Source organism: Rattus rattus, chromosome 3, assembly GCF_011064425.1.
Source record: "Rattus rattus isolate New Zealand chromosome 3, Rrattus_CSIRO_v1, whole genome shotgun sequence".
Lineage (NCBI taxonomy): Eukaryota > Metazoa > Chordata > Mammalia > Rodentia > Muridae > Rattus > Rattus rattus.
In genome coordinates, this window is record NC_046156.1 from 104,972,365 (window position 1) to 105,044,453 (window position 72,089).

A 72,089-nucleotide genomic window follows, 5' to 3' on the forward strand; every position below is an offset into this window, starting at 1 on the left:
TGTGGGTGTTCTCCTCTCCTTCCACCCCCATTACCATCCTCACCCCAACAATCCCATTCACTGGGGGTCCATCCTTGGCAGGAAAAGGGCTTCCCCTTCCATTGGTGCCCCTAGAGGCACCAAATATTTTACATAGCAAGTATTTAGTATCTCTGAGAATCAAAGCATCAAAGGGATACAGAAGCCAATCTTTGTCATCACACACTTCAAATAATAAAATAAAAATATGTTAAAAATTATACAAACTCAAATTCGTGATAAGAGAAATTAAATCTGATTTAATATTCGAATACCCAGAAACAGATGACAAAGAAATCAATATGTGTTGTAAAGTATAACAATTTGAGGAAATCAGAGAGTCCTTGATCACTTTTTTAAATTTTGAAACATAATAATCACTCATAACTAGGGCATACTTTTTAAAAAGATTTCTAGAAACCATTCTCCTACCTGATCAAAGCACATCACTCCCCACATAATAACATTGTTTCTAAAGGAGACTGGTACTGATATTGCTACAGTGAGTAACTTTTCAAAAGACCCCTGCTGAGTGGAGAGTTAGTTCATATTAAAGGGAGGACTGAAGAGAGAACACCTCCTGATTCCACTAATCTATCATGAGGATGAAATTAGTTATAAAATACCTTTTCAGTGGAGCCCAGAAGGGAGAAACTTTGAATAGACTTGAAATTTTATTTCGCTTTCCTACTCTTGAACACCAAACTGGTGACTTCAGTTAGCAGGAAAACCACTGAAGCCTGAGACCCCGGTGTTGTCAAGGAGAAGGTGTACTGTGATGTCATCACTCTAAGGTTCCTGACAACTCCCACAGTTCCACATGCTTTGCCTTTTCTTATAACTAGTGCCTTTCAACGATTACATTTTTAATACGTATTGAACAGTAAGACTTTGTAGGGAATAACATAGTTTCACAACTAAGCATAGGTATATGAGAATTACATTATATAGGTGAGAGATAGAATATAGAGCCAGATGCATGCTAGGTCAACAGACAAATTGATAGCTATTGTTTGGCTTGTTTCATTACTCTGCTCATACAATTTGGATATTAAAACATATTAAGTGAATATCACTCTGTCAAAAACATGATACAACTTTCTATGAGTATTTAGAGAATAGCTTTTACTCAGAATGCATTTAACACCCAAGAGATACAGAGTCATGAGGAACAGCAGCTATTGGTTGTGATCAAATTCTTCAAAGAAAAATATCAAGATAGGTTCACAATACCAATTCAATTTCATGATAAATAATGAAAGTAAATGAATATGTCAGGGAAGTAGTTCATGTATAATCTGAATTAATATTCAAATACTCAAAAATAGATTTCAAAGTACACAGCATGTGTTGGAAACTAGAAAAATTGAACAAAAAAGATAGTTAAAATTTTGTCACTTAAAAATGTCTGACGAGTTGCCCGGAACTGAACTGAACTGACCCAAAAGTTCCCTGCACCCAAATACCATGGCGGAGAGAACTAAACACACAGAATTTCAGACAATTCTGAGACTGCCACTTCTGCCCACCTCTCCCACATCTCTGTCTCAGGAGGAAACTGCATGTTGCCTCTGGATACAGGAATATAGAAGCAGTCAATTGCAGGAAACTGCTGGTCAGGCCTGTGCCTGGTTACACAGCTACCTGCATCCAAATCCCATGGTGGAGAGAGCTGGACCCTCACAAGTTCAGACACTCCTGAGAACTCAGAGGAGACTACTCTCTGCCCACATTCCCAACCCAAGAAGAAATTACCTAGTGTCATCTGTGCCCCCTGGGCACAGGGATCTAGGAGCAGTCAGGGGCAGGACCCTTCAGGTTTCTGCCTGTGTTGAGAGCTGAAAGCCAGACACCAGGAGCACCTACACACCTGAGAGTAGAACTCTCTGTTCTGAGACCCAGTTTAATGAAAATAGGTCTAATGAGTGCTGATACACAGGCCTACAGGAGGGTCAAGCTACTGTCAGAGATAGCAAGTCTAGGTAACACCAGAGACAACCTGCTAGCTAGAGGCAGCGCAGTAAATGGAGTAACAAAATCCAAGACTACTTGGCATCATTAGAGCATAGTTCTCATGCCAAAGCAAATGCTGGATATCCAAACACACCAGAAAAGCAAGATATGGGTTTAAAATTCACATTTTATGATGATGATGGAGGACTTTATCTATTCGTGTTCCTGGCCATCTAGCCATCTCTCCTAAACTTGCCTCCCCTGGCCCTAAACCCCATTTTCTCCCTCCCTATTTCCTTCTCTCCCAATTCCACCTCCATCTGCCTCTTATGATGACTTTATTCCCCCTCTAAGTGAGGTAAAAGCTTGGGCTTTCCTGCTTGTTTAGCTTCTTTGGGTCTTGGGAGAGTACCATGATATCCACATTTTATAGCTAATGTCCACTTGTATGTGAGTCCCTACCATGCATGTCATTTTGAAATTTGGTTACCTCCCTCAGGATGATATTCTCAAGTTTGATCCATCTCCCTGCAAAATTCATGATATCTTTGTTTTTAATATCTGAATAGTATTGTTTAGATGTATACTTTTTGTTTGTTTGTATTATTTTTTTGTTTGTTTCCTTTATCCATTCTTCAGTTGAGGGACATGTAGTTTTTTTGGTTTTCAGTTTCTGGTTATTGCAAATAAAGCTGCTGTGAACATAGCTGAACAAGTATCTTTCTGGAAAGTTCGAGCAACTTTTGGGCCTGTACCAATATATAGAACTGTCTGGTGGTTTCTAAGAAAACTACAATTTACACTCCCAACAACAACGAAGAAGTGTTCCCCCTCTCCACATTCCCATCTGCATGCACTGTTCCTTGAGTTTTTAATCTAAGCCTTTCTGATAGGTGTAAGATTGAACCTCATAGTTTTATTTGCTTTTCCCTGATATCTAAGGACTTTGAACATTTCTTTTAGTGCTTCTTGGTCACTCAAGACTCCTTTGTTGAGAATACTCTGCTTAGTTCTGCAACTCATTTGTAAATTGGGTTATTTGCATTGTTGTTGTTTAACATCTTGAGTTGTGTTGGAAATTTTGGAAATTAGTACACTGTCAGAAACAGGGCTCCTAAGGATATTTTCCATATCTGTAGGCTGCTGATATGTCCTACTGACCATGTACTTTGCCTTAAGGAAGATTTGCTGTTTCATGAGGTCAAATTTATCAAGTATTGGTCTTAGACCCAGAGCCATTGGTCTTCTGTTCTGAAAATTATCTTCTGTACCAATGCTTTTAAAGGGACTTTCTTACTTACTCTTCTATAAGGATTAGTGGATCTCATTTTGTGTTGAAGTCCTTGAGCCATTTGGACGTGAGTTTTATGCACAGTGATAAGTGTGGCTCTATTTTCATTCATCTACATGGAGACATCTATTTAGTCAGGCACCATTTGTTGATGTTTTTATTTTTCCATTGTATGGTTTTGTCTTCTTCATCAAAAATCAAGTCCATAAGTGTATGGATTTACTTTTGTGCCATGATTCAAATCCTACTGATCACCTTGTTTGTTTCTGGACCAATACCATTCATTTTTAAATCACTATTGCTCTGTGATGTCAGGGATGATGATGCCTTCTAAAGTTTAACTATTTATTTATTGGTTTGTTTATTTTTTCAGAGAGCAATCCTTTTTTAAAAAAATATTATTTACATTTCAAATATTATCCCCCTTCTAGGTTTCCCTCCAAAAATTCCCTATCCTACTCTCCTTCCCCTGCTTCTAGGAAGGTACTCCCCTACCCACCCACTCACTCCTGCCTCACTGTCATAGCATTCCCCTATGCTAAAGCATCCAGCCTTCACAGTACCAGGGGCTTCACCTCCCATTTATGCCAGTTAAGGCCATTCTTTGCTACATATATGGCTGGAACCATGGGACCCTCCATGTATACTTTTTGATTAGTGGTTTAGTCCCTGGGAGCTCTGAGAGGTCCTGTTGGTTGGAATTGTTTTTCTTACTATGGGGTTGCAAACCCTTTCAGCCCCTTCATTCTTTCCTCTTACTCCTTCATTGTTTCCCCAGGTTCAGTCTGATGGTTGATCTTGAGCATTCACATCTGTATTGGTGTTGGAGAGTCCCATATTAATTTGTTGTGTTCAATGTACAATTTGAGCTTTAGCAATGTTTCTTTTGCAGATGTTGGTGACCATTTGTTTTCGGTTACAGGTATTCAGAATTAAGATCATATCTTCCTAGACATTGTTCCCTTGATGAATTTAAGGTTTCCTTCCTTGTCTCTTTTGATTAATTTTGGTTGAAAATCTACTGCATTAGATAATAAAATGGCTACACAAGCTTGTTTCTTGTGTCTATTTGCTTGAAAAATTTTCAGCATTTTACTCTGAGGTAAATTGTATCTTTATGGCTGAGGTGTATTTCCTGTATGCAGCAGAATGTTAGATTCTGCTTTTGTATCCATTCTGTTAGCATGTGTCTTATTATTTGGGAATTCAGTCCATTTATATTGAGAGATATTAATGACCAGTGATTATTTCCTATTATTTTGATATTGGTGTTGTTTGTGTGTGTGTGTGCGTGTGTGTGTGTGCGTGTGTGTGTGTGTGTGTGTGTGTGTGTGTGTGTTGGTTATGGTAGGATGTCCAGGGCTTGCTGTACTGGGGTAACTGTGTCTTGGAGGTATCATATTACCCTGGATTTTGTTGATTGGGTTCATTTGAGATCCTTTAGTCATCTGGATAGCCTTGGTCCCTCAATGTTCCTGTTGTCTTATAAGTATCTGAATGGGTGTTAACTTCAATGGTCCTGGTGAGGCAGGCTTCTCACAGGTATTCTAGTGCTGCATGGTACAGGATCAGCAGATCTGTATCATTCAAAATCCACAGGTGTTTATGGGTCAAGAGCTGTAGGCCTGATGATGGAGGATAGAGAGGTTATGGAGAGTGGAAGTCCAGGGGATATAATATGCTGTTTAGGGCAGTTTGGTGCACCATGGAGAACTCAGTGAGCAGGGAAGATGGATATGGGAAGTGAAGCTAACCTGTATGGTTGAGGATCTTTAGGTCTGATGAAGGAAGTAGGAGGGGCATAGGGAGAATGGAGGTGCTAAGGGGATAGCAGGTTGATTAAGGCAGCTTGGATTGTGCCAGAGGCTTCACTGAGAAGGGAAGATGTGTGTGGGAAGGGAAACTTACCTGTGTGGTTCAAAATCATCAGGTGTGATGAAGGTGGGCAGAGGTGTCAGGAGAATGCTATTGAAATTTCTGAAGTTTAAAAGTGTTTCTTACACACTTTGCAAGTAGTCTAACAATAGTCTCCATCTAGTTATATTATGTTGTGGTTTGCCCTGGAGTTATCTGTATTTTGATGCTAATTCCAGTGCCCTAAGGACAGCTGCCTAATCACATGCTCAGGACTCAGGTCACTTCACCAGAACCTTCTCTCCATTTAAATTGTAAAACACAGGTAAGGACAGGAACAGGAGAGAAGGAGGCCTGTCATTGGATGAAAAGCAAGGATGGGTGGGAGAACATTTTGAAGGAAGAGGGGGAGACAGAAATGGAAAGGAGGAAGACAGGAGAGAGAGGGAGAGAAGACATGGCAGGTGATGTTAAGATTCTGCTTTGTGTATTTACAGGTTGTTATTCATGTTTTTAAGGGATAGATGTGTTATGTCCGGGTTCCCCAGCCCTGCTTAATTTGAGAGGGGGTGGTGCCTGCTCAACTCGGGAGAGTGTGGTGCCTGCCAAGTCGGGGAGGAACTGCACCCAGGAAGGACAGGAGACTGGGTGCGGTGCAAAAGCAACAAGCTGTATTGGGCAGTGCTCTGGACCAATAAGTACCTCACTCAGGAGGCAGAGGGATTGGCCCCGAACCACAAAAGTACAGAGTTTATATAGGGTTTTTGAGAAGGAGCAGGAAAGGGATAGCGAGGCAATACGTGATTGGTCCCCGAACTTATTCAAACTTAAGCAGGACTTGAGCAGGCAGAAGAGATATCTGGGGTCCCACAGATGTTCTTTGTGGCTTTTCTCAGAGATCTGGATGCAGGGCAGAGGAGTTCATTTTCTCGGAACTCACCCCTGGAGGACAGCTATCTAATCTCATGGCTTCAGAGTTCCTGGAACAAAGCTCCCGGTGCATGAGTTATGTCAGAATTAATTTGTACAGGCAGAAAGCTAGGTTCATGCCTTGAGTAGGTGGACGACAGGGCCAAGTTTTTTTTTTTTTTTTTTTTTAACAATATTTCATTCCCCACTTCTTCTAGTAACTAATTCTAATCTTAGAATTACAGCTCCTCCTTAGGATTTTGTAAAGCCTTATATTGTTGTCTAAGGATTAATAGGTGCACAGCACTGATTCTTTCTTTAACAAAAGTTATAAACCTATTAATCATGCAAGGCCCAAAGGTAAGAAGCAGAAGCAATAGCACCAGGGGCCCAGCCAAAGCACACAACAGAGAGGTCAGCCACGGAGAGTGTGAGAACCAAGACTCAAACCATCCTTGTTGTGCCTCATGGTCCCTCTGTCGTTTATCTAGTCTCTCTTTGAGTCTTCGCATAGAATCTCTAACCACTCCAGTATGATCAGCATAAAAGCAACATTTTTCCTTCAAAGCGGCACACAGTCCTCCTTCTTTAAGAAATAGGAGGTCAAGTCCTCTTCTGTTTTGTAAAACTACTTCAGAGGGAGAGGTCAGAGACTTCTCTAGAGCCTCGATAGAACTTTGTAGGTCTCTAAAATCTTCATTAACACCTGTCTGTAAGGATAAGAACCCTAGATGCTGGATTACCAGGGCCGCAGTCCCTGTACATACTCCGGCTGCCACCCCTAATCCCAATTGCATAGCTAGAGTGAGGGAGATGGGTTCCCTCCTATACCTGATTACTCTCCAGTCAAACAGATCCTCGAACCCTGGGGCATCATGGTAAATAATCTTAGGCAAAAGCTGGATAAGGATGCAATAGTCTCTAGAGTTGTTGAAAACTTTGGTAGCAACACGGGGGTGAGACCTGTATTACAGGCCCACCAGGTTCCATTAGGGGGTTCTAGATAATAGTTCTGGGTAGTGATTGGGCTCAGAGAGGTCTGGTTACAGAGATACTGGTGGCTCGGGGGGACATTACCCAGGCATAGCCCTGAGCCAAACACTTCTGTGATGGTTAGCTTGCCCTGGTCCTGCCAAGCACATTCACCATGTGAGCTAGAGTTACTGTAGTTCGCTCCCAGCACTATCCCCTCATAGTAGGGTGGACTGGCCATTAAACACAGCCAACAGGACTCTGTGTCATTAGGACTGGATTGGTTGAGAGCTTGGTAGGCCCCAAGGATGAGATTAAACAGTCTATTTCCAGTGGAAGGGTGCCTAGTAATGGGGGAGGGCACAGTATGCATAAGGGTGGACGGAGTAGAAGGTACACTAGTGACTGGCGAGGTAGTACTGCTGTTTGTTCCCCAGGAGGAGATGTGGGCGCTTTAGCGGGTGGAGCTGCCAGAGAGGACACTGGGGGCACTGGGGCTTTTGGAGACCCTTGATTGGGCAGGACCTTATTGGAGTCCACTGGGCTGCTAGGGGTGTTTTTAATGTCAAGTTTAATTTTAAGGATTAGCCCTAGATCCCAGTTCTGAGGTGGAAGGGCATTTAGTATTTTGTCTGTGATATAATCCCATTAGGGGCTGGGAGCCCAGTCAGTGTCCCCAGTGGTGTCACAATTGTGACAGTAAAAATCGGTTTCATAGCCACAACTTCTAGCCCTTGAACATTCTCTATGTGGACCCGGACATACATAGATTCCCCCAGTCTGGAGTGCTAATATTGCATGTCTCAAAGTATTGCTGCAACCTGGGTCTGTAGCCGAATCAGACAATTCAGGGCCTGATCCAAGGGGGCAAAAACATCAGCAGTACCCCAGTAATTGTGTGCCCCCAGAGCAAGTTTACATGAGTACACCTCTAGGGGCCCCCCATCAGGGCTGATCCCAGTTCCCAGTGGCTATCTCTTGCAGGCCTGCAAATAGGATAGGCTCCTGCATAGCCATTTCTCAAGTCATTTAATCTACTTTGTTATTGTCCCATGTCACTGAATCTCTTCCCTCCTTACGTCCTGGGCAATGAATAGTACTCACAGTTGTTGGCTTCACCAGGGCATCCAAGAGATGGTAAAGGCATCTGTGGTGCTGATGTACTCGGGGGTAGAGGTTTGTCCATCCCAGATGACATTTGTGTTGTCTACCATGGCAGCACCCACTTATCTCTGACCTTCCTGAAGAGAACTGTTTCCGTCTGTGGACAAGGTAGCCTCGGCTTTCAGCAGGGGTTGATCAGTCAGTCTCAGAGGTCCTTTTTCCACCCATGGGCTTCTGCCAGTGTTTGACACTCATGCTGTGGTGGCTCCAGGTCAGGATTGGGCAGCAAGGTGACTAGATTGTCCCCAACCGGTGGAGAATCTAGTCCATGGCAGCTGACCAGTGGTCTCATCTTTTGGGACATTCTATTCAAAGGCAAGACACCAGCCACTCTACCATAGTTTAAGTCCTGGATTGAGTGATAATTGTTAGTGCCTGGCAGGCAGGAGTGGTGTGTTCCTGGCAGAATGGCACTAAGCCACATATCTCACATCTCCCAGCATCAGGTACTAGTACACTGAGACAGGTCTTAAGCTCCACATACACAGTCTGCAGATATGTAGACACATGGCCTCACCGGGTGCAGCCATCTCAGCCCATGTAAGCCATTTTGGAGAGCAAATTTCTCATGAGCAAGGGATAGGGGTAGTCAGGGATGACCATGAACTAGTGGGTTACCCAGCCCACACCAAGGTCCATTGTTCTTTGGGTAGTCCATAAGTATTGTTTGTTGCCAGTTGCCCCCTGTGCTCAAGGTCTTTTGCTGGACACTAGCCCATTTGGGCGTAGGAGCACAGAGTGTTAGGCCCGCCGTATTCACAGAACAACTGGGGGCGGGCTTCCTTTCTATCTTTGGGCATAGCCAGCACTCTAGGACCAAGAGGCTTGCCTTTGGGGCCACTAGAGGGGCCCCTCTTGTTCTTCCTGTGGCAGTCCCTGACCCAGTGTCCTTTTTCTTTGCATTAGGCACACTGATCTTTAGCCAGGAATTCTCTTCTGTTGCCAGGTACTATCTTCCTAGGTTCTCTAACTACTGTGGCCAGTATATGTTCTTCTCCTGTCTTTTATCTCCCTTTAGCTCACTTTTCTTTTTAGCTTCCTGCTCTTTTTACCTTCTTTCCTCTCTTTCTTTCTCAGTCTCTCTGTTATATCTTCTGCATATTTCTCCACAGCTACTAGATGCTGTCCAATTATGTGCACAGACCCTGAACCACACTTCTATCTTACTTTTTCTGCAACTTACACTAACTCTTAGCAGCTTAGCTTAATCCTTTAATTTTTTCATATCTTTTTCTTACCTTAGCCAAATTGATGGGGCATTTTTTAGCCCCTCAGAGACCCACCATTGGAGTCTGGTGGTAGACCTGGAGCACTCCCTACCTTCAAGGGTATTGAGGTCAACTGGCAGAAGTGAGGGTCTTCCATCCATGTCTGGAACGTTCTTTCTGGCCTCTAGTAGGATTTTGTCTTTCCTCGTTGGTAAAGAAGACCTGTAACAGTTACTAACAAGCATCTCAAGTGGGATGGTGAGAAAACAAGAAGTCATTAGGCTTCCAGTTATAAAGATCAGCTGATGAAAAAGGCCAATACTGTTGGGGTTGGATCCCAGCGGGGACCACAGGTGGCCCAAAGGACCGAAACAGGAGGGTAGTGGTTGAGTCAGGCCTGTCAGGGCTCTGAGCCCTCCTACTGCGGGTTCCAGCCGCCAGTCCCCGTGCCAGGGTGTCGGTGCCAGCATCATCGGGGCCCTGGGGATAAATCTTGGGTGGAGGGGCTGAGGGTCCCTCCTTGGGACTCAGGGTCTCAAGGTCCCTACTTTTCTTTTTGTTGCCTGCCTTTCGGACGGCCAGCACCCTGGGTTCCAGTTTCTTTGCCCAGGGTCTGACCATGGAGGAGGATTCAAGGTCAAATCCTCCCAGACCAGAATGTAAGGTTGTTGGTCAGGGTGTTCTCCTGGCCCCTCTTGAAACACTACGGCCTTGATGTTCCTAATGATGGCTATATCAAAACTTCCTATAGGGGGCCATCCTACCTCAAAAATCGGCCATTCAGAGGTACAGAAAGTCTGCCATGATCCCTTTCTGACCTCCACCTACAAATTGTGGGGCTCTAGTTTTTATTTCGGTCCAATGATCCAGGGTGAGGGAAAGCAGGAGGGATACCTTTTGTCCCATCCCCACCTCAAAATACAGAAAACAAGACAAAACAACCAGGAGAGACAAAAACACTAAGGCGCCAAGTCCACCGCCCAGAGTGGCTCTCAAACAAGAAACCAAAAGCAACTTCACTCCGGAGCCCAGCGCACCCAGTCTTCTAGACAAGGGGCAGGCACTCCTCTCAAGGCACAAATAGGACAGAAGTAGAAGGATTCCACGTCTGCCACACGCCTTGTTCCTCCATGCCTTCCTCCTCACCTAGAGTGGACTCCCTGCCACCCTGAGGGGGAGATATTACGTCTCCCCAATCCTCCCAGAGGCATCCCTCCAGGGGATCAGTCTGTCTGATCACAGACTCCTGGGCAGCTGCTCCTTGGCTCCTCCCAGAGCCTCAGCTCCCTCCTCGGAGCCCTTTTACGGCTATCCCACAAATACCACAGAAGAAAGCCAAGGCCACCGGCGCTCTCACTCCCTGCGGCCTGACCCTAACACACTCAAGACTAACACCACAACACCGAGGACACACAACACATTGAACATGAATACATAAAACCGAAACAGCTTTCGAACTTCCTAAAAGTCTCAGTCGATTGGGGCGTTCATTCCGATCCCGGACCAACGTCCAATATGTTAAGTCCAAATTCCCCAGCCCTGCTTAATTCGGGAGGGGGCGGTGCCCACTCAACTAGGGGAGGAACTGTGCCCAAAAACGACAGGAGACATGGTACATGGTACGATGCAAAAGCAACAAGTTGTATCAGGTAGAGCTCTGGACCAATACATACCTCCCGCAGGAGGCAGAGGGATTGGTCCCAAACCACAAAAGTACAGAGTTTATATAGGGTTTTTGAGAAGAAGCAGGAAAGGGATTGCGAGGCAATATATGATTGGTCCCCGAACTTATTCAAACTTAAGCAGGACTTGAGTGGGCAGAAGAGATATCTGGGGTCCCACAGATGTTCTTTGTGGCTTTTCTCAGAGATCTGGATGCAGGGCAGAGGAGTTCATTTTCTCGGAACTCACCCCTGGAGGACAGCTATCTAATCTCATGGCTTCAGAGTTCCTGGAACAAAGCTCCCGGTGCGTGAGTTATGTCAGAATTAATTTGTACAGGCTGAAAGCTAGGTTCAGGCCTTGAGTAGGTGGGCAACAGGGCCGAGTTTTTTTTAACAATATTTCAGATGGTACTGGGATTTGTATGTTTAGGTGGGCAATTATATCTTACTAATTGGGTCAAAGATTATTGTGTTCCGTGATCTTTCCTGTGTAGATTTAAGAGTAATGGAGTGTGGGGTCTGGGCTGCCAGGAAGTTGGGATGTGTTTCCACCAAGATATCTAGCAGATATCTTGGGGCCCCTCAGTGTCAGACCTAGAGAGGTAAAAGACAACAAATCTTTATTTTTTATAGTTTTACAACAACAATATTATCTTAATATCAGCATGTGCTAGTGCTGTTTCCTTGATTTTTTTGCTCTTGTAATTATATCAGCTTTTCTGTTTATTTGTACTTATTTTCATCGGAAATTGCTTATTTTCTTCTTAGTATTACATTTACTTACAATCCTCTCATTGCCCCTGCTCCTTATCCTCCCTCCCACACTTTATCCCACGCCTCCTTCACCTGTCTCTGAGAGGATGCTCCATGACACCAGACCTCTCACTTCCCCGAGGACTCAAGTCTGAGGCCAGGCAAGGCAATGCTTGGTTATGTATGTGCCCAGGACCTCAGACCAGCTACTGTATGCTGCCTGGTTGGTGGCTCAGCGGCTGGGAGCTCCTAGGGTTCCAGGTTAGCTGAGACTGCTGGTCTTCCTTTGGGGTCGCCCTTCTCTTCAGCTTCTTCCATCCTGCCAATTCACCTATAGGAGCTCCTGACTTCAGTTCAATAGTTCTGTGTAGTTATCTGTTCCTGTCTCAGTCAGCTGTTGGTTGGGTCTTTCAGAACACAGCCCTAGTAGGCAACTGTATGCAAGTATAGCATAGCATCAGTTATAGTATCAAGCCTTGGTGCCAGCCATGAGATGGATCCCACGTTGGGCTAGGCACTGAACCACCTTTTCCTTAGCCTCTTCTCCATTTTAGTCCCCTTAGTTATTTTAGACAAGAACAATTTGGCTCAGAAATTTTGGCTGTGGTTTGTTAACCCCATCCCTCTACTTCAGGTCCTGTCTATCTACTGCAGGCAGACTCTTCAACTTTCCTCTCTCCACTGTTGGACATTTCATCTAAGGTCACTCCCATTGAGTCCTGAGAGGATCTCACCTCCCAGGTCTCTGGTATGTTGTAGAGAGCCCTCCCACCTCGCACCCTCTGAGGGTGCATATTTCTATCCATTCTATTGTCTCTCTGGGCTTTTCTCCTGCCACCCTACCTGTTCTGTTCCCTTTTTCCCCTTCCTATCCCCTTTCCCATCCAGTTTCCTCACTTCCTCTGTCTCCCATGATTATTTTCTTCCACAATCTAAGTGGGATTGAAACATCCTCTCTTGGGCATTCCTGCTTGTTAAACTTCCTAATCTCTGAGGGTTATAGCCTAAGTATTCTCTACTTTTTCACTAATATCCACTTTTTAGTGAGTAGATACAATGCATGTTCTGTTGGGTCTGGGTTAATTCACTCCAGATGATAATATTCAGTTTCATTCAATTGCCTGCAAAACTGATGATGTTCTCATTCTTAATAGCTGAATAGTATTTCATAGTACATATGAACCACATTGTCTATATGCAGTCAATGTTTGAGAAACCTTTGAGTTGTTCCTATCTTCTGCCCATTACAAATAAGGCCACTATGAATATAGTGGAGCATATGTTTTTGTTAAGTTTTTTAGCAACTTTTGGTTATTCGCCCAGAAGTGGTATAGCTGGGTCCTCATGTAGTACTATGTCCAATTATCTGAAGAACCTCCAGACTGATTTCCAGAGTGGTTGTACCAGCTTGCAATCCCACCAACAATGCAGGAGCATGTGCTGTCATCTGAGTTTTTGGTCTTAGCAATTCTGATAAATGTATAATGGAATCTCAGGGTCATTCTGATTTGCATTTTCCTGATAACTAAAAACTTTGAACATTTCTCTAAGTGCTTTTGAGTCATTCAAGTTTTCTCTGTTGTGAATTCTTTGTTCAGTTCTGTACCTCATTTTTAAACTGGGTATTTGGTTTTTTTGGAGGTTAGCTTCTTGAGCTCAGTATGTATTTGGGATATCAGCCCTCTATCCGATGTAGGGTTACTGAAGGTTTTTTCCCAGTCTTTAGGTGATAGCTATGAATTAGTTAAACTGCTTGGCTCCCAATGTTCACATATTGCATCTGTCCAAGAGCTCTCTGGGTTCTTGAGTGAAAGACATGCAAGCCAACTCATTTTGATATGACTTGACTAGGTTAACCTCCCTGCAGGTTCCAACACTTCTTTCTGGTGTTCCTGAGTTAACATCCTTTAAAACCTACATTTGATCTCTGAGACCCCATACAGAAACATCTACTTCCTTGTCATGGCAATTTTTTTTCTGTCCCCTCGCAGTCTCTTGCCCAATCTAAAAGCCCAGCTCCACCTCTCTGCCCAGCCATTGGCTGTGTGACAATTTTTTATTACCACCCAAAGCCAGCTGGATGCAGGTTTTCTCAGTTCTGGACACGTGCTTTTAGCAGGTGAAATAAGACAAAGCCTTAGAACCAATTACCAAGAATAGGTTGACTATTTTCCTATTGAAGAAGTCTTTTGCATTACAGAAGCTTTTCAGTTTCATGAGGGCCCATTTATGAATTGATCTTAAAGCCTAAGCTCTTGGAGTCCACTGGGCTTCATGGGGGTCTCAGGTGCTGCAGTTATTTAGATGGGTGTCTTACCTATTGCCCTGGCTGTAGTAGAACTCTTGGGAGACTTGCCACCTGTGGAGTGTTGAGAGGGGCAAACATTAAGTTCTGCCCAAGGAAGAGGAGCAGACAGAAAGGGAGTTCAAATTACTCATTTTAATTTCTTCAAATGTAATCAATCTTTAAGAATTTGGTTATTGCAATGTAAGAATTTTTGATTTCCTTTTGAATGCTACTGATAGTTTAGAGACATGAATCATTTCAAATATGCTCTTTAATTTCTGAATGCTTGAGGTATTTTTCAAAAGGCCTTTTTATACATCTTATATTGTTTCTGCTCTCATTAGAGATCATCCATAAATAATGCTTGATGTTGAGATAAAGTTCTTAGTCAAGAGAGATGCTACAACAAATATCCTCTATCTCGATATGTTTGAGTGTATGCAGTGCATGTGCAAATGTGCAGGATTGTGTGTGTGTGTGTGTGTGTGTGTGTGTGTGTGTGTGTGTGTGTATAAAGATATGCATATCACTGGCGATATAGAGCTTTGAGCCTATTTGTATGAGCACAGACTCAAGTCCTGGCCTTTTCCTGTCTCTTTTTGACACAGGGTCTCTTATGTTCACTACTGAACAATATGCCAGGAATATCTGACCAAATTGCTCCTTTTAATTCTGTTCTCCAAATCCTATCTCTACGCAGAAGCTTGTAAAGATGCTTGTGCTACAGTACCCAGTTTTGTTTCTTTTTTAATGTAAACTTTGGTGACCCAAATTCATGTCATAAAACCTGTATCTCAATTGCTTTAGACACTGAACCATCATATCAGGTCATTTTTTATATTATTAAAACTGTGATCCTCCTCTAATATCATCATGAGTGATGATTAATTTTAATCATTAATGGAATTTTATTTAGATCTATGACAAAAAAATTTGGTCACAACTCTGAAGGAATATTCAATGTCATTAGTTTCTGTTTTTGTTTACATAAATGATGTACTATAACTGGGCTGTCCTATTCCTTAGGCATAGCTCCTGGAATGAATAAAAAGAAGCAGCTCACTGAATATGAACATTCGTCATACTCTGCTTCTCAGCAAGGTGAACAACTTCACTAGCTGCAACATCCTGCCATCAGACCCGAAGAATGATGATTCTCTGAGCCAAGTAATGATCTATTTTTCCTAATGAAATTACTGTCTAGAGTACCTTTTCATAGAAATGGGAATATAATTTCTTTTAAAAAAAGTGTTGCTAAAACTCACAGGAGAGTCCAATGTTATTTTACTACTATGTAGTTGATTCTTAGCCATGGGGACTGTTAGTGAGAATCTGGAAGAATTCGGTCGGATAAAGCCCCAACTTTCATTTGTTGAGCAGTACTCAGAATGTCATCTTCATTGTAGTTTGGAAGAAACTATGAATAAAGTGATTCTAGTGGGTCTGTCACATGAATACAGATTTGAGTAACAGATGTAGAGGAGAATACTGAAAATGCCATTTTCCAAAGACTATGGAGAATCATAAATCAGGCACATTGGAGTCTAACAAATAATATAATTCAATAACATTTATTATAATAGAGAATAATATATAATACATAACATAAAGTACATATAGTGAGTAAAACAATTTTAGCAAATAATATGGTTAAATATAAAACTGAAGTTGTTTCTTGTAATAATCTCTTCCGCTATGGTTTGTGGGATGTAGAAGAGAACATTGAAATACAATGACCGGAAACTTCTTTAGTCATGAAGAATTTTCTCTTGTGGAACATTATATTTTGAAGTTGTTCCATTGTGCCCTGCTAAATGAAACATAAAATGTCATCATTAGACAAACATTATCAGATAACAGATTCGTACCACTTCAGATACGATTAATTTTTCAGTATATTTTTTATACTCTAAACTAAGAATTACTTCAGTTAACAATATATCTGATTTTGAACATTGTTACTTGTTAAATCAGGCATGTTTTAGCCTCTTTATTATTCTTCATATATGTGGTTGTAGTGGATCTTGGGCAACATAATATTCATACCAAGTGATAAGCATTTGGCAAGATTATCTCTCAAAAAAATTAAACAAGGTTTTTGTCCAAAGATAGAAAACCTTGTTAGAGCATGGTATAACCTTGTAGTATGTTTAATGGATTTTTTAATCAAATAATTGTTTCTAAGTTATCTTGTCAAAAATAATTGAACATCTAAGACATTCTATATTACTTATGGATCATGGGAAGAAGTAAGAGAATATCACATGTAATATTCTGGAATTCTTATAGGGATAATTATGGAATCCTTCTATTATACATACATATGTACACACATACACACATATTCATATATAATTTTGTTTAAAATTGTTTTATAAAATTTTGTTTAATAATGTTGTTTAAAAACATTTCCCATAATCTAATATCATTATGTGCCCCAATGCTGCTCTGATATTTAAGATTTATGAAATCAGAGATTGTTATCATCCTTCCATTCATTTGATAACTAATTAAAACTTCTTACCTGTAGGACCTCCCTCATGAGGAAAAGCAGATGACATATTTAATTCTTTAGTATTAGCCTTTGAGGTCTTCACATTGTAGTCATCTATGGTTTCAATCATAAGAGTTTCTTTTCCAGAAGTATTTAATGTATCAGAAGATAGGTTGATGTCATAAGACTTCTGATCATCTTCACAAAATATATTATCATTTTCTCCAAATAATTCTTGACAGTTGTCAATCATGATTTGTATAATGGACAACTGTAACAACACAAGGCAAAAACAAGATCCTCTCATTTCACATTGTTTACAAAATTGAAATCAATAAAATTTGAAATCCAAAATGATGAGGAAAATAGCAGTTACTATCAGCAGATATGAGCCTGAGAAATGAAGTCTGTGTCTGAAATGGAGACTCTAAGTTCTTTGTGACTTAATAAACATAGTAAAAATTTCATACATATTGCAAAGAATGAAGGAACTACTAAAGCAAAGTAATATTTCAGAGCTGATGAGCTGCCAGAATAAATATGAATGAATCAAATTAATGACTTCAAAGCTTTCTTTAATTGTTGATGTTCTGCTGGGGTGTGGGGAGAAGGTGGAGTTTCATTGTGAATGTTTGAATGGGTTGACTGTCTAATTCCAAGAATCATAATATATGATCCCATCTTTGTTACACTTTTCATGTGTTTTACATGGCTTGGCTTTCGTGGAGGAAGTATGTCATTGCTTAGAATTTAAGTTTACAGTTTGGTTGTCCTTCCTTCCTTCCTGTAGCCACGCTCCTCTGTGATGCAATTGAAGAACTGTAATCCCTCTACATCTCTAAGTTCCAAATAAACACTTACTTCAATAAGTTGCATTGGTCCTTGTTTTTCTTTAAAGCAATAGAAAAATGACTGAGAGAAGAAGTTGGTGAGAAGGGGTATCTTAGTTGACACAATGCCCCCATCAGATTTGTCTATTATGTAGCGAAGTCTAAGGTATATTGCTTAAGAATGGAATTTGTAAGACCTGTACCTCCACAGTTGTGCCACCCTTGAGCTTTTGATCAAAGAAAGATATGAGGTACAGGGCAATTGGCAGAACACCTACTCAACTCCTGCTTCAATTCTTGCCTCCAGGTTCCTGCCCTGCTTTGGTTTGTGCCATGACATTTCTCAGTATTTAACTGGTAACTAGAAGTGTATCATTAAGAGTAACCTGTCCTCCATGAGTGGCTTTTCATAAGTGTTTTATTACAGCGATAGTGGTAAATTAAGACACTTTCTAAATGGAACGAGCTTTTCCCTAGGCTATCATATGCCATTGTGTGTGATATCACCTGACTTCCTTCTTGTGGAACTTTTTTTCTGAAACTCTTAGGTAAAATATACCCTTTGCTTTCCTTTTGTTGTTGTTGTTGTTGTTGTTATTTTGTGGGGGTTTTTTTGTCAATCTTTTCCTTTTCAAAATGCATATTCTTCACTGATTCCATGTGAAATTCTCATCATGAAACACATTAACACTCATTTTCCTATCTTTCCGCCTGCCTTCTCCTCTGGTAACATCCCACCAAAATTTAAAAAATTAAAAATTTAATAAATTTTTAAATGATTATTAAAGTGAGGGAAGAGGGGGTTGTGAGGATGGGACTTGGAGGAAGGAACTCAAGGCAATCAGGATATAAAGTAAATAAATTAGTAAAAATATTAATGCATGTGGGTATAGTAAACTTAAGAGCTACAGAAAACCTGAGGTACATAAGATAGCACCTAAAATAATGCAAACATACACTATTCTTTTTCATATAAGTAGGAGTTAGTGCTAAAATATTACAAAGTGCATTACATGATATACACTAGACTTTTATCATTATTCATTACATCACATAAAGTAATTATATGCAATTATATAATTATATGCACCTATATAATTATATGCAATGTGCTTTTATATGACAAGCAGTGTAGTTGGGGGGTGAATATTTCTAAATTATAATAATCTCACCACTAATTCATGCTGAAATGGACTGGGTATAGAGCTCTCCTGAGAAACACATCTAGAGCATGGCCAATACAGAGATCAATGCTAGCAGCAAACCATCAAATTGAGAACAGGACCCCCTTGGGTGAAATTAGAGGAAGTATAGAAAGAGTTGAAGGAGTTTGCAACATAATAAAAACAACAATGCCAATCAACCAGAGCTTCCAGGGACTAAACCACTACTGAAAGACTATACATGGACTGACCCAGGGCTCCAACTGCATACGTAAGAAGATAATAGCCTTGGGGCACCAGTGGAAGGGGAAGCCCTTGGTCCTGCCAAGGTTGAACCCTGGCCAGTGCACAGGAATATGTGGGAGAACTCAGGGGGATGGATTGGGGAATATCCATATTGGGGGGAGGAGTGGAGGGAATGGGGCCTATGGACAGGACATTGGGAAGGGGAATAACTTTGAAATGTAAGTAAAGAAATATATCCAATAAAAAATAAAAAATACAAATCCTAAAAAAAGGAAACACAAAAGAAACACAAGTATCATGTGCTCCAAAGGATGTCTACAAGAGAAAACAAACAAAACACTAGGTAATCGGGATATTTTTTCAACTTCACTGTAGTCTCCTTGAACTACCACTATACATGCCAGGATGTTGCTGGTTAAAACATCAATATCTAAAATAAATATCTGTAAAGAAAAAAGGAAAGAAAGAACCAAAAAGAAATGATTCAATTACATCAAAGTACATTAAAATTCCCTTTCCCAATCCTTCCTGAAATAGATCAGTGCATCTCCCACACCAGAAAATGCAATTTTCCGATGTCCCTTAATATCTGTAATCTTGCTGAGGTATTCCCAATTCCTGAATTACAATGACGACTTTGTTCCCACAGGGAAAATCAGACCCCTTACCTTCTTTGAGAGATCCCTCCCAAATAAGGTCTTGCAAGTCGGATTCCATAAAACATGAGGTGCTATGCGAACAGACAAGTCAAAGCTGTCTAAATGGTTCGTAGAAGCGGCTTTAATTTTTTGTAGAACACAGATGAGTTGCTTAAGCAAAACGTAGTTTGGCTTTGGCATCTTCAAAAGGATACTATACATATAAATAGGAGAATTTTACTGATGGTCCTGCAAGTAATGTTACTTACAAAACTCTAAATTTAAAGAAAAATCGGTGTAAAAGTTTTGTAGACCAGCTCACTGGATACTCAGATTGCAAAATGAATAAGAATATACAGTCAAAGTATTGCCTTAAGTTTTTTCTGGAAATCACTTCTCCCTATAGAATTATGGGAAATATTTAAATTTTGTATGAATTTCTGTGTACTACAAGTATAGCTGTTATCCACAGAACCCAGAGGAAGGTATCAGGATCCCTGGTATTAGAGAGAATAAAGATTGATGCAGGCCATGTCTGTTCTGTGTATGGAAACATCCAGTGTTGTTAAACAGTGAAACATCTTTCCAGCCACCATCAGAACACATTAAATATCTAATACAGTATGAATTCATGTAACACTCTCATGACACTGTAGAAAATAAGGATCAAAAAGCACACTAGTGACTCTATACACTGCAATTATAAAAAGCTTCTGCTGTAGGCAAGGCAGAAATGTTGGATTCCTGGGTAGCAATGTGAGCTCAAAGCTTGTGCTACTTAGGAAATATTTCTATGAAGCATCATACCGAAAAATGATTCAAAGAAGTCAAAGCTATAACTGATGCAGTCTTCTCTACGTAGTTATTGAGAAAGACAAACTTTGTAATAGCTTCAATTAGTGACATATATTTAACATGTGAAATATTCACAATACCATGATAATAGGATGCAAAGATCCCACAGGCATTATATACATATACTTATTTTGTTTCACACAGGAAATCAAAGCAATAGACTAGGCTGACCTGCACACAACATGTTACATAGGCTGTCTTGTAACCCATGACAGTTATAATGTAGAAGACTCTCAAATTGTGGGATTACAGACATGATTCAACACTCTAGCTTGAGAAATGAATTTGTTTATAAGGTGAATTTATAAGGTGAATATAAATGTCTGAGCAAAGGAAACCTCTTGGCATGGGACATCATTCCAGTTTTCAATCTATAAACACAAGCCTTTGTACCTTAAAAAAGCACTGTTTCTATATTAGTGCAGTTCCCCATGTGCTTACTTTTGGATGGCTGCAATTTTTCCAAGGAGAGGTCCTTCATCTGGGACGCTAAGCCAATTTTCATATAAACCACAAGAAAGTAAACTGCCTTTGATATTTTGGATAAAGTCCTTTTTTTTTAAAATGCAAACAAAGAAGTAATGGTCAATGTAAATTGCAGAACGTTATTGAGAAATATTTTTGTTTAAAATTTAGCAGTTTAGACCTGTGATTCTCAACTTGTGTCATGATCTTTTTGGGGGTCACATATTATATATCCTCCACATCAGATTTTAAATTATACATTATAATTCATAACAGTAGCAAAATCAGTTATGAAATAACAGCAAAATTAAGTCATGTTTAGGGGGGACCACAGCATCACGAACTATATTAGAGTTACAGGATTAGGGAGGCTGACAACCACTGGTTGAGACCCTATTTCCTCAAGAGGTTTTCTTCCTGTCAACTACCCAGAACCTTGGCTCAAAAGTCGAACCTACAGGCAAGAACTCATGTGTTCTTAGCTAGGACTAGAATCAAAGAAGCAGATTTCTGGCTACACTACCATTGAAATAAACCTACTCTGTTCAAATTTCCCTCCCTGGCTTGCAGTTTACTCAACTACCTGCAAGCAGAGATCTGTACTCCACTTCACAGCCTGATGGGTGGGACATCCAGACAGGAGTCTATCATAACTGCTCTCCAAATGGCTTCACCCAGCAGCTGACTGAACCAGATAAGGAGAGTCACAGACCTACATAGGATGGAGTTCAGTGACTCACAGGGAAGAGTTGGGGAAAGAAATCATGGTCCTGAGAAGACAGGTATTCCACAGGAAGACCAACAGAGTCAGTGAGAATGGAACATTGGGGGCTATGAAGGACTGACCACCAACCCAATAGCATATAGAAGGTGCATCATGACTTATGGCACATGTGTGGGAAATGTGCAGCTCGGTCTCCATGTGAATCTTCATGTAGAGTGGGGTTCCCTAAAGCTGTTGAGTGTCTGTGGAAATCGTTCACCCTCTGGCGTCAGTAGAATTGATGTACTAATTCTGAAGAGAGTTCATGTGCCAGGATGAGAGCATAAATCAGGGGGCCCTAACCAGATCAGAGGGGAAGGGAAGAGACTCTGAAGAGTGATGAGGTAGGGACAGCACTCAAGATTTAGAAAGAGTAAATAAACAAATTATTAAATAAGTAAATAGATAAATAGAAAACAATAATCAAATTACAGTAAAAAGAAAAAAGAAAAAGAAAAAATGTGTAGTAACCATTAAAAAAAATCAACAAAACTAACAAATACCTAAGTACTCTTCGAGAAAAAAAGCAACCATCAAAAAATGGCAGCGTCTGTAAGTATCTCATTCTGATTGTATAATCTGGTGAAACTGTACTTCCTTTCATATAATATACAAGGGCACCTCTGCTTACAAGTCCACTTTGAATAGTTGTGAACTTTCTTGAGCATTCTGTTTTACAAGTCAGAAGATCTCCCAGTTTTATATCCACTACTTTTAATGTGTAAATATTCAACTATTTAAATTAATTGTAAACAGCAGCCTGGTTGAAGCACAGAAAAGTGTCTTACTTCATGAAGTGCCACAATAAACTTTCATGTTTTATCAAGGACTGCAAATCAGAAAAATGGAAGATTGTCTGTTTTTTGTGAACATTTAAATTGCTATGAATACACATGGACTCCTTCAGTTACTGATCTTCATATTCCTCCCCATGAGGTATCCAGGTTTCTGGCAATGAGTGCCAGATGCCCTTGTCAGGCTCTCTGGCCAAAGAGGGACAATTCAGTAATTTTGCCTAATGTTATTAAGCATGTGTACTCTCAGAGCACTATCTTTTCTCTTGAGGTCTGGACCATAGCTCCACAGTCTACTGAGAGGCAAACTCAGATCATGGCCCAAATAAAAAAATAAAGCAATGATATTTGCTCCAGAGTTACAGCTTTTCACTGGTAAGTTAAGCATGGAAGACTATTTTGAAAAAGGTTAGGCTAATTTTTCATTATTTGAGAATTAGGATGGCGATATTTTGCAAAAGTGAGGGTGTTGTTTTATTTATTTACAATTGGTAGAGATGGAAAACAATTTCATGTATTTACTGGACAGAGTGCAACATCCAACTCTCTCATAACCTATTAAAATCTGTCATGGACTAGCTCTTTTGTACTGTTGTTATTTAGGAGGAATATTTTTGGTCAGTATGATTTGAGATATGTGTTTGTTAAACGCACATTTCCCACTATTATTACTTGCCCTGCTATTACTCTCGTGGTACAGTCAGAGGTGACGTCAGTGGGGACATTTGTATTGCCAAACCAAATTCCATCTGATATTTGAGGAAGTTAACTTCTAACAGATGATGTTCACCTGTGACTTTGTGATGAATCTTTGAGCTTCTCAAACTTTTACCTACCTTGCCTCTTACCAAGAGGTCATGTGTCTATAGTTCAAGGAAACTGTCATCATCATGTAATCTCAAGGACAGGAACCACAAATATATCTCCAGAGGGATGCTGAATGTTGGTGATGCAAAAACATTCCTTACCATTACTACAGAAGCGAGAGTGAGCACGGATTCTTCTTTCAAGTTAATATGTTTTCCGGTGTTAACCTTTTCCTTAAGGGACCAGTATGATTTTTCCGATTGCATTCTGAATATGTCATCAGAACATTGTCCTTTTTCTGCAATTACGGACAACATATCCTGTGTAGGATAAGGATAATCTTGTATTATTAGAGATCCACACACCTGAAGCACAAATATGTCTTTTATTGTGAACCTGAGCAAAGACTATTTTGGAATGCCGAGCTACAGCGTAGAAGACTAAAGGAGACCTTGAACTTTTTTGTTTTAGCCTCCAAATATATTTTCCTCCCTAATCCGTTTTCCCCAATTTGAAACATCAGGGTTTTGTTGGACTCAGATAATTCTCAGCACTGAATCACACTTCTGTTCCAAAGCACTTGTTGTGAATGGTCCTCTCTCATTTTTCTTTTCTAATATGAATATCTTTCTAAAGCATGCCATTCTAAGTTACCATTGGAATATTTCTCTTTCAGAGATCACATCGTTATTTTACTTCCTGTTTCTCCTGGCCTCTCTATGAATCTGAACATCCTAAACTTTTGAGACTTTTATTCCCTTCTTCTGTGACTTCTTATTTCCAGCTATCTATGCCTAAAGCTGCTGTCCCATTTAAAAACCCAGGTAAATTTCAATCATTCTTCCCTGGTTTCACAATGTAAATATGATGACCGTAAATATATTTACTCCTATTTTCAATTGGTTACATGTTTATAATCATTGTTAACAGAAAATTCTGCTATAAAATACCATGTGTCTAACATGAAAAACTTGCTCACATGCAGCATAAATTCCTGGCAGAGACATAGGGCTAAAATAGATGTTTGATAGTAAGTGAAAATAGTAGCTGGAAATCTAGTAGTTTACTTAAAATAGACTAAATCATATTATGTGGAATTTACATATAGTCCATTAGGATTAAAATATTAGTATATAGCAAAGAACAATGTGAATATTTCATTCAGTGATAATATCAAATCAAGGTCTACAGATAATTTTAATTATAATATTGAGCAACCTCAGTTAAGGTAGATTCTAGAGTAATATGGAGGCATAATGCTGTAGAAATAATTGATAGTTGAGGAATCAGCGGGGCACCTCCATAGATCCATTTCATTCAACAAGCTTGTTAATTTGGGTCTTTGCTGAAATCAGTGCAGAGCATAGGAATACAACTTCCTTTCTTTTTTTCATTTTTATTTAAATTATATGACTCAAACATCATTGGGATTTATTTCTATTTTCATGAATAGATTATCTATAGATTCATCTGGTTAATGTAATAATTTACTTAAAACAAAGCTTCAGAAAAAATTATGTGAAATAGGAGAGCTGTAAAATCCAAAATGAAACTCACAAGTATCACAGCAGGCACATTAACGTCTTTGAGAATATTGGGGGAAGAATTCCCCAATTCTTTTTTGGTTTCTGGTGTTGGTGAATGTTGAATAGGTTCTGGTTGGGTTGTGTACTCATGTCCTTCACCTTTCTCTGAGGCTAGGAAAGAAGGGAAATCATTTGCTGTAATTGAAGTCACTTAGTCCTTGAATGCCTTTTTCATTTTATAGCCTGCATATCTTGTATATCATCACAAATACACAGAAAATAACTAATCAGTATCATAACCTTTAGTAATAAGATTGCTTTATAAGGCACTGGATATATAGATGCATATGGGCCAAATTTCTGGTATAAAAATTAAAGTCTTCTGTTTGTCTTGAAAGCTATGCGTATAGGTATTAGAATAAAGCATTAATATATTACCCAATCTTTGACTCCCCTGTGACCTTTTTGACTGAACAGCCATGGACAACTGTAAACTAACAGTAAAACAACTTGCCTGATTTCATTTCTAATACAGCCCTTCAGTTTCCTGCCCTGAACTGTGAGCTCAAATCTGATATCATTCAGTCTATGTTGCCAATATGGGTATATTATTCTATACTCTAGGACTTGCATATGAGAAAAGCATGGTGGCACATTCCTTTGTTCCAAGATTATTCCAAGACAGAGCCTAGGGGATCTTTGTGAGTTTGAGGTCAGCCCGGTCTACAAGGTAAGTTTGAGGACAGCCAAAGCTTTTACATAGAGAAAACCCAATTTGGTATTGAATTGCTATTCTGAGAATCTATGTTAATAATCTATCACTAAAAGTATCATTTTTTTACACATCCTTAATTACTAATCTCATTTCTGGTATTAACCTCTAAGATAAACTCAGGACCAGTGACAAATGTACCAAACTTTGGAGGCAAATTTCAACACTAGGGTAATACATGCCCAGGTGAAGTTTCCCTTCACATGACTTAGTAAATTTTTCATTGCTGTTTGTTGTAGTTCATGTTTTCTGTGCTTAAAGATTCTAAGTTTTAGTTATGGCAGTAGAACAACTCTACACACCTAGAATGCCCTCATATGGAATTGAAGCAGCTGCACTTCTCGGCAGTTCCTCAAAATCAGGGGTGCATGTCCTCTCACCGGGGCAGCTGCTGAGTCCATGTTCCGTTTCCTCCATGATCCCATTGTTAGATGGAGATTCTGGGAACATGGGTACTTCAGTCCGGGAGGATTGTATAGCGATGTTTCATACCAAACTGCCACAACGTCCTCTCCAAACAGTTCTGGAGAATTGTCGATCATAAATGTTACCAGAGAAATCTGTGACAAATGGGGCAAACAGAGAGGGTCTTTGTCATTTTGCATGGTTACAAATCACATTTTACTTATGATTCTTTGAGGTTAAAAGTAGGCAACATCAAACTCAATAGAGAGAAACTTAAAGCAATCCCAGGAAAATCAGGTACTGGACAAGGGTGCCCATTCTCTCCCTAGTTATTCAATATAGTACTTGAAGTCCTAGCCAGAGCATTCAGACAACCAAAGGAGGTCAAAGGAACACAAATTGGAAAGAATTCAGAATATCACTATTTCCAGATGATATGTTCGTATGCTTAAGTGCAAAAGTTCCCTGAGAGTTATGATAAATAACTTTAGGAAAGTGGCTGGATATAAAATTAACTCAAATAAGAAGCTTTCTTCTACTCCAAAAATAAACAGGCTGAGAAAGAAATCAGGGAAATGCCACTCTTCAAAATAGTCACAAATAACATCATATACCTCAGAGTGAGTTTAACCTGTTAAGAAATGATCTGTATAACAATATATTCAAGGCTCTGAAGAAAGAAAATGAAGTAGATCTATGAAGATGGAAAGATCCCCCATACCCTTGGATTGGCCTGACTAATATTATAAAAATGGCCATTTTGTCAAGAGGAATCTACAGGTTCAATGCAATACCCATCAAAATTCCAACTCATTTCTTCAGAGAGTTAGAAAGAAAAATTTGCAATTCATTTGGAGAAATGAAAAACTCAGGTTAATGAAAACTATCCTCAACAATAAAGAACTCTGGGGGAATCACCATCCCAAATCTCAAACTATTTTACAAAGCAATAGTGATAAAAATACATGGTATTGGTAAAAAGACAGGAAGGTAGATCAATGGAATAGAATTTAAGGCCCTGAAATAAACCCACACAACCTATGATCACTTGATATTTTACAAAGGAGTCAAAACCACACACTGGGAAAAAAAGATAGCATTTTCAACAAATGGTGCTGGTTCAACTGGAGGTCAGCATGTAGAAGAGTGCAGATCGATCCATTCTTATCACCTTGTACAAAGCATAAGTCCAAGTGGATCAAGGACATCCTCATCAAAAAAGTTACACTCAAACTAATAGATGAAACAGTGGGTAAGAGTCTCGAACACATGGACACTGAGGAGAACACCCATGGCTTAGGTTCTAAAACCAAGAATGGACAACTGGGACCTCATAAAACTGCAAAATTTTCATTAAGGTAAAGCACACTGTCCTTAGGACAAAATGGCAAGCAATACATTGAGAAAAGATCTTTATAAATCCCACATCTCATAGAGGACTAATATCCAATATATACAAGAACTCAGGAAGTTAGACTTCAGAGTAAAATAACCCTACTTATAAAATGGGTCAGAGCTAGAGATGAATTCTCAGCTAAAGAATATCGAATGGCAGAGAAGCACCTAAAGAAATGCTCAACATTCATAGTCATCAGGAAAAGCAAATCAAAACAACCCTGTGATTCCACCTCACCCCAGTCAGAATGAATAAGATAAAAAACACAGGCGACAGCAGATTCTGCCAAGGATGTGGGGCAAGAGAAACACTCTTCCATTGCTGGTACAACAATTCTGAAATCAGTCTCGAGGTTCCTCTGAAAACTGGATATTCCAATACTTGAGGACCCAGCTATACCACTCCAGGGCATATACCCAAAAGATACCCCAAAATACAACAAAGACACATGCTACACTATGTTCATAGCAGCCTTATTTATAATAGCCAGAAACTGGAAAGAACCAGATGCCTTCAAAAGAGGAAAGAATACAGAAAATGTGATACATCTACACAATGGAGTAGTAAATAGCTATCAAAAAAATGACTTCATGAAATTCATAGGCAAATGGATGGAACTAAAAAAATGTCATCCTGAGTGAGGTAACCCAATCACAAAAAACACACACATAGTATCCATTCACAGATAAGTGGAAATTACCCAAAACTCGAATTGCCTAACAAACAATCACAGACCACAGGAAATTCAAGAAGGATGACCAAAGTGCAAATGCTTCAGACATTCCTAAAAGGGGGAATAAAAATATTGATAGGAGCATAAATAGTGACAAATTTGGAGCAGAGACTGGAGGAATGACCATTGAGAGCCTGCCCCTCCTCCCAGCCCATATATATACATCTAGCAAATCTAGACAAAATTCATTAAGCCAAGTAGTGCCTGGTGACACAAGTGTGATGTAGCTGTCTCCTGAGATGCCCAGCTACAGCATGACAAATATAAAGGTGAATGCTAACAGCAAACCATTGAACTGAGAACAGTGTTCACATTTGTGGAGTCAGAGAAAGGTTTAAAGGACCTGAAGAGGCTTGCAACCCTATAAGAACAAGAATACCAATCAACAAGAGCTCCCAGGGAATAAACCACTACCCAAAGAGTACACATGGACAGCCACATGGCTCCAGCTGCATATGTAGCAGAGGATGGCCTTGTTGGCCACAAAAGAGAAGAAGCCCTTAGTCCTGCCAAGGCTGGACCCCTCCAATATAGGCAATTGTCAGAGCCGGGAGGTTGGTAGGGAATGCTTTGGGAGGAGGGGATGCCTTATAGAAGGGGTATGGGGATGGGATAGGCGGTTTAAGAACAGCAAACCTGGAAAGGGAATAATATTTGAAATTTAAATGAGAAATATCCAATAAAACATTATTATTAAAAGAAAAAAGAAAAACTCTGAAAGATCATTATTGGTTATAAAATTAAAGGGAAATTTTTTGAGAGATTTTGAGTTCAGATGATCAAGTGTTATCATCACAGTGCAATATTATATGAGGATGATTTTAGGTTTTCAAATTGTGATGGCCAGCATGTGTTATATACTGTCCACTTGATTGATTTTGGTTGCCTTTCTTTGGTTGAGGACACCCCCTTCTACACTGATTACATTAGAATTCTGACTTCATTGCTAAACCCAATACCCAGAATTTATTTCTTTATCATTTCACAGAATTTTCTTCTTGACACTTTAGTCTAAGAATATTCTAAATCACAATTGACAAAACACTGAGTCACTGAGCTCAAATAACAATTTACATCTTACTTACTTAAAATGCACCAATGATTCTTCCTCTCCAGAAAAACAGCAAAGGTGTATGTATTTTACAAAACGAACCAAAACCAAAACCAAACAATCAACAATAATAAAATAGCCCAGACTCTCAGGACAACCCTGTTTTCCTGTCTCATTATCAAGGCTTATCAAACTAGTCATTGAGGTCTTATCTAATTACCTTTTTGGCGATATCATTTGTCAATATTTTATTTCTGTAGCTAGGAAGCCATAAAATACATGGGGCTGTCTGAAGAGACAGAATGAATGATGACATATTATTAACAGAAGACTTTGTTTTTATTTGATGTAGTATTCTAAACAGTTGTCTGAGAAGATCAGCATTAGGTTTTGGAAGTTTTTCTAGAAGACTGAACAAAAAAAAAACAGTTATTTTAAAACAAGTTTACTCGATTTGTAAATATGAAGAAAGGGGACAGAGTACTTGTATCTTATGAATGGGCATGTGTGAATAAAATGAAAACGTATATTCAAAATATTGCTTGAAATGTTTCCGCAGATTCAGGGGAAATGACAAATTTAAGTGGAATACAAATCTGAGATCAGAAGCATAGTCCACTGTGCCTCCCCTGTCACACTTCTGTTTGAAAATGTCTTCCAAGTGTGTAAACAACTGTAATCATTCCCTGTCACTCAGTATTTTTAGTGAATATTTCTGTGATGTAAAATCTCTAATGTGTGCAAGCAAATATTACTTCTATTTTGTTGATGTTGTTCATGTAAGTTGGCAACCATTACCTCTTCACTGCTGCTAATTTCTCTTTGTCATTCACCTTCTCGGGTACAGCAAGCCACTGGTCATATAATTTGGAAGTCAGTAAACTTCCTTTGATAGATTGAAGAAACTCCTTAGGAGAGAGAGAAAAAGATATTTTGTGGAAAATTAATTATGGTGATTATTCACAATGTATTCTACTCTAATGTTTAGGTTAGTTCTAACTTTCTTTACAGCTCCCAAACTTCACCCTAGTTAGAATGTTGAGTGATATGTAGGTCCAGTAAGTTTTGTCCATCCAAACTGGAAAACTAGGAGCAGATTTTCAGATGGACTTGGATTGCAGATTATTCTCTTTGTAGCTCAACGTGCTTTTAGTGGACAACTGAGCACACAGAAGAGATCAATACGTCAGATCATGAACTATATTTTTATTAATCATACCATTTATTTACATCTCAAATGGTGACACACTTCCAGGTTACCCCTCCACAAATCCCCTATCCAACATCTGCTCTCCCCAAATGACAGAAATATAAAATTCTGGTAACTAAATAAAAACAACGATAGTAAGTTATTACCTGATTTCTGAGGTGCAGAAATCATGTTTATTACTGGGAGCATGAATCACATGAGGTCATAGCTCTTACAGAAGGTTCTATCATGATTTCACCAAACACACATGATTCCCAAATCTGTTCTGAATATTTAATCTAATATTTATAGATAATGTAGCCCTTACCCATATATCCCATGGATGAAGAGTATTACAGAAAACCACAGCTATTCAAGGTACAGAGTAGAAAATATCTTTTGGCTCTAAGCCCCACTGTGTACATACTACATACTAACTCCTGAATTTTGGGCTTCAAACATTGGTTAAAAGAGTCAAAGTCTATACATCAGAAAATCAAGAAATGTGAGGGAGACTTCACTTTTGATAGTCAAACAGTACAATACATGTGTCAAAACAATTTCTGAATAAAATATCATACATGTTAATAACACTAACTGTGAATGAGTAAATATTGTGAAGATAAATTGCTAGATGAAGAATTATATGGACATAAATATTAAACATGTGAGAAAATTAGTATTTCTGAGAGGGAACACCCTAATTTGTAAGCAAATCACAGTTGGTTTGCTCAGAAATAGTCCATGTACTTCCAAGTCCATAGACTTATCAGATTGTTTTAATATATTTATGTACTCATTTTAAACAATATAATAATAAAAGCAATGGAAAATGGGCCATGTATTTTAGCAGAAGTCGGAGATCGAAATGGAAACAACCTTTGAGCAAGGGAAAGGAAGAAGTGAAATGATGTAATTGAATGCTAATTTTAAATAAAGAGAAAATATCATCTTCTGGTGCTGAAGGTATGGCAGAGTGATTATGTATACCTGTTTCACAGCCTTGAGGATCTGCATTCGATACCATTATCTCTTGAGATAGATTCAAGCAGGTCATGAGAGCCTACTTGGTATGTATAGCAAAGAGATACATGAGGGAATCCCATACTCTACATTGAGGAATGACAAAGCATGAAGAACACTGGTAGTCAAATGCATCTGACTACGCATGCATACCAGGTGACACTTGTATTCAGGTATAAAGTGACATTGTATGTCCCCCATGAAAAAAAATCAAATGAAAGAAAGTTAGTTACATTACTGCTTAATCTAGCCAGATTTTGGGTTGAATCCCTATTCCTTATGTTGTGAAGAGCAGAAGAATCTTTGAGCTTACCAGATTTCTCTCATATGTATCTAAGGTCACTCGAGGGAATGCGTGATGAAGGAAATCACTCATGTAGACTCAGAGAAATCATGAGCTTGGATGACAAAGGACTTTCCTTACCTTTAACATCCAGGCTACAACATGCACCGATTGCTGATATATATCCACATTTTCCCCATTGTCCAATTTCTCCTTTATAGTTTTGCATAATGTTCCATTGGGAGTTAATAAAAATATACCATCTGTTGTAGGTCCTTCATCTTTGATTCTGGACAGCATGTCCTGAGAGGAAGACAGGGCAATGAATACCTGTCAGACATCATGCAGCAAAAAGCACTACTGGCTCCTTGAGAACCAGAGCAATGGTGGGCACAGATGAAGTGCAACTGCTAGCATGGACACGGAGGATCTCGAACTGGCTTTGTTTGTTTGTTTGTTTTTGTTTTTGTTTTTTTGTTTTTTTGGCCTCAATCTATTGTTGTACACATCTCACCTTAATATTAAACTTGAAAGATCAGGAAACACTGAATTTTAATTAGGTATTACTTAGGAAATTCCCAAAGGAATCATGTGAGACCTACCAGAATTATGGTGGGCAGTTTGCCATCCTGACAAATGGAGCTCAAATCTTGCCCAAAAAGTTTTCCTCTCTTATCATCTCTTGGGTCACTGCATTCTTGGTCATGGTGGCACACACAGCCCCCATGGAAACATGATGTCATGCAAGATTTTCTAGGTCTTTCCTTTACATCTAAGGAGGAGATGAGATGATCATTACCTGGAATAGTGTAGTTTATACTGCCCCTTTAGAAAATCAGATTTCAATTGCATAATGTCCCAGTTGGAATGGGTTAGTCATGCTGTAGTGTCTATATATTTTTCTTCCCTATACTCTATACTTTTATTCATCTTAGAGATGTCTCTAAGACATGATCCAGTGGGAATTCTCACAAGATGCTGTCTAAGTTGCATTGCATCATAAGATACTTGGTACCTAATTGCACAAGTTCCCTGAACTATGTACAGGTAGTGTCTTTAGTAGACATATTCGTTTTCATAGTCACCCTCAATTTTATTCACATCAATCTGTTTTCTATTCTCTTCAAATGTCATAGTGAAGATCTCTCCATTTGTAGTTTTCTTGTTAAGCTCTGAGAAGAACCACTGTTAAATTTTTCTCCAAAGACCATAAATGGACTGACCTGGGGCTCCAACCGCTTAGGTAGCAATGAATATCCTAGTAAGAGCACCAGTGGAGGGGGAAGCCTTTGGTCCTGCCAAGACTGAACCCCTGGTGAACGTAATTTTTGGGTAGGGCGGTAATAGGCAGGGTGGGGAGGGGAACACCCATATAGAAGGGGAGGGTTTTGGGGGATGTTGGCCCGGAAACCGGGAAAGGGAGTAACAATCGAAATGTAAACAAGAAATACCCAAGTTAATAAAGAAGGAGAAAAAAAATAAATTTTTCTCATCAGCTTTTGGTCCCTTTCATGAGACCGTATCCATGACTATATTGTAAAACTCTGCACCCTGGTTCCAGTAGTGTAAGTTCAAATATGAGATCAAAGTCTCTTTTTCTCTTCTCAGACTTCCTTAAGAAAATTGGACCATAATGAAATCTTACATATGTTACTTAAAACAAAAGTATTAAAAGTAAAGAAGGAGTCTTATAACAAAGAATAAAATATTCTTTCTCCATGTAACATAGTGGCTATTTGTCTAAAACAAAAAATACAGGCCTGAAAACACAAGTAACACCATACAGATTGAACGTGATGAATGAGTTGGTGTGTATATGAATGTTTTCATGTTCACATGTATTCTAGCATGTGTGTGTGTGTGCATGTGTGTGTGTGCACATGTATACATACAAACAATATTTTTAGAAAAACAAGAACATAAAAGCAATAGAGGGGTATGCAAGAGTAAAGGGGAAAATAATGAAATTTTGCCATTATTTGAAAAAGAGCCCCAGAACTTAAGTACTAGTTCTATTTGAAATCCAGATGCAGGTGTAAAAGACATAAAAATATGTGTGCTTTCATGGAACTGAACTGAGATTAGAGTCTCAACTAGGAGACTACGGTTACTTATACTCTAGTTGGAAACAGATTATTTTCAATTCTCTACATATGACTTTTCTGTGTCTCTTGTAATTCAATAGTTTAAATGCACTCTTTAGGTACTTTTCTGCTTTGGTCATGAAACACATGTAATCATATTCTAGTGGAACAAAAGATGTATGCACACATTTATGTCCATATTGTGCCTTAGCATACCAGCTTATTTTGACTATCTCTTTGGAACAAATGGAATGTTTTCCCTATAACCTTGATATCAGAATATAGAAATGTCAAACTGGACCTAGGACATATTGTTTAGTTTTTGGTATGTTTTCTACAGTGCCCCTCCCATGAAAGAAATGACAACATTTATTGATATTTCATGTGAAATTGAAATGGGAAGTGTGATGGTAATGAAAGAAGGTGGAGGACTCACCTTGCTGCAGGCTTCCAGTTGAGTCTCTGGGCTTTAATATGAACTGCCCTCCTGTATCCCAGCTTTGGTTTTCCATAAACAGCCCAGGCAAGGGGGGGAAAGCCGTGAAAATTTTTGAGTTCAATTTACTGAGGTTATTTTGAACGTTGGTCATTATAATGTCATATGGATACTCGTGGCCTATGAGAAGAAAATAAGATGAGTTGGAACTGATAATAACGAGTGTAAGTAACCTTTCCAATGGGATTAGCAATCAGTGCTCTATTTGAGGACTCACTCCTCTTCTGGAAAATAGAGACTGTGTATCCTAAGCATAGGGAGACTGACAGGGATATTGTGACAAAATAAGTTTGTGTACACTGACAACTCTGATATCGAGGAGAAAAATATCTATTTATCATTCCACTTAGATAATAGAGCACTTTGTATGGTAGAGTTATGCTGTTTTCTACTCTGACTATACTAAGATCTACCTGTTGGAGTCTTGATATCAATAAGATCTTTACATCATAAGAAACTTACTTTACTTGACTAGATGTATATCAATCAATTTTAGTATTTCTCACAACAATATACATATACATACACACATATATATTTTACTATTTCTCACAACAATATACATATACATACACACACATATATATGTATATATATATATATATATATATATATATATCTTCATATCATTTGAAGACTAGTAGTGTATAAGTAATTCTATTAGCTATGTTAAGCACTTTTCTGTCCAATTTCTTACTCTCTTGATGATGGCCACAATGATAAAGAGTTTGTTTCCGTTCATTATATGAGGTCAAGGTATGTTGAAATCAGTGAAATGTAATGGCCTCTGCTCACTTCAGTCACTGTTCTCCTTGACAACGGTCAGGTTGATGCTGTATGCTATAAAAAACACATGAGGCTTTTTGGACCCTCAATAGTTCCTTCAGTACTGTATTTGGGGGCATGGACCTGAGAGAATGTGTCCGAGTGATGAGGCAGGATGAAGTTGTATGCAATAGACAATTTTCCAAGATATTTTATTATCTGTGGGTTAAGAAGAGTCACGAGAGGCAAGTATCCAATTCCAATACTGGATGAAACCAAACATATTTCTCCATAAAGGCATATGAACAACAATTGAAGTAAACTCTCCCCTACTGCTGGACTTAGAAAGGGCACCAAAACACATTCAAAGAACAATTCAGTGTCTTTAAGGAAACTGAGATCACAAAACTCTGTGTGTGTGTGTGTGTGTGTGTGTGTGTGTGTGTGTGTGTGTGTGCATGCGCGCACGTATTTCTCACAAGCAGTAAGACTAATTCCTTTCTCACAACACCATTTTTAGATCGTTTGGACAATACAAAATAGGAATTAAATCCAGGTGCTTAAGGTGCTCTCCCTGTTTTATGTTATTTACTCTCTAACGAAATATTAGAGCATATGTGCTGTGTTGTAGATATGGTTTCCTAGGATATGAAACCATGGATTTGTCCATTTCTGATGTATCAGCAATATGATTAAAGGCTTGGTTTGCCTTTTCTTCTGACACAGATGCAATGTCAGTGCTAAAATCAGAGCAAGATTTACAGCAACATTGAAATGAAAGGACTCCAGATCCCTCCAAAGGATCAATATGGGAAAATCTAGACATGACTGATACATACTTGCGGATGGACTGTGGGTTGAAATACACATTCAAAATGATGTTTAGAAATGAAACAGGTAAGTTAAGTTCCTGAGATTTCTGAAGCCTCATGATGTACAAAACTCTTCCAAATGTCAGAATTAAAATGTTATCAAGGTAATACATTTCACTCAGTGAATTTACTGTACAATGTGCCACTCAGCATTTGTCTTTTCACTGACTTGAGTAGTGCTCTCGGGTCCACCTTATACAAAGTGAAAAGCCCGGATGATGCTGGCACACTTCTGTGTTTTCCGTGTTCATTTAATTAGGACAGTGACGGTGGAGAGTTGCTTCCCAGCCTGGACTAAGTAGCAATACATTGTTTCATAGAGGCAAATAAAGTCTAGTTTGTGTGCTGCGTTTTCACTGCTTATTATCTAGTGTATTAAAACACTGAAAATAAATATTGAAGAAAAATAAAAGGAGACCAGTTTCAGTTTCCTTCAAATAAACAGGAATATCTCCACAGATTCTTTTCATGATACATGAGAGCATTTTGAATAACAATGATCTCTGATATCCAAAGAGATTGTCACTTCTCTAAATGTCATTTTATGCATTAGAACTTCACCTTTTCTTTAGCTTTTAAAAGATCACATCTGGAAATATACTTGATAATCTCAGAATTTTAAATCGTATCCAAATGGTACTGATCATTTTATTACTATTATTTACTTAGCAATAACTTAGGGAGAAATAAAAAAAAGGCAACAGAAAAAGTAGCAGGTGAGTCAGGATATCTCCAACATTCTGAATATGATCTCTCATTCAGGGGAATTGGCTGGTCATAGGGACATGGGAAATGCAGATTTCACATGGATTCAGAGATTGTCTACATTCACAGTTTTCATCACAAAACAGAATCACAGTTTGGAATAAGGAGAATACCTTTTAAAGTTGCCAAATTTCTTACTGCTTATGAGAAATCTTCACACACACAGAGACACATACAAACACAAACAAGTATTGTGAACGCAGTTTCATTACAAACACTGAATTGTTCTTTGAATGTGTTTGTTTTAATTTTAGACTCATTCTTCTTTGTAGCTGTTTTGCTCCAATGTATATCATGTACAATATTGAATCTGATTCTTGTGCAGGTCAGATTAGGTATGTGATCCCTGGACACTGAAGTGACAATGCAATGAGCTACCACGTGGATACTGGGAATTAAGGAGATATTTCTTTGGCTAGTAGCATTTTCTGTAATGATTACCAACCTCTTTTTTCAGTTATTTTTTTCAGAAACAATATATCAAGAAAATTGTTTTTCTTTCTACAAAAATTATGTTTCTCAAGTGAAAAGCATAGATGTTTCAGTTATTTTTTGTCAGATCTCTGTATCTTTCATTATGAGATGTTATCATGTGCTTGAAGGCAATGTGCTTGAAGGCTATGTTAAAGTTATTAATTAGGAATTTAATGAGTGAAATATTTAGTTATTTTGTTTTAGTGTGTATTCAAATTTAAGAATAAATGATGAAAGTATTGAGCTTTCAGGGTTAGACCACTAAACTCAGTTAGTCCTTCCTTAGATTTCCCTGTTACTTACCTTGGAGTGCTCTTGGAGCTTCCTTGTGGCCAGGACTGAACCAAAGTTGGTAATCTTCAATGTTCTGGGAGTGAAAAAGAACCAACTGTCACAAAAAACCTGACAAAAGGGTCTTGAAGATTCTAGTGATTTTATTTACTTACAATTTCTAGCTGTCTAGCAAGGAAATCATTAGGACAAGTATTAATGATACGTCTTCTGACCAGCGGTTTGAGCCATCAGGACTGATTTCAGGAGAAAAACCTTGGGTACGTCTCTGAAGGACGACCCATGGTCTATTGCTCCACAGTAGAATAAGAAATTGCATTCAGCCATCAATAACCAAGACCAATATTATTACCAAATTACTCACAATTCCACTCACAGAGAAATAAAAGAAGCAATGTGAGTTGAGAGGAATTATGTATCATAAAAGAAATGCTATGAAATTTTAACAAAGAGAAAGAAGTAAAGAACAAAAGAAAGAAGAAAAGAAACAAATCTTGTTGCCTCTAAGATTGGCATCCTTTAAATCAGATGTGTGCATACGACCAATTAATCCCACTTTATTACATGTGTCTCAATGTCTTAATTGTCTAGTGATAGTAAAGTATAGCTCAATAGCATTGAAAAACACTTAGAAAAAATTCAAGAAAAAAGACCCTCTCAAGTCTATTATTACTTCTTAGATGCCTTTATCTCCAAAAGCATATTGTAAAATATGATATGTAAATGTGTCATGATTAAGTTTCCTCCGTATTATTTATATGCATACAGATTTGCACATATGTGGATCTCAAAAACAAAATTCAATTTTAACTCAAAATAACTTGAAAATAACTTACATGCACTCTTATCATTGGTAGTAACTTCTCCATTATATCATTCACAGTATCCATGTTTGTTGCTGTTACACATAAAGACTATGAAAAGTACAGAGAAGTATGGTGTCAAATAAAATGGAAATTCATGATTACAAATTTAGTTACTGTCTAAACAGTCCTTATAATCTACAGTCTGTAATAAATGCTCTATTATAGACTAAACATCTTGTTTTCTTCCCTTAAGATAACTCTAGAAGACTTTCTAACATATTTATCACAAAATTAACTCTGTGGGTAGTTGATATTAAAACATAGCTGTAACAGGTTGTGTATGATAAAGGAAGACTGAGTAGCCATGGCTGCAGGAGCTCAGCACCCTAATACTCTTATACTATGGCAGTGGACAAGGCAGAGGGCATTTAAAATAGAGCACAACTCTTTTCTTCCTCCAACATTTGTTAGACTTCCAACATCTTACAGCCTTAGTTTCATGCACAGCACGTGCACAGTTTTAGGAAAATCAGGACAAATAGAAGCAGCAATTAAAAAATCAAAAGACAAAAACAAAAAAGAAAAGACAATGAAAACAAAACAAACAAAAGTTGATTTAGAACTCTCTTCATTTCATGCTTTGTATATTGTTGGATGATATACAGATATATGGTACTGAAATATGTAATGGTGATAGAAGAAGAAACCAAAATGAATATTTGAGATATTCTCCATGACTTAATACTTCCAAGAACAAGCAAGGTGCGTATATTTTTAGCTCTCTACTGCCTCTCACATTTAGAATCTTCTCCAAAGACCTAGGAAGACAGCAAGCATAACCTAGCATGAAATCAAATGATAGCAATCTGATAGCACTGATATCCTGGAGTTCTGATACATTATCATAGTGTATGACAGTGAGTAGGTAGGTATATCTTTATGAAGATAGTGTTTATAGTATCAGCTATCTGCATAAATGTTGTGTCTAGGAAACAATCGTTTAAATATAAAAGAGCACAAATGCCCCCTTGCTATCCATAACAACCTTGAACCAAGACCAGATAAACACTTCATAAGCCATGTCTTTCACAGAGTTTTAATCTATTGTGTTCAATCCACTGGCCATAATATATTACCCTAAATGTGTGTGTGTGTGTGTGTGTGTGTGTTTGTGTGTGTGTGTGTGTGTGTGTGTGTGTTCAAATATATGTCAGTAATGCTGATAATTTGCCGTTCCTGAAATTAAGCAGCACAGACAAGAGAACATTTCCCTACAAGACTTTCGGCTTTTCAGCTCCTCCATATCCTGAGAACACATAAGGTTCAGCCAAGCTACTGAGTGTTCTTCTGACTTATGTCACTGGCTAGAAATTACTATATCTAATTACTGCTTTATTTAACCTAGAAAGTATGAAGATCTAATTGTGTGGAGATTATTTTACATAACTTGGTAAGTTTAATGCAACTTCAACAGTGAAATGTTAGAATATTGAACTCTAGGTACATTGTATATCCATTAGCATTTATGAAAGACAGAGATGCTGATCCTCTGAGACACAGTCTATTCTGCTTTACACTAGAAAATGTCTTCAATGGTCTCCATGCTACGTAACAGTTAAAATTGTAATCTGCACTAAATCCAATAGTGAAAGTAGAACAATTATACAAATATTACAAAATTAGACAATTATTTAATCGCTATGTGTGTAATGCAACAATAAAACTACTATTTAGTCTGTGTGAGGTTGTGAGTTTTATCCTAAGCAGTGTACACTCACACACACACACACACACACACACAAATGATAAGTAAATAAAAATTATTTCTAAACAGAAGTTACATGAAAAATATCCCTATGCCTAGAACATTCAAATAAATATGAGATAAAGAGCCATGATTATGTAGCGGGCCTTCCAAAGCAGGTATGAGGAGCAGAGGGACAAACAGAAAGAGCAGAGGACAGTGGTACAGAGATCAAATGTTACGACAAGGTGGGTGTGCAGAACAAATTAATTCCTGATAATATTTGGCATTGTTTAAAATGTGTTTATGATTATCTTATATAATATGAAATATTTTGATTAGAAAAGTATTTTAAAATACATATTAATCAAGCAACAATATATGTTTAAATATAAGCAATAAGAACTCAGAGGAAATGTAGTTTAATTCCAATAATATTACTTGCCCAGGAAATGTATGCTGTTGCAACTACCTCACTTAATTTTCAGGCATTTAAGAAAAATGATTTCCTCTTTTTTGTTGCATTAGCACGTGGAATAATCTTCCTTCTTATTGCTTTCCATATACGTAAATGCTTACTATCTCTAACCTCCAGCCACTTCTTATGTCTCCGTCTTCTATAACTACAAACTGCCTGCCTCACCGCTAGTCATGAACTTGAACTATCAGTTTTGGTTTTGTATTCACATACACTGTCACAGGTTTGGATATCCTCAGGGAATATCTGCAGTGGGAAAGTTTTCTTGATCCCCTTCTTGGCTTCATTGATGGATCTGCTCAAATGCAATAAAAACAAACAATAAAGTAAAATTTAAAAGATTGTAGCTTATTTTAACAGAATGACTGTTAATATTTTAACTGTTAAGTACATTCTTAGTGTTAAATACAAGACAATCAGTTCAGCAATATGCATTATTGGATTATGGAATATTTAGAAATGTTTCAGGAACAAAGACATGGTCAGCTTCATCTAGGAAGCACATTGATCTAGGAAAAAAGCCATTCCTCAGGACGTTTTGTTTGCAAAGTAGATGTCAGCTTGAGTACATGTGGAATGAACTACAATCCAGAAACAGAGGGCACACCTGTGATCCAGTTCTTGAGGCAAGAACACACAGGCTGCTAACTTGACCTTGACATGGAGATCTTGAGACACAGTGGCCATAAAGGACAAGGCAAGGTAAAACACAGCCATGATTAATACCTAGAGATTTAGGCAAGTGGATCTGTATGTTCAAGGTCAGCCTGCCACAAAGCAAGGTTCCATTCTAGGTGTGGTCGTATACACCTTTAATCTTAGTCAATCCATATGTTGGAGGCCTAAATAAGGACATTGAGAGAAGACTTGTTCTTCTTTGCCTGTTTATAATTAGTTGCCAACATATCTGTGAACATCTACTGCTTCAGGATTCCAGTCCATACAGAAGACCAGGTGAAACAAACTATCGTCACGGACTGAACAACTACTAGATTTCAATTCACAGCTGCCCACTGTTGGGTTAGTTGGACTATAGAAGAAGGTCATCACATGAGTTTCCTTTAATATGCACAGTCCTTAAATTCTGTGACTCTAGAGAATGTTCTGTGACAAATACACAAGGAAAAGCAAAAATCTGTTTTACCTAAAAGAGGGAAGTAGCGGATGGTTTGAATGTACATGGTAGAGTAAGTTCTGTGGGGTTGAATTTAAAATAAGACTGAAGAGTACTGTTTACTCCAATATAAAGAGACAAAATTGAAGGCAGAACATCCTCAAAACTAAATAAATGTGTGATAGATAGGAGAATCTAAAGCAATATTGAGTGACCACAATATTGAGTGACCAACTGGTCAACAAAGTAGTTGGAGACAGTCCACCAAAAATATTTTTAAAAATCAAATGAAGCACAAACTGTAATTCCCTTGTCAGTGTGGAATTAATGTATAATCACACATAAATTACCTGGTGAGGAAAGTATACCATTGCACTTTCTGTTCTTTTGAACTGTAATGTTAAAAGTGAAAAACAAGATTAGAGTCTTGACAATCTTAAGACTTTTAAGATTATTACACAGAAAATTACTCTAAGACAATGGCTATCATGAGGGTGCAAGTGTAGATTGTATTCTCCATGCAACTGCCCTTCTGAATGACATGTTTAACTGGAACAGTTGTATGACAGGCAGTTGAATCTAAGTGTGGAAACTAGTTGGGAATATCAAGACTCGACTCTATTCCAAGATATTGAGACCATGACTGGACCAACAATTATTCCTAGTTTAGTTTCATATGTATAAAAGGAGAGTTAAGACAGTGCCCTCTTAGTGTGAGGTCATGTTCGCATAAGAGGGTTACATTATTCACATTATATGACAGGTAAGGTATATGTCCTTTGGATTGATCACACTTAATCCAGAGAGTATGCCTTTTAAGAAAAAAATATTATTTCCTTGTGTGAATCACAGAATTGGTGACAAAAGACAGGTGGTCCCTCATTTATGTGAGTCATCACATTAACTCTCTTGGTACAAAATAAAAATAAGCCCACAACTATGAAACTGTACCATGTAATCCTCTAATTTAAGATGGATTAAAAATGAACTCACAAGGCTAACATTTTAAATCTGCAAATGACATGCTAAATGAGTTAGACCTCATTGATATCAATGTCTCAAAGTCATCAACATTGTCCTGCTGATCAAAGTTTTGCTTATCCAAACAGCAACACCTTCCCTATGCACAATTCCTCTTCCCCATGCTCACAACCCACTGTCAGGTATTGTTTATCCATCTATGTACATTGTTCCTCTTTCTGAAAATAATTATCAATCTTGCAAAGATCTTTCTTTCCCAGAATTTTCTTCTCCCTCTTAATATGGTTCTAACATTCATAACTCTAGCTAAATAGTAATTTTTACATTCTTGGTAGCTTCCTGTGGAACTATGGACTGATACTTGCAAAATGATGGACACATCCATGTTTTTACTATTAACAGTTCACCCAATGATAATGGCCAGTGTGCTTAGTGGAAGAGGCAGGACTTCCAGTTTTACCACAGGAAGGCTACTAGATGTAGGGGAGGAGAAAAAGATTCACCATGCTACAGAGGGAGGCACCAGCCTTGTGAGATCTCAGATGGATTGGCCATTGGCTGTTTCCCCAACTTGCCTTGGAGAGCAGACAGGATATTAGAAATATAATTAATCTGAGGGTAGATTTAGGGTGCTGAGCTAGGACTATGGTAACTGAGCAAACAAAGTTGAGGGCAGATTCTGAGGTGTTGGGCTGGGAGTGTGAAAAAGGGCATGGTAGTTGAGGAAGGCTTAGAAAAGCCTGGCCATAGAGTTAAAACATATCAAAATAAGCTAGTGTGTCTGTGTGCATGTGTGTGTGCATATACGTGTGCCTGCATACCTCTGTGTACACACACACACGTGTGTGTGTGTGTGTGTTTGTGTGTGTGTGATCTACCTGTCCGATAGAACCATATTTCTTGACCTTGATCCTTGTCTGTTGACCATTAGACATCAGTGATATTCTGCTACACAGACATTCAAATACTTGAGCATTCAATAAAGAACTACTTTTATTTATTCAATTAAATACTATTTTAATGGAAATTAATAGGTAAGTATTGGAGATATTGGTTAAAATAATTATATTATGCAGTATTATTGGTGATAAATCAATTTGTGTACTTTCAAATCCTAGATAAAACCATGGGAAAAAGAATGTGGAGGCCATAGTAAGTCCTTGTTTTGTCCACATACTTCTTCGAAGACAATGTACCTCCATTCTTCCCCCAGAATCTTGTGGATTCCTAGTGAAAAACCCAGATCAAAAGCTAAGGAATATGCTTACACTTGAAATGTACGTTGTAGAAAATATAGACAAACTAGGATCATCATAGAAGAGGTTGAGTTAGCAACCTGTATATAATCAGACTTAAATGAATTCTTATTTTGCACAAATTCTGGTTAATTGGTTTAACCTATAAATTACAAAGCAATATGCTGCACACAGTTTCTACAGCTATCCTCTTGTGAATACAGGTCCAAATTGCAGGACTTACCGAAAGGTGGCCAAAGCATTCCCAGTGGCCCAGTAGAAGAAGATGGTCTTGCAAGTACAGGTTTGATTTGCCCTGACAAGTTCCACATCATCCACCACCCACAGATAATTCAGTGGGATGATACATTTTATCTTAAACTTTTTCTTAGTCCTAGAAAGAGAATCAGGTATCTCTGTTAGTTTGATTTGCACTGTAGTTGGAATTGCTTGTAGAAATACCTAGTTCTTCCTGCTCCAGAGCAGAGGAGGACTCCTCCATTTTATCACTCAGGAACAGTTCAAGCCATGGGAGCCATGGTAGATGAAATTCAGTTAAGCATGTACTGAAAGAAGTCAGTGGACACAAGCTTCTCATTGGCCACAAATAGACCTAGCTTCATCGTTTTCTGAATGGAGAATGTTAGAATGAATACACTATGTATATTATATATAGGACATTTTTAGAAAACCATATGTTTGAAGATTTTTCCCTTAATTTTGGTAATTTGGAAACATTTTGATTCATTTCCATAATGTCCATACCAAAAAAAAGTGGTTAGAATTTTGTTTTTTAATTACATTTAATAATGTATGTGTGTGTTAATTTGGGTTTGTAATTCTGCGTTTGACACTATTAACCAACTATGTTGGTCCAAAACTGAGGATATTGACTCTGCCTCCCTCAGATTCAGGAGATAATATAACACAAGTATAAACTGTGATTCAAAAATCCTATATAAACATATTGTAAACATCAAAACGTATTAAAGTTTTGAAACAGGATGTTACAGGAATGATTTCCCACAGTATTGAATGTAACAGGTAACAGTCAAAATAGAAGCATATCATGTAAACATAAAAATAATAAATTACTTGTACACTCTCACACAAAAATAAACACGTCTCAATCATGACACATTTGTACTTATATTTTCTTTCAAACTCAAGACATAATTGTATATGAACATATATATATATATATATATGAGCATATATATGAATTAAAATTCAGGAGAAATGCATAAACCTAAAATTGTTGATTCCAATGTCTGATAAGAGATAATCTACTTTGAAAATGGAACTGACAATCATTTCCTATGAAATTAATAATGCTTGTTCCAAAATATGAATGCCAATCTCACGTTAGTTTTAATTATTATAATAACACAGGTGAAATAGAATAAATATGTGGTCTTTCAAGAACATTTTGTTTCCTCTACTCTCAAAAACCATTTACACAAACTACACTTAAAAGGCACTTATCAGTATGTACATACTTTTAATTCAAATGAGTCAATTGTGGTCTTTTAAAAAGATGTATTTCCAACTGGGGACCAAAGGTGAGTTGATCAGAAATAACAAGAAGGATAGACATATTGATAGACAGCAGGTCATTCATTTATTTTGATTCTGCATCAGTCAGATACTAACTACCATTTTCTATACAAGGAACTTAACAATTACTAATGAGGGTTGAAAGCCAAATTTACCCAATTGGTTGAATCTATAACATACAGAGTAATTCTCTTCTGAACAATTTATTTTCTCACATTTTGAAGTAGATCTTCAGGAATATTGTTTAAGGATGACCAAAAATTTTATACCCTAAACTGAATAAACTATACTATTGATGTCTGTGCTCCAAACCATATAGGAACTAAGGCAAACATAAATTAAATTTTTACTGGATACCGTCAGTACCAGCTTCATACATTCTAGAATAATATGAAGGCTATAATCATGGCCAGCGAAGATTATATGTGATGTGGTTCCAGTAAACACCACCATGCTTATAAGTTACAATGCAACCATGTATATGGCCTCATTTAATCACAGCAGTTTTGCTAGCATGTGAAGAATCACCAACCAGGAACTACTCAGTGCCTGCTGTTTCCCCTCATTAGTAGCTGCTGTCAGTAGGGATAGGAGCTGCTTTTTGCCTCTTCATATTTATTTGGAATCTATGAGGTCAAGAGGCTTACATGTGTTGTCCCTTGTGTGCAACGCTCATAATCTGGGTCTTTCTCCTCTTGCTTCTATGTCTACACCTGCTTCTTGTATTTTGAATATCTTATTTTGAGAACGTGTCTCACTGTATAGCCACATATCCCAAAAAGTTTCATACTCCTAAGTCAGTTTTAACAATGCTAGAATTAATAGCATGTGCTTGTACATCTCTTCTTACTGTGATTCAAATAGCAGGATAAATAATTCCTCTTTTAAAAATGCCTAAAACTTTTTAACAAACTGAGAAATTGTCTAAACCAAATTCCAACCATAGTAGAGGAAAAAGAAGTTGTGATAATGAAGTAATGAAGTAAGTATAATCTTTTATTTTAAACAAAATTTAAAAAATACTATTTTATTTTGTACAAAAAAGGCTGATTAAAGTGTAGTTTCTCATAGTAAGGAATGCTTGTTGCATATACTCACAGGTTAGTAGACACAACCAAAACATCATCAAATAAGGAGAGATATCTTTTACTCCTTTTCCTGCCACTTGTGAGTTCCACAGGGCCTTGACAGAGCAAGGTTCGATGTATTTCCCCCATGTCTTCCTTCACAAGGGTTTCCACATAGAATAAAAACTAACAGTACTCCTGATACAGGTCTCCAACTAAAAGAACAAAAACACAAGTTATTAGACCAATGTTCATACTAAAATTTAAAGGGTTCATGATGTTAAACCACAGTAAATAAATTTGAAAGAGAAGCTCTGAGGAATAGCACAACAACATTTATAATGCTAACAGTTAATATATGGTATATATGTATAAAATTAAAAAATAAATAAAATGTGACATTACAAGATAATTGTAACTCTTAACATGAATTTTATGCTAATGAAAAAGATAGTAAGAAATTAAAAAACTAACCAGACTTAATAATTTTAGACTGCTTTTAATATATGTGAACAGCCTGGCTTTACCTGTATTGGCTTATATGTCTGCTTCCTTCAGAAATTTCTTTTTAATTAATTGTCTCATTCCCACACTGTCTTGAATGGTGAAAACTTAGACATGAGCAGCTGGCATTTATTGTCTTCTGAAGATACAAATGTATTAATCTAAACAACTCAAGCCAAAGGCCTCTGCTTTCATGATCCTGAGGTTCAGCTAAGCTTTCAAAACTGTTATAATACATTAGATCACTGTCAAATCAGAAATATAAACAAATACTCCAGCATTCAAAAAATATTTGTGAATTGGTCTTGTCCAAATAAAGGTGTCTTTTCCCTTGCCTCTTCCTGTGTCTCCTACAAGGATAACAACATAGATTCTGGGAAGTGAAAATACTTGCACATTTTAAAGTCTCCACGTAGATTCCTGTACCTCTCCAAACCTATCTATTATGTGTGCTATGTGAACTATAGAACCCCTTTCCACCTTTAGGAATTTAAAGTTTCTCCTAATCAAGTTATCCTCATTTTTCACTCCTGATATTCTTCCTTCTGTGTTACCCAGCATTGGCCATACCAAATCTTTTACCTTTTTCTCGCTACTCAGAACCTTCCAGCCTCCTCTGAACATGTCTCCTCTTATCTGTATTGAAATTCTTCCCTGCAATAATGGAGTGACTAACCTTCTCGTAGTTTCTGTACTGTGAAATGCTCATTCAATGGAATTTTTATGATATAAATTTCCTTAGGGACTATAATTCTGCCCCAAACCTGTTATATCTTTCTTTTTTTCTTTTCCCCTCCATTTTTATTAAACATTTCTTATTTACATTTCAAATGATATTCCCTTTCCCAGTTTCCAGGCCAACATTGCCCTTACCCGTTCCCTTCCCCTTCTACATGGGTGTTCCCCTCCCCATCCACCCCCATTACCGCCCTCCCCCAACAATTCCATTCACTGGGGGTCCAGCCTTGGCAGGAAAAGGGCTTCCCCTTCCATTGGTGCCCCTAGAGGCACCAAATATTTTACTTAGAAAGTATTTAGTAGGGGCTGGAGAGATGGCTCCACTGTCTGCTCTTCCAGAGGTCCTGAGTTCAAAAGCAACCCATGGTGGCTCAGCCATCTATGGTGGTGCCCTCTTCTAGAGGCACCAAATGAACTATTTTAATAAATAAATAAATGTTTAAAAAATTTAAAAAAAATATTTAGTATCTCTGAGAATCAAAGCATCAAAGGGATACAGAAACCAATCATTGTCATCACACACTTCAAATAATAAAATAAAAATATGTTAAAAAATTATACATACTCAAATTCCTGATAAGAGAAATTGAATTGTCTGGGGACTAGTTTCTATTAAATCTGATTTAGTGTTCAAATACTCAGAAATAGATGACAAAGAAAACAATTATGTGTTGGAAACTATAAAAATTTGAAGAAATCAGAGAGTCGTTAGATTTTTTTGGTATACCAAAAAATCTGATCACTTTTTTAAATTTTGAAACATAATAATCACTCATAACTTGGGCATAATTTTTAAAAAGATTTCTAGAAACCATTGTCCTGTATGATCAAAGCACACCACTCCTCACATAATAACATTGTTTCTAAAGGAGACTGGTACTGATATTGCTACAATGACTAACTTTTCTAAACACCACTGCTGAGTGGAGAGTTAGTTCATATTATAGGGAGGGCTGAAGAGAGAACACCTCCTGATTCCACTAGTCTATCATGAGGATGAAATTAGTTATAAAATACCTTTTCAGTGGAGCCCGGAAGGGAGAACCTTTGAATAGACTTGAAATTTTATTTCGCCTTCCTACTCTTGAACACCAAACTGGTGACTGCAGTTAGCAGGAAAACCACTGAAGTCTGAGACCCCGGTGTTGTCAAGGTGAAGGTGTACTGTGATGTCATCACTCTAAGGTTCCTGACAACTCCCACAGTTACACATGCACTGCCTTTCCTTATACCTAGTGCCTTTAAAAATTATATTTTTAATAATTATAGAACGGTAAGACTCTGTAGGGAATAACAGTTTCACAACTAAGCATAGGTATATGAGAATTACATTATATAGGTGAGAGGTAGAATATAGAGATATATGGATGCTAGGTCAACGGACTGATAACTATGGTATGGCTCATTTCTTTAATCTGCTCATACAATTCTAATATTAAAACATTTTAAGTGACTATCACTCTGCCGGGAACATGATACATCTTGGAAAGAACATGTAGAGCAACACGAGCTTTTACATAGAAAGCATTTAAGACACAAGAGATTCAGTGAGTCAGGAGGAACAGCACCCAATAGCAGTTTCACACACTTCAAACAATAGGGTCAAGATATGTTAACAATACCAACTCAATTTCAGGATAAAAAGTCAAAGTTAATGAAAATGTCTGGAAAAGAGTTCCTGTATAGTCTGATTTAATCTTCAAATACTCAGAAATAGATTTCAAACCACACAATATGTGTTGGAAACTATAACAATTTAAGAAAAAAAGATAGTTAGACTATGGGCCTATCAAAAATGAAGAAATTTTAAAAAAATCTTGTAGCCATGAGGGTAAAAACAATTTGGTTGCCCATAAAATAAACCTCACTCATAACTCAGATTGTTTTTAAGATTACAAAAACTGTTCTCCTCTATGCTCAAAACATACCACTCCTCACACAATAATGCTGTTACTAAAGAAGACTGGCACTAAATATTGCTACAATGACTAAACTTTTCTAAACACCCCTGCTGAGTTGAGAGTTAGTTCATATTATAGGGAGGACTGAAGAGAGAACACCTCCTGATTCCACTAGTCTATCATGAGGATGAAATTAGTTATAAAATACCTTTTCAGTGGAGCCTGGAAGGGAGAACCTTTGAATAGACTTGAAATTTTATTTCGCCTTCCTACTCTTGAACACCAAACTGGTGACTGCAGTTAGCAGGAAAACCACTGAAGTCTGAGTCACCGGTGTTGTCAAGGTGAAGGTGTACTGTGATGTCATCACTCTAAGGTTCCTGACAACTCCCACAGTTCCACATGCTTTGCCTTTCCTTACACCTATTGCCTTTCAAAGATTACATTTTTAATAATTATTGATCAGTAAGACTTTGTAGGGAATAACATAGTTTCACAACTAAGCATAGGTATATGAGAATTACATTATATAGGTGAGAGGTAGAATATAGAGACAGATGGATACTAGGTCAACAGACATATTGATAGCTATTGTTTGGCTTCTTTCATTACTCTGCTCTTACATTTTGGATATTAAAACATATTAAGTGAATATCACTCTGTCAAAAACATGATATAACTTTCTATGAGTATGTAGAGAATAGCTTTTACTCAGACAGCATGTAACACCCAAGAGATACAGAGTCACGAGGAACAGCCGCCATTGGTTGTCATCAAATTCTTCAAAGAAAAATATCAAGATAGGTTCACAATAGCAATTCAATTTCATGATAAATAATGAAAGTAAATGCATATGTCAGGGAAGTAGTTCATGTATAATCTGAATTAATATTTGAATACTCAGAAATAGATTTCAAAGTACACAGCATGTGTTGGAAACTAGAAAAATTGAACAAAAAGGAGTGTTATAATCTTGTTACTTAAAAATGTCTGACGAGTTGCCCGGAACTGAACTGAACTGACCCAAAAGTTTGCTGTACCCAAATACCATGGGGGAGAGAACACACAGAATTTCAGACAATTCTGAGACCACCACTTCTGCCCACCTCTCCCACATCCCTGTCCCAGAAGGAAAGTGCATAGTGCCTCTGGATACAGGAATATAGAAGCTGTCAATTGCAGGAAACTGCTGGTCAGGCCTGTGCCTGGTTACACAGCTACCTGCACCCAAATCCCATGGTGGAGAGAGCTGGACCCTCACAAGTTCAGACACTCCTGAGAACTCAGAGGAGACTACTCTCTGCCCACATTCCCAATCCAAGAAGAAATTACCTAGTGTCATCTGTGCCCCCTGGGCACAGGGATCTAGGAGCAGTCAGGGGCAGGACCCTTCAGGTGTCTGCCTGTGTTGAGAGCTGAAAGCCAGACACCAGGAGCACCTACACACCTGAGAGTAGAACTCTCTGTTCTGAGATCCAGCTTAATGAAAATAGGTCTAATGAGAGCTGATACACAGGCCTACAGGAGGGTCAAGCTACTGTCAGAAATAGCAAGTGTAGCTAACAGCAGAGACAACCTCCTGGCTAGAGGCAAGCACAGTAAATGGAGTAACAAAATCCAAGACTACTTGGCATCATCAGAGCACAGTTCTCACACCAAAACAAATACTGGATATTCAAACACACCGGAAAAGCAAGATATGGGTTTAAAATTCACATTTTATGATGATGATGGAGGACTTTAAGAAGGACATAAATAATTCCCTTAAAGAAGTACAGGAGAGCACAGGTAAACAAGTAGAAGCTCTTAAAGTTCCTTAAAGAATTACAGGAAAATACAACAAAACAGGTTAAGGAATTGTACAAAACTGTCCAGGATTTAAAAAGAAACCCGAAACAATAAATAAAGCACAAAAGGAGACAACCCTGGAGATAGTAAACCTAGGGAAGAGATCAGAAGACATAGATGCAAGAATCAGCAACACAATACAAGGGATAGAAGAGAGAATCTCAGGGGAGAAGATACCATAGAACACATTGACACAACAGTCAAAGATAATATAAAATGCAAAAAGCTCCCAGCTGAAAACATCCAGGAAATTCAGGACACAATGAGAAGATCAAACCTAAGGATAATAGGTATAGAAGAGAATGAAGACTCCCAACTTAAAGAGCCAGTAAATATCTTAAACAAAATTATAAAGAACACTTCCCTAACCTAAAGAAAGAGATGCCCATAAACATATAAGAAGCCAACAGAACTCCAAATATATTGGGCCAGAAAAGAAATTCCTCCCATCACATAATAGTCAAAACACCAAATGCACAAAACAAAGAATACTAAAAGCAGTAAAGGAAAAAGGTCAAGTAACATATAGAAGCAGACCTATATGAATTATGCACACCAGAGACTATGAAGGCCAGAAGATCCTGGACAGGTGTCATACAGATCCTAAGAAAATGCACCCCAGAAAAAGTCTCAATTAACATAGATGGAGAAAACAAGATATTTCATGACAAAATCCAAATTTAAACATTATCTTTCTACAAATCCATTCCTACAAAGGACAATAGATGGAAATCTCCAACACAATAAGGGAAACTACACGCTAAAAAGGGGCAAAAATAAAAAAAAAGTATTATCTTTGCAATGAAACCAAAAGAAAAGAGATATACAAACTTAATTCTACCTCTAACAATGAAATAACAGGAAACAACAATCACTATTCCTTGATATTTCTTAACATCAATGGACTCAATTTTTCAACAAAAGACATAGAATAACAGAGTGGATATGTAAAAAGGACCCAGCATTTTGCTGCACACAGGAAACTCACCTCAGAGACAAAGACAAAGACTACTTGAGAGTAAAAGGCTGGAAAAATCTTTCCAAGCAAATGGTACAAAGAAATAAGCTGGAGTAGCCATTATAATATTGAATAAAATTGACTTTCAATCAAAAGTTATCAGAAAAGATAAGGAAGAACATTTCATATCCATCAAAGGAAAAATCCATCAAGATGAACTCTCAATCCTAAATATCCAAATGCAAGGGCAACGACATTCATATAAGAAACCTTACTAAAGCTCAAATCACACATTGCACCTCACACAATAATAGTAGGAGATTTCAACACTCCACTGTCATCAATGAACAGATCATAGAAACAAAAATTAAACAGAGACATATAGAAACTAACAGAAGTGATGAGCCAAATAAACTTAACAGACATTTGTAGAACATTTCCTCCTAAAACAAAAGGATATGCCTTCTTCTCAGCACTTCATGGTATTTCTCCGAAATTGACCATATAATCGATCACAAAACAGGTCTCAACAGATACAGGAAGATAGAAAAAAAATCCCATTCATTCTATCAGATCACCAAGTCCTAAGGTTGGTCTTTGATTATAAAAACAAACTATAGAAAGCCCACATACACATGAAAGTTGAACAACGCTGTTCTCAATGATAACCTTGGTCAAGGAAGAAATAAAGAAAGAAATTAAAGACTTCTTAGAATTTAATGAAAATCAAGGCACAACATATGGGACACAAACTTATGGGACACAATGAAAGCAGTGCTAAGAGACAAAGTCATAGGTGTGAGTGCCTGCAAAAATAAACATTAGAAAGCATACATCGGCAGATTGACAGCACACCTAAAACCTCTAAAACAAAAAGAAGCAAATACCTCCAAGAGGAGTAGAAGGCAGGAAATAATCAAACTCAGGGCTAATATCTTCCAAGTAGAAACAAAAAAGGACTATACAAAGAATCAACAGAATCAAAAGCTGGTTCTTTGAGAAAATCAACAAGATAGATAAACCCTTAGCCAGACTAAGTACAGGGCATAGAGAGTGTTGCCAAATTAACAAAATCAGAAATGAAAAGGGAGACTTAACAACAGAATCTGAGGAAATTAAAAAAAATCATCAGATCCTACTACAGAAGACTATATTCAACAAAACTAGAAAATCTGGAGGAAATGGCCAATTTTCTAGACAGATACCAGTTACCAACGTTAAATCAGGATCAGATAAACCATCCAAACAACCCCATAACTCCTAAAGAAATAGAAGCAGGTATTAAAATTCTCCCAACTAAAAAGAGCTCAGGACCAGATAGATGGGTTTAGTGTAGAATTCTATCAGACCTTCCTAGAAGACCTCATACAAAACTGTCCAAACTATTCCAAAAAATAGAAACAGAGGGAGCACTACCAAACTCCTTCTATACCTAAATCACACAAAGACCTAACATAGAAAGAGAACTTCAGACAAATTTCCCTTATGAATGTCTATGTAAAACTTATCAATAAAATTCTCATAAACTGTATCCAAGAACACATTAAAATGTTTATCTATCATGATCAAGTAGGCTTTTTCCCAGGGATGCAGGGATGGTTCAATATACAGAAATCCATCAACATAATCCACTATATAAACAAATTCAAAGAACAAAAAACACACGATCATTTCATTAGACTTTGAGAAAGCATTTGACAAAATTCAACACCCTTTCATGATAAAAGACTTGGAAAAATCAGGAACTCAAGGCCCATACCTAAACATACTAAAAAGCAATGCACAGCAAACCAGTAGCTAACATTAAACTAAATGGAGAGAAACTTGAAGCAATCCCACTGAAATCAGGGATTAGAAAAGGCTGCCCACTCTCTCCCTACTTTTTCAATATAGTTCTTGAAGTTCTAGCCAGAGCAATCAGACAACAAAAGGAGATCAAAGGGATACAGATTGGAAAAGAAGAAGTCAAAATATCACTATTTGCAGATGATATGATAGTATATTTAAGTGACACCAAAAATTCCACCAGAGAACTAATAAGCCTGATAAACAACTTCAGCAAAGTGTTGGGGTATAAAAATAACTCAAATAAATCAGTAGCCTTCCTGGACTACAAGCTGAGAAAGAAATTAGGGAAATGTCACATTAACAATAGTTCCAAATAATATAAAATACCTCGGTGTGACTCTAACCAAGCAAGTGAAAGATCTGTATGATAAGAACTTCAAGCCTCTGAAGAAAAAAATGGAAGATCTCAGAAGATGGAAAGATCTCCCATGATCATTAACTGACAGGATTAATACAGTAAAAATGGCCATTTTACCAAAAGCAATCTACAGATTCAATGTAATCCCCATCACAATTCCAACTCAATTCTTTATAGAGATAGAAAGAGCAATTTGCAAATTCATTTGGAATAATGAAAAACCCAGGATAGCGAAAACTATACTCAAGAAATCAACCCATTTTTATTGCCCTGTACAAAGCTTAAGTCCAAGTGGATCAAGGACCTCCACGTAAAAACAGATACACTCAAACTAATAGAGGAAAAAGTGTGGAAGAATCTCGATCACATGGTTACTGGGAATATTTCCTGAACAAAACACCAATGGCTTATTCTCTAAGATCAAGAATCAACAAATGGGACCTTAAAAAACTGCAAAGCTTCTTTAAGGCAAAGGACACTGTCATTAGGGCAAAATGGCAACCAACAAATTGGGAAAAGATCTTTAACAATCTTACTTCTGATAGAGAGCTAGTATCCAAAATATAGAAAGAACTGAAGAAGTTAGACTTCAGAGAGACAAATATCCCTATTAAAAATGGTGTAGAGAGCTAAACAACATATTCTTAGTTGAGGAATATGTAATGGCTGAGCAGTACCTAAAGAAATGCTCAACATCCTTAATCATCAGGGAAATGCAAATCAAAACAAGCGTGAGATTCCACCTCACACCAGTCAGAATGGGTAAGATAAAAAAACTCAGGTGACAACAGGTGCTAGTGAGGATATGGAGAAGGAGGTACACTCCTCCATTGTTGGTTTGATTGCAAACTGGTACAACTGCTTTGAAAATCAGTCTGGAGGTTCCTCAAAAAATTGGACATTGAACTACCTGAGGACCCAGCTATACCACTTCTGCGCATATACCCAAAAGATACTTCAACATTCAACAAAGATACATGCTTCACTATGTTCATAGCAGCCTTATTTATAATAGCCAGAAACTAGAAAGAACCCAGATGCCCTTCAACAAAGGAATGGATGGAGAAGATATGATACATCTATGTAATGGAGTACTATTCAGCTAATCAAAACTATGACTGCATGAAATATATAGGCAAATGGATTGAACTAGAAAATACCATCCTAAGGGAAATTGGTCTGAAGTTCTCTTTCTTTGTTGGGTCTTTGTGTGGTTTACTTATAAACATAATTGTGGCTTCATAGAAGGAATTCGGTAGTGCTCCATCTATTTCAATTTTGTGTTTGGATAGTATTGGTATGAGGTCTTCTATGAAGTTCTGATAGAATTCTGCACTAAACCCATCTGGACCTGGGCTCTTTTCGGTTGGGAGACCTTTAATGACTGCTTCTATTTCCTTAGGAGTTATGGGGTTGTTTAACTGGTTTATCTGTTCCTGATTTAACTTCGGTACCAGGTATCTGTCTAGGAAATTGTCCATTTCCTGCAGATTTTCAAGTTTTGTTGAATATAGGCTTTTATAGTAAGATCTGATAATTTTTTGAATTTCCTCTGAATCTGTAGTTATGTCTCCCTTTTCATTTCTGATTTTGTTTTTTGGAAACAATCTGTGTCCTCTCGTTAGTCTGGCTAAGGGTTTATCTATCTTGTTGATTTTCTCAAAGAACCAACTTTTGGTTCTGTTGATTCTTTCTATGGTCCTTTTCTACTTGGTTTCTACTTGGATGATTTTGGCTCTGAGTTTGATTATTTCCTGAACAAAACACCAATGTCTTATGTTCTAAGATCAAGAATCGACAAATGGGATGCTCATAAAACTGCAAAGCTTCTGTAAGGCAAAGGACACTGTGGTTAGGACAAAACGGCAACCAACAGATTGGGAAAAGATCTTTACCAATCCTACAACAGATAGAGGGCTTATATCCAAAATATACAAAGAACTCAAGAAGTTAGACCGCATGGAGACAAATAACCCTATTAAAAATGGAGTTCAGAACTAAACAAAGAATTCACAGCTGAGGAATGCCGGATGGCTGAGAAACAACTAAAGAAATGTTCAACATCTTTAGTCATAAGGGAAATGCAAATCAAAACAACCCTGAGATTTCACCTCACACCAGTGAGAATGGCTAAGATCAAAAACTCAGGTGAAAACAAATGCTGGTGAGGATGTGGAGAAAGAGGAACACTCCTCCATTGTTGGTGGGATTGCAGACTGGTACAACCATTCTGGAAATCAGTCTGGAGGTTCCTCAGAAAACTGGACATTGAACGACCTGAGGATCCAGCTATACCTCTCTTGGGCATATACCCACAAGATGCCCCAACATAAGGTCAAGGGGATACAGATCAGAAAAGAAGAAGTCAAAATATCACTATTTGCAGATGATATGATAGTATATTTAAGTGATCCCAAAAGTTCCACCAGAGAACTACTAAAGCTGATAAACAATTTCAGCAAAGTGGCTGGGTATAAAATTAACTCAAATAAATCAGTAGCCTTCCTCTACACAAAAGAGAAAAAAGCCGAGAAAGAAATTAGGGAAACGACACCCTTCATAATAGACCCAAATAATATAAAGTACCTCGGTGTGACTTTAACCAAGCAAGTAAAAGATTTGTACAATAAGAACTTCAAGACACTGAAGAAAGAAATTGAAGAAGACCTCAGAAGATGGAAAGATGTACCATGCTCATGGATTGGCAGGATTAATATAGTAAAAATGGCCATTTTACCAAAAGCGATCTACAGATTCAATGCAATCCCCATCAAAATACCAATCCAATTCCTCAAAGAGTTAGACAGAACAATTTGCAAATTCATCTGGAATAACAAACAACCCAGGATAGCTAAAACTATCCTCAACAATAAAAGGACTTCAGGGGGAATCACTATCCCTGAACTCATGCAGTATTACAGAGCAATAGTGATAAAAACTGCATGGCATTGGTACAGAGACAGACAGATAGACCAGTGGAATAGAATTGAAGACCCAGAAATGCACCCACACACCTATGGTCACTTGATTTTTGACAAAGGAGTCAAAACCATCCAATGGAAAAAAAAGATAGCATTTTCAGCAAATGGTGCTGGTTCAACTGGAGGTCAACATGACAGAAGAATGCAGATCGATCCATGCTTATCACCCTGTACAAAGCTTAAGTCCAAGTGGATCAAGGACCTCCACATCAAACCAGATACACTCAAACTAATAGAAGAAAAACTAGGGAAGCATCTGGAACACATGGGCACTGGAAAAAATTTCCTGAAAAAAACACCAATGACTTATGTTCTAAGATCAAGAATCGACAAATGGGATCTCATAAAACTGCAAAGCTTCTGTAAGGCAAAGGAAACTGTGGTTAGGACAAAACGGCAACCAACAGATTGGGAAAAGATCTTTACCAATCCTACAACAGATAGAGGGCTTATATCCAAAATATACAAAGAACTCAAGAAGTTAGACTGCAGGGAGACAAATAACCCTATTAAAAAATGGGGTTCAGAGCTAAACAAAGAATTCACAGCTGAGGAATGCCAAATGGCTGAGAAACACCTAAAGAAATGTTCAACATCTTTAGTCTTAAGGGAAATGCAAATCAAAACACCCCTGAGATTTCACCTCACACCAGTGAGAATGGCTAAGATCAAAAACTCAGGTGACAGCAGATGCTGGTGAGGATGCGGAGAAAGAGGAACACTCCTCCATTGTTGGTGGGATTGCAGACTGGTACAACCATTCTGGAAATCAGTCTGGAGGTTCCTCAGAAAATTGGACATTGAACTGCCCCAGGATCCAGCTATACCTCTCTTGGGCATATACCCAAAAGATGCCCCAACATATAAAAAAGACACATGCTCCACTATGTTCATCGCAGCCTTATTTATAATAGCCAGAAGCTGGAAAGAACCCAGATGCCCTTCAACAGAGGAATGGATACAGAAAATGTGGTACATCTACACAATGGAATATTACTCAGCTATCAAAAACAATGACTTTATGAAATTCGTAGGCAAATGGTCGGAACTGGAAAATACCATCCTGAGTGAGGTAACCCAATCACAGATACACACACATGGTATGCACTCATTGATAAGTGGATATTAGCCCAAATGCTCGAATTACCATAGATGCACAGAACACATGAAACTCAAGAAGGATGACCAAAATGTGAATGCTTCACTCCTTCTTTAAAGGGGAACAAGAATACCCTTGGCAGGGAATAGAGAGGCAAAGATTAAAACAGACACAGGAGGAACACCCATTCAGAGCCTGCCCCACATGTGGCCCATGCATATACAGCCATCCAATTAGACAAGATGGATGAAGAAAAGAAGTGCAGGCAGACAGGAGCCGGATGTAGATCTCTCCTGAGAGACGCAGCCAGAATACAGCAAACACAGAGGTATATGCCAGCAGCAAACCACTGAATTGAGAATAGGACCCCCGTTAAAGGATCAGAGAAAGAACTGGAAGAGCTTGAAGGGGCTCGAGACCCCATATGTACAACAATGCCAAGCAACCAGAGCTTCCAGGGACTAAGCCACTACCTAAAGACTATACATGGACTGACCCTGGATTCTGACCTCATAGGTAGCAATGAATATCCTAGTAAGAGCACCAGTGGAAGGGGAAGCCCTTGGTCCTGCTAAGACTGAACCCCCAGTGAACTAGATTGTTGGGGGGAGGGCAACAAGGGGCAGAGGATGGGGAGGAACACCCATAAAGAAGGGGGGGGAGGGATGTTTGCCGGAAACCGGAAAGGAATAACACTCGAAATGTATATAGAAATACTCAAAGTTAATAAAAAAAAAAAAAAAGACACGTGCTCCACTATGTTCATCGCAGCCTTATTTATAAGAGCCAGAAGCTGGAAAGAACCCAGATGCCCTTCAACAGAGGAATGGATACAGAAAATGTGGTACATCTACACAATGGAATATTACTCAGCTATCAAAAACAATAACTTTATGAAATTCATAGACAAATGGTTGGAACTGGAAAATATCATCCTGAGTGAGGTAACCCAACCACAGAAAAACACACATCGTATGCACTCATTGATAAGTGGCTATTAGCTCAAATGCTTGAATTACCTTAGATGCCTAGAACACATGAAACTCAAGACGGATGATCAAAATGTGAATGCTTCACTCCTTCTTTAAAAGGGGGAAGAAGAATACCCTTGGCAGGGAATAGAGAGGGAATAGAGAGGCAAAGATTAAAACAGAGACAGGAGGAACACCCATTCAGAGCCTGCCCCACATGTGGCCCATATATATACAGCCACCCAATTAGACAAGATGGATGAAGCAAAGAAGTGCAGGCTGACAGGAACTGGATGTAGATCTCTCCTGAGAGACACAGCCAGAATACAGCAAATACAGAGGCGAATGCCAGCAGCAAACCACTGAATTGAGAATAGGACCCCCATTGAAGGAATCAGAGAAAGAACTGGAAGAGCTTGAAGGGGCTCGAGACCCCATATGTACAACAATGCCAAGCAACCAGAGCTTCCAGGGACTAAGCCACTACCTAAAGACTATACATGGACTGACCTTGGACTCTGACCTCATAGGTAGCAATGAATATCCTAGTAAGAGCACCAGTGGAAGGGGAAGCCCTTGGTCCTGCTAAGACTGAACCCCCAGTGAACATGATTGTTGGGGGGAGGGTGGGGAGGGGAACACCCATAAAGAAGGGGAGGGGGAGGGATTAGGGGGACCCAGGAAAGGGAATAACAATCGAAATGTAAATAAGAAATACTCAAGTTAATAAAAAAAAAAGAAAGAAAAAAAAAAGAAAATACCATCCTGATTGAGGTAACCCAATCATAGAAAAACATACATGGTATGCACTCACTGATACGTGGATATTAGCCCAAATGCTCGAATTACCCAAGATACAATCCACATGAAGCTCAAGAAGAAGGATGACCAAAATGCGAATACTTCACTACTTAAAAGGTGGAACAAAAATATTCATAGGAGGGGATATGGAAGCAAAGCTTTTACATAGAAAGCATTTAAGACGCAAGAGATACAGAGAATCAGGAGGAATGGAAGCCAATAGTTGTCATTACATTCTTCCACAATAATGTAAAGATATTTTCCAATATTATACCAACTTAGTTTATATTAAAATTAAATGTAAATTTACATGTTTGTAAATGTGAACGAACATTAAAATATTGAAAACTTTAAAAATCACAACATACATATTTAAAACAACAATTTGCTGAAAACCAAAGAGTTCATAGATTTAAGGTTGAAATCTGCCATTTTATAAAAAATGTTTGTGTTCATAGTTGGTTATAGTATTTCAGTCAGTTAATGGTGTTTGTAATTATTCAGAATTTTTCTCTATATTTAAATATCACTCTACTTAATCCCTTAGTACAAGTACTTAACTAAAAGATTTAGAAAAAAATTTAGCCTTTAAACATTATTTCTCTATTAGCAATTATAAATTTGAATGTAATTCACTTTGCAATGCTGACAGAATCAGTTTGATCCTCTTGAACAATGTGAAGTAAAATGAGGATATATACTTCATGGTAAGTCATGCAAGCTCGGGAAATATAAACAAGTTGGTCAGAACACAGTTCAAGAATGGAGTTGTGTGAGAATTCTGAATGCTTGTAAAACAGCGTAGGTCCCTAGTTCTTACTGAAGTATAAGAGCTTTTAAGAGGCTTGGCCTGGTAGAAAGTAGGTAGGTTATGGAGTACCTGTGAAGGACCCTAAGGGCTTTCGCAAACTTTATACTCACTACTTCAGGTTAAGATTAGGCCTAGTACCAGCTTCCTGCCCTGGGTCATGGCTAGTCCATGTTCCATTCTCCACCCACAGTTCTTGGGAGGAGCAGGTACACTCTCGAAAAACTGAAGAATGTATTGAATGATAGTCACCTGACCCTCTGATATCAGACAGAGTTCGAATGCATGTCATATACTTGCTAGCCAATAGATTCACAGGTCAATATGCTTAGCCAGTAAGTTTAAACTGTAACCTTGTTGATGTAACCTGTACCCCTAAAAAGTATAAAAACCATTCGAGGTTTCCTTCTAGTCACTCACCATGAGGGGCTGATTGAAGGTTAACCCCAACTCACTGGAAAATAAACCTCTTGAGGTTGCATCAAACTCCATTTTCCTGTCTCACTGGGGGGAGGGGGTGTCTCCTGGTAATTAAGACTCACCTTGAGCCTTACAACACCTCCAAGAATATAAGATGTGAATCTTGTAGCCTCAGTTTCTTTAAACACAGAATTGTTTTTGGAATGTGTTTTTGTGCTCCACCCAGGGATAGTGGCTAGATGTGAATTTACTTCAGTTGTTGTTATTATCATGCCTCTATGGAAAAACATATTTTTGCAATGTGTGGCTTGTCCATTCAATTAGCATTGACCTCTGTATTTGACACGCTCTGTATGTGTCTCTCAGGAGAGATCTATATCCGGTCCCTTTAAACATGCATTTTTTAGCTTCATCAATCTTATCTAGTTTTGGTGGCTGTATATATATGGGCCACATGTGGGGCAGGCTCTGAATGGCTGTTCCTTGAGTTGCTGCTCTAAACTTTGCTTCCATATCTCCTCCTATGGATATTTTTTCCCCTTTTAAGAAGGAGTGGGAACATCTTCTTGAGCTTCCTGTGGTCTGTGGATTTTATCTTGGGCAATTCGAGCATTTGGGCTAATATTCAATATCAATGAGTGCATACCAAGTGTGTTTTTCTGTGATTGAGTTTCCTCACTCAGGATAATATTTTCTAGTTCATTCCATTTGCCTATGAATTTCATGAAGTCATTGTTTTTGATAGCTGAGTAGTACTCCATTTTGTAGATGTACCACATTTTTTAATCATTCCTTGGTTGAAGGTCATCTGGGTTCTTTCCAGCTTCTGACTATTACAAATAAGGCTGCTATGAACATAGTGGAGCATGTGTCTTTGTTATATGTTGGGGCATCTTTTGGGTATATGACCAAGAGAGGTATAGCTGGGTCCTCAGGTAGTAGAATGCCCATTTTTCTGAGGAACCTGCAGATTGTTTTGTTCAGGAAATTTTCCCCAGTGCCCATGTGTTTGAGACTCTTCCCCACTTTTTCCTCTATTAGTTTGAGTGTATCTGGTTTCATGTGCAAGTCCTTGATCCACTTGGACTTAACCTTTGTACATGGTGATAAGAATGGATTGATCTACATGCTGACCTCCAGCTGAAACAGCACCATTTGTTGAAAATGCGATCTTCCTTCCACTGGATGGTTTTAGCTCCTCTGTCAAAGATCAAGTGACCATAGGTGTGTGGGTTCATTTCTGGGTCTTCAATTCTGTTCCACTGATTTTTCTGTCTGTTTTGTACCAATACCATACACTTTTTATGACTAGTGCTCTGCAATACTGCTTGAAGTCTCAGATGGTGATTCCCCCAGAAGTTCTTTTATTGTTGAGCATAGTTTTCGCTATCTTGGGTTTTTTGTGACTCCAAATGTATTTGTAAATTGGTCTTTCTATCTCTATAAAGAATTTCGTAGGAATTATGATGGGGATTGCATTTAATCTGTAAATTGCTTTTGGCAAAATGGCCATTTTTACTCTATTAATCCTGCCAATCCATGAGCATGGAAGATTTTTCCATCTTCTGAGATCTTCTTTAATTTCTTTCTTCAGAGACTTGAAGTTCTTGTCATACATATCTTAAACTTGCTTGGTTAAAGTCACACCAAAACATTTTATATTATTAGGGACTATTGTTAAGGTTCTCATTTCCCAAATGAGTACAAACTTTTTTTTTTGCATTGTAAATAAAGCTTTATTGAAACACAGCTGCATGCATCTGTTTTGCATTACCTACAGCTGACTTGAAACTGCAATGGAAGAGTTAAAGATTGGTACAGAAACTGTGGCTCTTAAGTTTGAAGTTACTGTTTGCTTCTTTACCAATCAGCATGCATACCTCTGATAAAAATCATCCTAACACTGCAGTAGATCTGTTAGTGTGAAAACTTTGAGAAGCTGGAAAACAGTTGTCATATTTTTAAAGTACTATCCTTTCTTCTTCACTCAGAAGTTTTGTGACGTTAAGTAGCAGGAAAGAAGTAGCTAGGACCAACAGACAGTACCAATTAGTAGTAGCTGCTAGCTGTTTGGACAAGTAGGAACAAATAAGCTTTTAATGCATGTCCTTCAGTTTTTCTATATTTTCTTAGTGTCTTTTGCTATGTCCCACCCATTTTTTCTGTTTGCTTGTTTATTTATTTTAATTTGTACATTCTTGCTTCATCTTTTAGTTAACTTAGGTATGGCTTTGTTTATCTTAGTGATTTTTCTCAAGGAACTAACTCTTTTCATTGACTCTTTGTATTTTTCTCTTTGTTTCTATTTTTATTGATCTTAGTCTTCAGTTTTATTATTTCCTACTGCCTATTTCTCTTGCGGTTCCAAGATTTTGGTATCAAGATTTTAGCTATGTTGTTAAGTTTCTAGTGTGGGATATCATGGAAACATTTTTTTTTTTATTTAGATACTCAGTGCTATGAAGTTTCCTCTTAGTACTCCTTTCATTGTATTCCTAAGTTTGGATATGCTGTTTATTCATTTTTATTGAACTTTAGAAAATCTTTAATTTCATTCTGGTTTCCTTTCTTGCTCTCCCCACTGCCTCTTTCTTTTGATTTTCTCTTTTTTCCCCTTTCTGTCTTAACCCCTTGTGTTATTCTGCAGAGAGTTGTCCAGTTTTTCTTATTTTGTAAGTTTTCTGTTGTTTCTGTTGTTGATATACAACTTTAATCCTTGGTGGTCTGATAGAATGCAGGGAGTTATTTCCTTTTTCTTGAATCTACTGAGATTCGATTCATGTCTGAACCAATATATGTCAATTTTGAAGAAAGTCCCAGGAGGTACTGAGAAGAAGATGCATTCTTTTTTGTTTGGTTGAAATATTCTGTAAATATCTGTTAGGTCCATTTAGTTTAAAATGTCTGTTGGTTCTAGCATTTATCAGTTTACATTTTGTCTAGAAGATATAGCTGAAGTGGAAATGTCTAATTACTTTGGAAAGTTAGTTATGTCAAATGATATTTTTCTGGGGCACACAGATGACAGGATGTCTTGCTAAAGCAGATATGTGAAAGAATGTTTTCCTGAAGCAGACACTGGTGAGAAGATGTGTTGATACAGCAAAAACATGAAAAGACCCATGATGAATAAGTATAAGTATTACCCCACAAATAGGGAGACAAGCACTGAACATTGGTTTCATTTGCTTAGCCTTGCTATTCTTCACCAATGACACACGTGTATTGGTTTGCCTGACCTAGCATTGTTAAGCTTAACTTGTGGTAACCCTTCAACTGAGAGAAGCTCGCCAAAAAGTACTCTTGAGCTTGCTGTGTCTTTCACTTTCTTTAGGGTTGAAGTACATCTTCTGATCCATGCTTGGTGTCTGCTTGATGGAAGTGGACTGGTCTGTAGCTGCTGAGTTGCATTTGGTGTTGGCTATGGGACTGACCTTCTGCCAAAGAAGATCAAGCTAGCCCCCAAGAACTATTACTTAAATAGTCCACTTCTCCCATATCCTAGTAACTTTTCTCTTCCACTACCTCTGCTGTGTGATGGTATAGAGAAGAGATTGAACCCTTATTTAAAGCAGGTTGTAAAAAAATTTATGACTACATATGTCTATTGGTGATAGTAGGATTTTGAATTCTCCCACTGTCAATGTGTGAGAGTTAATATGTGATTTAAGCTGTAATAGTGGTTCCTTTACAAAAATGAGTACTCTTTTGTTTAGATCATAATGTTAAGAATTGAAATACTGGCTCTGTCAGAGCTCCATTTTCCTTCTAATCCACACGTCCATCTGCAGTTGCAAGTATTGGTGCACTGCAACTCACCACACAGTTCTGCCTGTCTTTTGGGTGGCTTGCTCTAATCTGGAACACAGGTAAGACCCCTGCCCCAATCTCCCTGCGTGCTGGGATCCTACCAGGTCTAACAGCCAGGGCTCTGCCCAACCCTATTGGAGCCCCATCTTCTTTGGGTCCTCACCTCTACATGTAATCTTGGATTGGCTTGCAACCCACTACCCCACAGTTCTGCCTGCCTGCCAGAAGACCTGCTCTAACACAGGACACACAATATCACATGCCTCCTGGGAAGCCTGTTCCAACCCTTGACCCATAGGTCACCCAACACCAGATGGCAAAAGGCAAGCACAAGAAGACAATCAAAAGAAGAAAATGCAATTATGAAATGATCAGAACCCAGCTCCCTTACTACCTCAAGGGATATCCTAACACATCTGAAGAGAAAGACTATGATATTAAATTTCATCTTAAGAAGATGATAGAGACCTTTAAAAAATAAACAAATAAATCCCTTAAAAATACAGAAATTAGACAGATGAAGAAAATGACCCAAGACATAAAAATGCAAATAGAAGCAATAAAGAAAACAGAAATGGAAGCAGTCCTGGAGATGAAAAATGTAGGAAAGAGACCAGGAACTGCAAAGACAAGCATCATCAACAGAATACAAGAGATGGAAGAAAGAATCTAAGGTATAGAAGAAACAAAAGAAGAAATTGATACATTGGTCAAAAATGCCAAATCTAAAAAGTTTGTAACACAAAACATCCATGAACATCTGCAGTACATCCTATAGACCGTAAGAGACCACAGATATCAGCCCAGACTACTATACACAGCAAAACTCTCAGTCACCCTAGATGGAGAAACCAAGATATTTTATGACAAAACCAATTTTAAACAATATCTTTCCACTAATTCATATCTACTAGAAGGAAAACTCCAACATAATAAGGTAACTAAATCCAAGAAAACACAAGAAATTAAGTATCTCATAGCAAAACAAAGAAACAACACAACACACACACACACACAGAGAGAGAGAGAGAGAGAGAGAGAGAGAGAGAGAGAGAGAGAGAGAGAGAGAGAGAGAGAGCGCATTACCATCAAAATAACAGAACCTAACAGTCACTGGTTGTTAAAATCTCTCAATATTAATGAACTCAATTCACGAATAAAAAGACACTGGCTAAAACACAGGCTTTCAATAGTGGGTATGTAAACTGAATACATAAACACAATCCATCATTCTGCTGCATACAAGAAAAATGCCTCAGTAACAAAGATAAAAATTACCTCAGGGTAAATGGCTAGAAAAAAGTTTTTCAAGCAAACAGATCCAAGAAGCTAGGTAGAATAAGCATTCTACTATCTAATAAAATACACTTCAAAGAAAAAATTAATCAAAAGAGACAGGGAACAACACTTCATACTCATCAAAGAAAAAAATCTAGCAAGATGATATCTCAATTATGAACATCTGTGCCTCAAATACATGGTCACACTCACTTGTAGAAGAAACATTGCTAAAGCATAAATCAATCATACACTAAACCCCACACATTAATAGTGAGAGATTTCAACACACCACTCAGAGCAAGTAACAGTTCATCCAAACAAAAAGTAAACAAAAAAATAATGAAGTTAAAAGACAGTCTGAATTAATCGGACCTAACAAACATCAAAAAAGGTCACGTGGAATGAATAGCTTGACATTCTAGGACAATGTATGCTTCGAGGAATTAAGGCCCTTTTAGCTCTGGTCAACCTTGGATGAAATGTGTTCTTATGTTGTATTAAATCTTGTAATAAGAATTGATTTAATTTAGTCATGAAACATTACCAATTTTATGTCTATTATTTTAAAGGATAGAATAAAAATAATAAAAATTAAAAAGAAATTATGAATTTTTCATACCAGAAATTTAAAAGTACACCTGAAAGCACTAGAAAGAAAGAAATAAGCATACAGAAGAAGAGGAGAATGTGGGATACAGTCAAAATCTGGGTTGAAATCGATCAATTAGAAATGAATACAACAATACAAAGACTCCAACAAAACAAAACAACAATAACAACAACAACAAAACCCAAGATCTAGTTCTTTGAGAAAATCAACAAGAAAGACAAAGCTTCAGTCAAATTAACTAAAAGGCATAGAGACAGTATCCAAATTAAGAAAATTGAAGTTGAAAAATGGAGACAGAACAAGAAAAACTGAGGAAATTCAGAGAATCATTACGTCTTACCTCAAAAGCCTATACTCCATAAAATTAGAAAATCATAAGGAAATGTAGAATTTTCTAGACAGATACCACTTACCAAAGTTAAATCAAAATCAGGTAAACTATTTAAACAGCCCTATAACACATAAAGTAATGGAAGTATTTATCAAAATCCCAAGCCAAAAAAAGCCCAGAGCCAAATGGTTTTAGAGCAGAATTCTACCAGACTTTCAAAGAAGATGTAACACCATCTTCTACTTCCCAAACTATTCCACACAACAGAAACAGAAGGAACAAGGTCAAAATCATTTTATGAGGCCACAGTCACCCACGTATCTAATCTACACAAGGACGCAACAAAGAGAAACTTCAGACTGAATTCTCTTTATAAACATTGATGCAAAAATATTTAATAAAATTTCTGCAAACCAAATCTTAGAACACATCAGAAACATCATTCACCATGATTATCTAGAGAGTCTATGATTGTTCAATATATGAGAATCCATCAATGTAGTACATTATATAAACAAACTAAAAAAAATTCATATGATCATCTCATTAGATGCTGAAAAGCCATTCAGGAAATCAACACTCACTCATATTAAAAGTCTTAGACTGACCAGCGATACACGGGTTATACCTAAATATAAATAAAAACAATATATATCAAGCCAATAGCCAAAATGAAATTAAATGGAGAGAAATTTGAAGCAATCCTATTAAAATCAGGGACAAGACATGGCTGCCTACTCTCTCCCTATCTATTCAATATAGTACTTGATGTTCTAGCTAGAGCAGTAAGGAAACAAATGATCATCAAGGGGATGTGAATTGGAAAAGAAGTCAAGGCATCACTGTTTGCAGATTATTTGGCAGTATACATAATCAACACCAAAAATTATACCAGAGAACTCCTACACTTGATAAACAACTTCAGCAAACTGGCTGGAAACAAATTTAACTCATATCTGTAGACATGCTTTATACAAATGATAAATTGGCCGAGAAATTAGGTAAACAACACCTACAGATTGAGAAAAGATATCCACCAGTCCTACATCTGATGGAGGGATAATATCTAAAATATATAAAGAACTTAAGAAGTTAGACGCCCACAAATCAGATAACACAATTAAAAATTGGGGTAGAGAGCCAGAGAATTCGCAACAGGGGTATCCTGAATGGCTGAGAAGCACGTAATGAAATATTTATTGTTCTTTATCATCAGGGAAATACAAATTAAACCCTTATAACCTTCAGAATAGCTAAGATAAAGACCTCAAGTGACAGCACACACTGTTGAGGATGTGGAGAAAGGGGAACATTCTTTCATTGCTGGTGAGATTGCAAACCTGTATAAGCACTCTGGTAATAAATCTGGTAGTTTCTCAGAAAGTTGGAAATAGATCTACCTGAAAACCCAACTATACCACTTCTGGGCATATACCCAGAAGATGCTCCACCATACCTCAAGGGCAGATACTCTACTATATTTATGGTAGCCTTATTCGTAATATCCAGAAATTGGAAGCAACCCAAATGACCCCTAACTGAGGAATGTCGCAAAGAAATGTGGTTCGTTTACAGAATGGAATACTATTCGGCTATTAGAAACAAGGACATAATGTATTTTGCAGACAAATGGATGGAACTAGAAAATATCATCCTGAGTTAGGTATCCCAGCCCTAAGTGCCATGCATTTTATGTAATCACTGATAAGTTGATATTTGACATAAAGTACAGGATACCCACTCTACACTCTGCATACATAAAAATGCTAAAGAAGAAAGAAGGCCCATGTGAAGATGCTTGAATTTCACACAGGAGAGGGAATAAAATAGCCAGGGGAGCAGAGGGATGGAAGGACTAGGTGGGACGGGGCTTGGAGAGGAGAATAAGGGGGCATGACAAGACTCCCTAGGGCAGATGCTGATGGTTCCTCACTTCCGGTATTCATGCCTAAGTGCAATTATTTCCTTCTGTGTGCATGTTGTCCATGTAGTAGACACCACCTTCCCAATTCCCATGTGCATGAAAAACAAATAAATATGGTCATGGCAATGGTTGCCAATCCTGGGATTAGATCACCCAAGAAAAGAGTTGGTTTTAACAAAATAGAAAAGGAGTCTACTGTCGTGGCTTAGTTTAGAAGTTTATAATTTTCAGGAAAAGAATATGGCAAAATTACTATAGTTCTGTAGAAGCAGATAGTGTATTGTATGCCCAATACTCAACAGTAACCTTAGGAGACCCTCAACAAAGATTCAATTAAGCCATGTTCATAAAACAGACATTGAATTAATTTGGTAAATTTGTGGTGATGCATTTGTTATACAGAGTTGAGAAATTAGCACAGTACATAGGATTTGGCTTTGGGACTTTTTCCATCCCAAATGCTTGGTGCTTACCGGCAGCCAGAGCTCCTGGGACAGCTGTGAAAGATCCTCAGCTAGGATGGACCGCTGCAGGCTTCTAGATGTTGAAAAATGCATGAAGCCCATCCATTCTGCCCTTGTGTCTTCCGTTGTCCTTTTGTTTCTTTTTAAAATGGGAAAAATTAATTCAGAAAATTTGAAAGCATTTTGTTGAGCTTTCATGGTGTGCGGAATATAAATAGTGTAGACGAGTTAAGAGGGGCTGAATCAGCAACAGATGGTTTCATTTGACCTCTTGTTTTTTTGTCAATACATATTCACTGAGGACTAAGCGACCAGTTCAGATGCTAGTGCTTTACACATTTTATTGTTTCAAAATGTTTTTCAGTGCAAGACAGGAAAAATCTAAGACATTTCAGGGTGTTGGGGAGACATATTATAGGGCTTATTTTCTTAACTTGGCACAGGTTTGGATAGTACAATAGAAGTACAAGTATTTATATTCAAGGGATTGGATATGAAAAGTAGGCCAATGTTAAGGACTATTTCAAATGATGTTTGCTTTGCGAGTGAATGAATCTAACACTTCTACAAAAATCATGACCTAATCACAAAGTCTGGCTGAGAATATAAGCACTTTGTCCAGGACACGAAAAATAAAGAGATGGGGTTACAAATTTACCCAAATGTTCCTTTTAAAAATTCATGTTTTCTGGTCATGTAATACAAAGTATTTTAGCTAATGTGCAAAGTATCATTGGTCCTGATACTACAATCGTTGCCAAATGTTACCTAACTTGAGTTTGTAGATACGGTGTGTAGGAGGGTTCTCCAGACAAATAAACAATGAAATGCATCCATCTTTTTGTTTTCTTTAATATTTATGATAGGTGAAAATTTGGTACTGAGTATTAGACCCCCATTAGCCTCAGGCTAACAAGGAAACACCCAGCAGGCCCGAGGGTAGGCAGAAAAGTCACAGGTTCCATACATTAAGGACAAGATACAGGATTTCTCTGGAAAAATTGCTTTTGTTCCAAGCCCTTCAGTAAATGGTTTTACAGTTACCCGTGCTATTTTGGCTTATACGGTATATGTAAAATCCAGTGACTGTGGATGACACACACAATAACATACCTTCATTACAAACGTTAGGTTAGTGTGTGTAATGCTTGTGTTATTTGTGAACTCACTGCAGTCAAGAATTTCCTGGAAAGTCTGTCACAATAGGTGATGGTCTAGATCACACTGGCCTTTGGGCACATCTGCAGAGGATTGTGATGGTCTAAACCAGTGGTTCTCAACCTTCCTAATACTGCGATTCTTTAATACAGTTCTTCTCGTCGTGGTGACCCTTCCCCCACAACATAAAATTATTTTTATGCTATTTTCATGACTGTAATTTTGCTACTAGTATGAATCATATCGTATATTGTATATCCAATATACAGGCTATCAGATATGCAACCGCTGTGAAAGGGTCTTTTGACCTCCAAAGGGACAGTAACCTGTAGGTTGATAACTGATATGGTAGGCAGAAGATTGAAAGTGAGTGGCATTATTGTGGTGCATGGAATGCGTTGAGTTAGAGAAAGCTAGGTGAACACTAACCATGTAATCTGAACTTATCTCAATCTGCCCTTAACTTTGAATGAGATATGACTTAATGTCTTAAGCTCTTGATTCTGTGACTTCTACACAGAGAGAGATTATAATCTGGAAGTTAAAATAAAACATAAATTGCACTAGCAAATGTTTCCTGGAAAGTTGAACTTTAATAGATAAGAATTGTACATGTTGATTTATAGACATGGATAGATTATCCTTACTAAACAGAAAGTCCTAAAACATATTTACACATATGTTCTGAAATAGGTATATTTATATCACTATACTATGCATTCAGTATAATATTAAAGGCCTAAAACTTTACATTTCCAAAAACGTCAGTCTCTACAAAATCATTCAGTCTTAGACTCTGCCTTTATGTGTTATATGACAAATTACTGTAACTTGAAATTTGCTTTTCTTGCCTATTCAAAAGGAACTGGACTAGATAATATTTTGGGAAGATACCTGTGATTCTAAATCACTACCATTTCATGGCTAATTGTAAGTAGACTTGTTTCTGAAACTGGTAGAAATGGATAATCTATATACAATGTTTTGGTTTCAAGTAAGAACTTAGGCATTGATGGCTTGTATTTAAGAACTGAGTTCTAA

The 72,089-nt window shown here is 37.8% G+C and overlaps 2 protein-coding genes across 2 annotated transcripts in view; both read right to left on the minus strand.

Annotated features, from left to right (window-relative positions):
- Nucleotides 1-743, minus strand: part of LOC116895496 (rho GTPase-activating protein 20-like) — a 193,484-nt gene extending 192,741 nt beyond the window's left edge. The window contains exon 1 of the mRNA XM_032896751.1: nucleotides 645-743. The gene's annotated coding sequence lies outside the window, so the exon portion shown is untranslated. The remainder of the gene's footprint in view (nucleotides 1-644) is intronic.
- A 15,078-nt stretch (nucleotides 744-15,821) lies between these two features.
- LOC116895498 (rho GTPase-activating protein 20-like) lies at nucleotides 15,822-46,403 on the minus strand. The gene is given in 19 exon segments (XM_032896752.1): nucleotides 15,822-15,883; nucleotides 16,598-16,838; nucleotides 19,475-19,658; nucleotides 20,741-20,850; nucleotides 23,290-23,448; nucleotides 24,686-24,825; nucleotides 25,729-25,863; nucleotides 25,866-25,986; nucleotides 29,232-29,421; nucleotides 29,810-29,919; nucleotides 31,648-31,809; nucleotides 32,109-32,278; nucleotides 34,027-34,206; nucleotides 37,266-37,329; nucleotides 38,090-38,167; nucleotides 40,495-40,576; nucleotides 41,746-41,787; nucleotides 43,856-44,005; nucleotides 46,267-46,403. Coding segments are annotated over 19 exon segments (2,499 nt in total). The 5' UTR covers nucleotides 46,386-46,403.
- Between the last annotated feature and the right edge of the window lie 25,686 nt (nucleotides 46,404-72,089).